The sequence below is a fragment of the Oncorhynchus mykiss genome, chromosome 22 (genome assembly GCF_057628025.1).
Source record: "Oncorhynchus mykiss isolate SJ-2025 chromosome 22, ASM5762802v1, whole genome shotgun sequence".
Taxonomy (NCBI): Eukaryota; Metazoa; Chordata; class Actinopteri; order Salmoniformes; family Salmonidae; genus Oncorhynchus; species Oncorhynchus mykiss.
In genome coordinates this window covers 37,191,229-37,263,317 of record NC_143043.1, presented here as the reverse complement: position 1 = coordinate 37,263,317, position 72,089 = coordinate 37,191,229, and the positions used below count along the sequence as shown (strand labels likewise).

The following is a 72,089-nucleotide window of genomic DNA, read 5'->3' as shown; positions in this document are numbered from 1 at the left end:
GGACTGTTTTTGCTCAGGTTAATAACCAATGTAGGTTGGTGAGAGGAAAGAAAGAGATAGACAGGGGGAGAGACATAGAGAGGGAGAGACAGAGAGACATAGAGAGGGAGAGACAGAGAAACATGGAGAGACAGAGAGAGACATAGAGGGGGAGAGACTGTCATGCCCTGATCTGTTTCACATGGCTTTGTGATTGTCTCCACCCACCTCCAGGTGTCACCTGTTTCCCCCATTAGTCCCTGGGTATTTAATCCGGTGTTCCCTGCTTGTCTGTTGCCAGGTCGTATTATCAAGTCAACCAGCGTGTTTTTACGTGCTCTTGCATTGTCTTATCTCTCTTGTGCTAGTCCTCCTGGTTTTGTCCCTTGCCTGCCTTGTCTCTGAACCCGCCTGCCTGACCATACTGCCTGCCCTGACCTCGAACTTGCCAGTCACTCTGTACCTCCTGGACTCTGACCTTGTTTATGATCTTTTGCCTGTCTACGACCATTCTCTTGCCTGCCCCTTGGATTATAATAAATATCAGAGACTCGAACGATCTGCATCTGGGTCTTGCCATGTGCCCTTATAGAGACATAGAGAGAGAGAGACATAGAGAGAGAGTGAGAGAGAGACATAGAGAGAGACTTAGGGAGAAAGACATAGAGACAGAGAGACTTTGAGAGAGACTTAGAGAGAGAGACATAGAGAGACAGAGAGGGAGAGACAGAGAGACAGAGAGACATAGAGAGGGAGAGAGAGAGACAGAGAGGGAGAGACAGAGATGCTGGACAGAGAGCGAGACAGAGAGAGACAGATACATAGAGAGGGAGAGACAGAGAGAGACTTAGAGAGGGAGACATAGAGACAGAGAGACAGAGAGGGAGAGACAGAGAGACTTAGAGAGAATCAGAGGAAGAGAGAGAGACATTGAGAGAGAGACATAGAGAGGGAGAGAGAGAGAGGGAGAGACAGAGATGCTGGACAGAGTGAGAGACAGAGAGAGACAGAGACATAGAGAGGGAGAGACAGAGAGAGACAGAGAGAGACTAAGAGAAGGAGAGACAGAGAGAGACTTAGAGAGGGAGAGGGAGAGACAGAGAGGGAGAGACAGGGACTTAGAGAGGGAGACAGAGAGAGACTTAGAGAGGGAGAGACAGAGAGAGACAGAGAGAGACTTAGAGAGGGAGAGACAGAGAGAGACTTAGAGAGGGAGAGACAGAGAGAGACAGAGAGAGGCATAGAGAGGGAGAGACAGAGCGAGACATAGAGAGAGAGAGAGAGAGAGACATAGAGAGGGAGAGACAGAGAGAGACAGAGAGAGACATAGAGAGGGAGAGAGAGGGAGACAGAGAGAGTCATAGAGAGGGAGGGAGAGAGAAATAGAGAGAAAGAGAGAGAGAGGAAGGAGGAGAGAAATCACACAAATCCCCCTTTCACTAGCAATAATTAATGAGAGATATTAGTGCATCACATTTAACATGCAAAATACACTGTAGTAATCATACTGGCAGAGAACAATTGGGACACATGGACAGAGGGAGGGAGGGAGGGAGGGAGGGAGGGAGGGAGGGAGGAGAGAGAGAGAGAGAGAGAGAGAGAGAGAGAGAGAGAGAGAGAGAGAGAGAGAGAGAGAGAGAGAGAGAGAGAGAGAGAGAGAGAGAGAGAGAGAGAGAGAGAGAGAGAGAGAGAGAGAGAGAGAGAGAGAGAGAGAGAGAGAGAGAGAGAGAGAGAGAGAGAGAGAGAGAGAGAGAGAGAGGGAGGGAGGGAGGGAGGGAGGGAGGGAGGGAGGGAGGGAGGGAGAGAGGGAGAGAGGGAGAGAGAGAGAGAGAGGGAGAAGTTGAGAGAGAGTTTTGTGAATAATGTTGACTGTTCATTTTTTATTATTTATTTCACTTTTGTTTATTATCTATTTCACTTTCTTTGGCAATGTAAACATATATTCCCCAATAAAGCTCCTTAAATTGAATTGAATTTGAAGTGAGAGAGAGATATGAGAGAGAGAGATGGGAGTGAGAGGTTGAGAGTGTTTTGTGAGTGTAATATTTACTGATGAGAGAGAGAGGTTGAGAGAGAGTGTGTAATGTGAATATAATGTTTGCTGTTAATGTTTTATTGTTTATTTTGCTTTTATTTATTATCTATTTCACTTCCTTTGGCAATGTTAACATATGTTCCCCAAGCCAATAAAGCCCCTTAAATGGAATTGAATTGAAATTGAATGGAGAGAGAGAGAGAGATGGGAAAGAGAGGGAGATGGGAGTGAGTGAAGGTGAAAGGGAGAAAGATGGGGGAGAGAGAAAGAGGGTAAGTCTTGAAAGGAGGTCTTTGTACTGTACATCAGCTTTATACTGTATATTAATCTAGGTCAACAGAGAGCAGATTGGAGCTAAAACACAATCCTGTTTAATAAATCAACAGTGATTAAGACCAGAGTTGTGTTCGCTCGGCTCCAGACTGAAACAGGGAGGGTTTTGATGGCTTTATCCAATAAAAAACAAACATTTTTGTTTTCCAAATAACCCTAATGTGCCCTAATGAACATAACCCTGCCCATAAATGCTGTGTGTTGAACCACCTTCCCCTTGTCACTGTCTCATTCAGTTCCAGAGTATTTTGGTCTGACTTTGTTTCATGTTTCCTTACCTGCAAGTTGTAATACACCTTAGGTTTCATGAATGAATGATATTAATTGACAGATTCAGTTTGTCCCCCTCCGAGCAGCACTTCTAATCATCACACTGTTGTAACGGAGCACTATCATGTATCTGTGGCCCAGTGTCGTCAAGATCATACTTTACATAGTGGTCCATGGATAGAAAAACACACATACACACGCAGGCACACACACTTACACACACACACACACGATGCGTCAGACAAGCTGTATAGTGCATTACATAGGGAATAGAGTGTCATCTGGAATTGAACCATTGTGATCAAAGAGGGCGTATATCCGCTCTGAGCCCTCCCTTTGGCACGTCTCCAGATATGTTAAATCTACAAACCAATCAGTGAACATACACAGTCAGGAGTTATTCACACAATAACCTCCCCCACAAAAGACAGAATAACTGTGAACTTATTACCACTTCTTTTAGACCACCTTTGTGCTATTGGATTACAACAAAGTCAATATTTGTTGTCTTTTGACTAAATCCATTGCAGAGAACAATCTATAAGAGATGAGCTGTTTGTACACTGCTCAAAAAAATAAAGGGAACACTTAAACAACACAATGTAACTCCAAGTCAATCACACTTCTGTGAAATCAAACTGTCCACTGAGGAAGCAACACTGATTGACAATACATTTCACATGCTGTTGTGCAAATGGAATAGACAACAGGTGGAAATTATAGGCAATTAGCAAGACACTAATAAAGGAGTGGTTCTGCAGGTGGTGACCACAGACCACTTCTCAGTTCCTATGCTTCCTGGCTGATGTTTTGGTCACTTTTGAATGCTGGCGGTGCTTTCACTCTAGTGGTAGCATGAGACGGAGTCTACAACCCACACAAGTGGCTCATGTAGTGCAGCTCATCCAGGATGACACATCAATGCGAGCTGTGGCAAGAAGGTTTGCTGTGTCTGTCAGCGTAGTGTCCAGAGCATGGAGGCGCTATCAGGAGACAGGCCAGTACATCAGGAGACGTGGAGGAGGCCGTAGGAGGGCAACAACCCAGCAGCAGGACCGCTACCTCCGCCTTTGTGCAAGGAGGAGCATGAGGAGCACTGCCAGAGCCCTGCAAAAGGAACTCCAGCAGGCCACAAATGTGCATGTGTCTGCTCAAACGGTCAGAAACAGACTCCATGAGGGTGGTATGAGGGCCCGACGTCCACAGGTGGGGGTTGTGCTTACAGCCCAACACTGTGCAGGACGTTTGGCATTTGCCAGAGAACACCAAGATTGGCAAATTCGCCACTGGCGCCTTGTGCTCTTCACAGATGAAAGCAGGTTCACACTGAGCACATGTGACAGATGTGACAGAGTCTGGAGACGCCGTGGAGAACATTCTGCTGCCTGCAACATCCTCCAGCATGACCGGTTTGGCGGTGGGTCAGTCATGGTGTGGGGTGGCATTTTTTGGGGGGGCCGCACACCAGAGGTAGCTTGACTGCCATTAGGTACAGAGATGAGATCCTCAGACCCCTTGTGAGACCATATGCTGGTGCGGTTGGCCCTGGGTTCCTCCTAATGCAAGACAATGCTAGACCTCATGTGGCTGGAGTGTGTCAGCAGTTCCTGCAAGAGGAAGGCATTGATGCTATGGACTGGCCTGCCTGTTCCCCAGACCTGAATCCAATTGAGCACATCTGGGACATCATGTCTCGCTCCATCCACCAACGCCACGGTGCACCACAGACTGTCCAGGAGTTGGCGGATGCTTTAGTCCAGGTCTGGGAGGAGATCCCTCAGGAGACCATCCGCCACCTCATCAGGAGCATGCCCAGGCGTTGTAGGGAGGTCATACAGGCACGTGGAGGCCACACACACTACTGAGCCTCATTTTGACTTGTTTTAAGGCCATTACATCAAAGTTGTATCAGCCTGTAGTGTGGTTTTCCACTTTAATTTTGAGTGTGACTCCAAATTCAGAGCTCCATGGGTTGATACATTTTATTTCCATTGATCATTTTGGTGTGATTTTGTTGTCAGCACAAAAATATTTAATAAGAATATTTCATTCATTCAGATCTAGGATGTGTTATTTTAGTGTTCCCTTTATTTTTTCGAGCAGTGTATATAATTGTGTGAGGCAGGTAGAATTTCAGAAGCCATTCAAACAAAACTAGATGCATGTTATAACTTGTCAATGAGCAAAGAAATGAAGACTACAAAATCTGAATAAAGAAATCAGATCAGTTATCTAATAGCCAGATGCAGCAAAAACACACCAAGCCTTTTCTTTCAAAATACTGCATTTAACTTGATAAGAACCATATGGGAAACATCCACAAAGACATCAGGGGTAACACCTCATAATGAAATAACTGGACCATACTCTTAAGGAAATACTATAATCTTGTCTACCAACTGTTCTTTTCCCACAGAGTAAACCTGATTAAATCTTAGCTACAGTGAAAACAAATAGCTCTACTGCTCTAGCCAGTATGAGAACATTGGGTGGCAGTCCTCTACAATACTGCATTTAATGTATTTCCCAAATGGCACCCTAGTCCCTATATAGTGCACTACTTTGACCAGAGTGTGGTCAAAAGTAGTGCACTATATAGGGATAGTGTGCCATTTTGGTTGCAACTTTGTCTCTGGATAAGTTACAGCCCATAACTTGGTTAGCGAGGTGCCTGCCTTCCATGTCTCACCGGGACTTAAATATCAGTGTGAGGAAAATATTACTTCCTCTACAACCACACAAGAGAGAGAAAACAACATCAGATTACACAATGTTCTTCTGCGGTTGTTATCTTTGGCTGCATGGAGCCTCTGACATGGCGGAGTGTCATGTCTAGGAGTCTGTATCTACCAATGTGGTGTTTCAGCCTCTAGATCCAGGAGAAGCAGGAGCACTTCCTTGAGGAATGGAGGCTTCTCTCTTCTTAAAAAAATGGACATCAGATTTGTAATGTCCTTTCGCTTTTTAATTATTCTTTGAAGTTACATAGAAGGAGATAAACAACAGAGAAGCTTAGACAGAGTAGCCAAAAAAGGGTCTCAAACTCTGCTGTGCCTTCTTCACCACGCTGTCTGTGTGGGTGGACCATTTCAGTCTGTCCGTTATGGGTACGCCGAGGAACTTAAAGCTTTCCACCCTCTCCACTACTGTCCTGTCGATATGGATAGGGGGCTGCTCCCTCTGCTGTTTCCTGAAGTCCACGATCATCTCCTTTGTTTTGTTTACATTGAGTGTGAGGTTGTTTTCCTGACACCACACTCCGAGGGCTCTCACCTCCTCCCTGTAGGCCAACCACTGTAGTGTCATCTGCAAACTTGATGATTAGTTGGAGGCGTGCATGGCCACGCAGTCGTGGGTGAACAGGGAGTACAGGAGAGGGCTCAGAACGCACCCTTGTGGGGCCCCAGTGTTGAGGATCAGCGGGGTGGAGATGTTGTTACCTACCCTCACCACCTGGGGGCGGCCCGTCAGGAAGTCCAGGATCCAGTTGGTGTTAAATGCTGAGCTGTAGTCGATGAACAGCATTCTTACATAGGTATTCCTCTTGTCCAGATGGGTTAGGGCAGTGTGCAGTGTGATTGCGATTGCGTCATCTGTGGACCTATTGGGCCGGTAAGCAAATTGGAGTGGGGTCTAGGGTGTCAGGTAGGGTGGAGGTGATATGGTCCTTGACTAGTCTCTCAAAGCATTTCATGATGACTGAAGTGAGTGCTACGAGGCGATAGTCATTTAGCTCAGTTACCTTAGCTTTCTTGGGAACAGCAACAATGGTGGCCCTCTTGAAGCATGTGGGAACAGCAGACTGGGATAAGGATTGATTGAATATGTCAGTAAACACACCAGGCAGCTGGTCTGCGCATGCTCTGAGGACCAGAGTTGAATAGACCTGAGCGTGGGTGCTTCCTGTTCTAGTTTCTGTCTATAGGCTGGGAGCAACAAAATGAAGTTGTGGTTAGCTTTTCCGAAAGGAGGGCGGGGGAGAGCCTTACATGCGTCGCGGAGGTTAGAATAACAATGATCTAGGGTTTTACCAGCCCGGGTCGCGCAATCGATATGCTGATAGAATCTGGGAGCCTTGTTTTCAGATTAGCCTTGTTAAAATCCCCAGCTACAATAAATGCAGCCTCAAGATATGTGGTTTCCAGTTTACATAGAGTCGAATGAAATTCTTTCAGGGCCGTCGATGTGTCTGCTTGGGGGGGAATATACACGACTGTGGTTATGATCGAAGAGAATTATCTTGGTAGATAATGCTGTCGGCATTTGATTGTGAGGAATTCTAAATCAGGTGAACAAAAGGACCTGAGTTCATGTATGTTGTTATGATCACACCACGTCTCATTGATCATAATGTATACACCCCCGGCCTTCTTCTTACCAGAGAGATGCTTGTTTCTGTCGGCGCGAGGTCTGAAGAAACCAGGTGTCTGTACCGACTCCGATAGCGTGTCTCGAGTGAGCCATGTTTCCATGAAACAAAGAACGTTACAATCTCTGATGTCTCTCTGGAAGGCAACTCTTGCTCGGATTTCGTCTACCTTGTTGTCAAGAGACTGGATATTGGCGAGTAGTATACTCGGGAGCGGTGAGCGATGTGCCTGACCAGAAGACCGCTCCGTCTGCCCCTTCTGTGGCGCCGTTGTTTTGGGCCGCCGGCTGGGATCCGATCCATTGTCCTGGGTGGTGGCCAAACAGAGGATCCGCTTCAGGGAAGTCGTATTTCTGGTCGTAATGTTGGTGAGTTCACATTGCTCTTATATCCAATAGTTCCTCCCAACTGTATGTAATAAAACCTAAGATTTCCTCGGGTAACAATGTAAGAAATAACACATAAAAAAACAAAATACTGCATAGTTTCCTAGGAACGCGAAGTGAGGCGGCCATCTCTGCCGGCGCCGGAAGTCTGCAGCACTTCCACTATACCAGACTAATGCTCGTGGCTCTATCTACACTCGGTACTCGACAGAGGGCACCTTCAAAAAGATGGAAGATACACTTCCTGCTCTCTGAGTGTCTGACCTTGCTGACTCATATTCTTTATACAAACAGAGGCAGCTCATGCTTGGTTTTCCCTTCCATAACAAAGTTAAAAGAGAGGGGAAAGCTTAAGTGGCTCAATAAACTAACTTCAAATATAGACATCCCCGATACACAAACACTCTTAGTAAATATGATTAAAAAAAACTAACACACACTAGGTCCTACCTTGGGACATACCACTTCCAACCAAAATACATACAGACAGCACAAGAAGTGGATGTTGGGTTTTGAAGAGCAATGTTCCAGTCCAGATGCAGTCTGTTTGTATGCACTTGAAGTGCTTGTTGTGAATCTTTGCCCTGTCTACTGTAGCTGTTTCCCTGGAATGGATGGATGAAAAGAGAGAGAGAGATCTGTGAGCAAGTGATATGTGTATGTGAGAGAGAGAGAGATCTGTGTGTGAGAGAGAGAGAGAACTATGTGTGATTAAATATTCATGTCCATTTCGTCTGCTTCTGTGTGCTGATGGTCTAATTAAGAACTCATTAATATTAAAGCAGGACAATCATTTTAGGGTTCAGGCAATTCCTAAATTTACTCTCATTTAACCTTTTAAAAGCACAAAGTGAGTGCCACAAAGTACGGGACTTTTATTTATAATGGTTTTGGAACTGTGTGTGTATGTGTGTGGGCAAATGAATCACTTTGTCTGTCTTGTAAATGCAAACTAATTGTCTTTAGAGTAGCTCTCAGTTTAGTTATGATTTACTTTATTCTATCTACTTGTCGTGCACACCAAAGGCTTTGAAACACTTGAGTATAGCATTTTATGGTCTGACAAATGCAGTTCGCTGATTATGATCAGAAATATCTGCTCAGTATCTACCAGTAGAGTGGTATTTCTCTGTTATGATAAGGGATTTTTCAGTCGCCAATTAACTGTTATTACACATATCATGGATGAGTGATTAAGGACATCCTGCAGCTTTTAGTCAAATGCAGGTGTATAATGTTCCTTTACTTTGCATACCTTTGAAAAAGGAGCTTGAAGGCTTCAGTTAAGCCCTAAAACAGTTAAATCCACTGGAAGTTGGATTTAGACAGTACACGAATGATAGCTTTGCAGATAACTATCAGTTGACCTACTGAGACATTCCTTACCTCTTGGGTAAATAAATACATGAATAATTAACTTGCACATATTCCCAGCCAACAAGTGCTTAGCATATGTGGAAACTCCTTCAAGACTGTTGGAAAAGCATTCCAGGTGAAGCTGGTTGAGAGAACACCAAGCGTTTGCAAAGCTGCCATCAAGGAAAAGGGTGGCTACTTTGAAGATTCTGAAATATAAAGTATATTTAGATTTTTTTGAACACTTTTTTGGTTACTACATGATTCCATATGTGTTATTTCAAAGTTTTGATGCCTTCACTATTATTCTACAATGTGGAAAATAGTAAAAATAAAGGCCCCTTAGTCACAGTGAAGGGAAATCGTAACGCTACAGCATACAATGACATTCTAGATGATTCTGTGCTTCCAACTTTGTAACAACAGATTGGAGAAAAACCATTCCTGTTTCAGGACGACAATGCCCCGTGCACAAAGTGAGGTCCATACAGAAATGGTTTGTTGAGATTGGTGTTGAAGAGCTTGACTAGCCTGCACAGAGCCCTGACCTCAACCCCATCAAACACCTTTGGGATGAATGGTAACATCGACTGCGAGCCAGGCCTAATCACCCAACATCAGTGTCCGACCCCACTAATGCTCTTGTGGCTGAATGGAAGCAAGTCCCCGCAGTAATGTTCCAACATCTAGAGGAAATCATTCCCAGAAGTGTGGAGGCTGTTATAGCAGCAAAGGGGGGACCAACTCCATATTAATGCCCATAATTTTGGAAGGAGGTATTCAATGAGCAGATGCCCACATAATATTGGTTATGTAGTGTATAATATATATGCTATTTAGCAGACGCTTTTATCCGAAGTGACTTACAGTCATGCGTGTATACATTTTTACTTATTGGTGGTTCCGGGAATTGAAACCACTATCCTGTTGTTGGACGTGCCATGCTCAAGTTTTAATGTCATGTGTCGTGAAATGCCTTTATGCAAGCTCTGAAACCCAACAATGCAGCCATCAATATCAATGTAGTAATCAAAGTAACATAAAGTAGAAAAAAACAAAAATAAATAAGAAGAACACGAGAAGTAAGTAAGCATACTATATACAGGGCCAGATTCAATACCATATTTACAATGTGCAGGGATACTGTAGTGATACTCTAGTGATGGAGGTAGATACGTGACTAGGTGACTAGGCATTAGGATATATGATAAACAGAGCAGCAGCAGTGTATATGATGATTGCTTGTGAGTGTGTGTGAGTGTGTGTGAGTGTGTGTAGAGTCAGTATAAATGTGTGTGCATGTTATACAGTATGTGCATGAACAAATTCATTGTGTGTGTGTGTGTGTGTGTGTGTGTGTGTGTGTGTGTGTGTGTGTGTGTGTGTGTGTGTGTGTGTGTGTGTGTGCGGAGTCTTGCACAGAGACAGGGCAAAAAAATCTAATAAAATGTAGGCATTTTGTTAGCTATTTAGAAGTCTTATGGTTTGGGGATAGAAGCTGTTCAGGAGCCTGTTGGTGTCAGATTTGATGCACCTGTACAGCTTGCCGTGAAGAAGCAGAGCGAACAGTCTATGGCTTGGGTGGCTGAAATTTCTAAAAATAAAATTGGGACTTCCTTTCACACTGTCTGATATAGAAGTCCTGGATGGCAGGGAGCTCGGCCCCAGTGATGTACTGTGCTGTCCGCACCATCTTCTGTAGGGCCATGCGATTGAGGGCAGTTCTGTTACCAAGCAATGGCCATGCCATTGAGGGCAGTTCTGTTACCAAGCATACCAAGCAATGATGCAGCCAGTCAAGATACTCTTAATGGTGCAGCTGTAGGACTTTTTGAGGATTTGGCGGCCCATACTAAATGATTTCAACCTCCTGAGGGGGAAGAGGCGCAGTCGCACCTTCTTCACAACTGTGTGTCTGTGTGGACCATTTTAAGTCCTTAATGATTTTGAAACAGAGGAACGTGAAGCTCTTGACCCACTCCACTGCAGCCCCGTTGATGTGGCTGGGGGGGTGCTCGCCCCCCATTTTCTGTAGTCCATGATCAGCTCCTTTTTTACTGACGTTGAGGGAGAGGTTATTGTCCCGGCACCACACTGCCAGGTTACTGACCTCCTCCCTGTAGGTCTACCACCATTGTGTCGTCAGCAAACTTGATGATGGTATTCAAGTCATGCGTAGCCACGCAGTCATAGGTGTACAGAAGGGGACTATGCATGCACACACACCTGTGGTGCCCCCGTGTTGAGGGTCAGTGTGGGTCACCCTCACCACCTAGGGTGAGCCCGTCATGAAGTCCCAGGGTCCTGAACTTGGTGACAAGTTTGGAGGGGACAATGGTGTTGAACACTGAGCTGTAGTCAATGATCATCATTCTCACATACAGTAACTTCGTAAAGTACTCAGACCTCTTGACTTTTTCCACATTTTGTTACATTACAGCCTTATTATTATTATTAAATAAAAACAATTTCCTCAGCAACCTACACACAATACCCCATAATGACTAAGCAAAAACTGTTTTTTAGACATTTTAGCAAATGAATTAAAAACAAAAAACAGAAATACCTTATTTACATAAGTATTCACACCCTTTGCTATGAGACATGAAATTGAGATCAGGTGCATCCTGTTTGCATGGGTCATCCTTAAAATATTTCTACAATTTGATTGGAGTCCATCTGTGGTAAATTCAATTGAGTGGACATGATATGGAAAGGCACACGCCTGTCTATATAAGGTCCCAAAGTTGACAGTGCTTGTCAGAGCAAAAGCCAAGCCATGAAGTCGAAGGAAATCATTTCTGCAGGGATCCTGTAGGGATCCTGGCACCATCCCTACGGTGAAGCATGGTGGTGGCAGCAACATGCGTGAAGATGTTTTCAGCGGCAGGGACCGGGAGACTAGTCAGGTTTGAGGGAAAGATGAACGGAGCAAATTACAGAGAGATCCTTGATGAAAACCTGCTCCAGAGGGCTCAGGAGCTCAGACTGGGGTGAAGGTTCACCTTCCAACAGGACAATGAAAATAGCTGTGCAGGAACGCTCCCCATCCAACCTGACAGGGCTTGAGAGGATACGCAGAGAAGAATGGAAGAAACTCCCCAAATACAGGTGTGCCAAACTTGTAGCGTCATACCCAAGAAGACTCGAGGCTGTAATTGCTGTCAAGGGTCTGAATACTTACGTAAATGTAATATTTCAGTTTTTATTTTACATAAATTAGAAAAAAATTCAAAAAGCCTGTTTTTGATTTGTCATTATGGGGTATTATGTGTAGATTGATGAGGGAAAAAATGAATGAATACATTTTAGAATAAGGCTCTAACGTAACAAAATGTGGAAAAAGTCGAGGGGTCTGAATACCTTCCGAAGGCACTGTATAGATCTGTTGGGACGGTATGCAAATTGGAGTGGGTCCAGGGTGTCTGGGATGATGGAGATGATGTGTGCCCTAACAAGCCTTTCATAACACTTCATGATTACAGATATGAGTGCTACAGGGTCGTCATTTCGGCATAAAGCCTTAGAGTTCTTGGGAACACGTGATGGTGGTCAGCTTAAGACATGTGGGGATTACAGACTGGGATAAGGAGGTTGAAAATGACTGTGAATATGCCTGCCAGCTGTTTTGCGCATGCTCTGAGAATACCGTCCAGCCCGCGGCCTTAAGATCACTCAGTTCTCTGGGTCAGTGGTGGCCCTCACGCATGGCACTGTGTTTTATTGTAGAAGCGTGCGTAAAATGCACTGAGTTTGTCTGGTAGAGGCATCATTGAGCCGATCATGTCTGGGTCTTCCTTTGTTATCCGTAACTGACTGAAGCCCTTGCCACATGTGATGTGCATCGGAGCCTGTGTAATATTATTCCTCTTTATTCCTGTATTGTTCTTTTGCTTGTTTGATGACTCTGTGAAGGTCATAGTGAAACTTCTTGTACTTGTTCCTGTCCTCGGCCATAGCCTCAGGGTGGGGACAACGTCACCTGAGTCTCGGAACATATTCCAATCAGAGCAAGCAAAGCAGTCCTTTAGCATAATCTCTGATTCTGATTACCATTTCTCAATGGAGCAAGACCCGGGTACTTCCTGCTTCTGCTTGTAAACAGGAGTTTGGAGACATGATCTGATTTGCCGAATGGGGGACAAAGGAGGGCCTTGTATGCTTGCTTGTGGGTGGAGTAACAGTGGTCTAGGACTTTATCGCCCCTAGTGGCGAAGGAGACGTGAAGATTGAAGTTGCTTATGTATAGCCTCTTACAGTTTGTTAAGTGTCAGCTTGTTATTTTTCTTTTCCTGAGGTGGTATGCATACAACCGTTACGAAAAGCTGAAAAAGCTGAGCTGAGAACTCACTCGGGAGGTAGAAGGGTCGGCTTTTTACCATCAGGTATTCCAAGATGGGTGAACAATGGGTCAAGACTTCCACTGCGCTCAAGTCGGCACACCATTTGTTGTTGTTGAAGAGGCAAACCCCTTCCCCTCTCGATTTCCCTGACTCCACTGTCCTGTCCGCTCGGTGAATGGAGAATCCGTAGAGTTGGATAGCCATGGGGGATATCTTGTTCGAAAGCCATGTTTCAGAAAAGCAGAGAGTATTGCAGTTACCAGAGTCCCGTTGGTTGCAAATCCGCGATCGGAGGTCATCCTTCTTATTATCAAGTGACTGGCCAGTAGAATGGAGGGAAGAGGTGGCAGGTTTTCCCTTCGCCTTAACCTCGGCAGTACTCCTGCCGTTTCCACTTGGAAACCCCCAAAATTGGGTCAAAATGACAGAAAGAATACAGGGCAGATGATTCAAATTCAAAGTTGAAGCCAGAATTGAGGTAAGTAACTGCCGAGTTATTGTTAAAGTTATTGTTGGTTATAAGAAATAGCGGATACAGTTTGTGAAAATAAAATAAAAAATAAACGGCAAAAGAATCACAAAATAGCAAAGTTGGGTCGGAGCTAACAAAACGGCAGCCGTACAGTACAGTGCCATCTCAGAATATTAACTGAGCTACAGAGGACCATGATCTACTCCTAATGTAACCGTTTGTTCATTCTATTCTATGCTCTAGATTTCTCTCCTTACTGTACATCTGATTCATATCATGGGTAAGTTGAGCCTTGTATTTCACTTTTATGACATCAATAGGAAAGCAGGAATCCATGCAGCTCTGTTTCCCTTTTCTTTCCCTGTTGTCAGTGCGCTGTAACAGACGATAAGGCCCAGACGTCAGACACTTGCTCTCTCCTCTCCTCTCCTCTCTCAGGGGAGAGAGACATGGGGAGCGCTAGCCAGCTCTAGCCACACAGCCAAACCAAACAATCTTTCCATTCTCATTTCCCTTCCAGATTCTGAGAAGGAGCCATCAAAGATTCTGAGAAGGAGACATCAAAGCGTGTTGCAGCTGATACTGAAGCCTACACTGAGCAATTGTATCATTTTTGTCTACTATCTTGTAATTACAATGGCATGACATGTACTTAGCAAATCATTCACTGATAATGTGTTTTCCCCCTCTAGCAATCAACTATCTGTTTATCTGCCACGTGTCAAGAGTTGCAGCTCTTCCTCCTGTTTGCACATGCATCCTATGGGAGCTGCGGAAGTCGCAACATTTGCTGATTTCACCTCTCTTCCCTGTGAGTGAGTGGCTGACAACTGTACATTCCAACCTGCCATGACAGTGTATGACTTATTTCTGACTCCTGCGTTCTTCATGTTGACACCTGACACCCTGGAGCCCTGTTTTATTTGTTTAGTCTAACCAAGCTGTCATCATGGCATTCATTTGAATGTGTGTAGCGCAGAGAGGTATTCACAAATCAATTCCAATGTTTGAGGTTGTTGGCTATTCTTTCATGCTTCTGCCCTCAACCTTGACATAACTCAAACTACAACTGTGTGACCTGGCCTTGGAGACAGAGCCTGTTCAAGACCCAGCAACAGTTTACTATATCACACAGATAACCATAGGTGCTTCCTTTGCCTCTGAATGAATGGGTCAATGATAAAGTGCTGTAAACAGTCAATAGAACTGTACCTATAGTAGCCTATTCAAATGCAACTTCAAATAAAATCAGTTCTCCAATTATGATGAACATTTTAAATGAATTCTATGATGATACTATATTCTATGAATTATTAACATGGCATGTAAAATAGATGCATGTTCCATGATATAACACAATTACATTAGGTTTTTGGCCTATATATGTAATAAATTGACAAGTATTTGGCAACTTTCAATTTTTTCCAAAGATATACTATTACAGCCTTGTTTATTTACAATGTATCCCTTCTCCCGTTCCATGAATAGCTGCAGTCAAGGCAATAATCACAGCAAACTTTCACAAGGCAATTATTCAACTGTAGTAAATAATAACATACCAAGCATTGTTCCAACCTGTGTTATGTAATTCCCCTCTGCTGTTTGGAATCTCCAAAACAACAATAGTCCTACATGTGCTCCCTTACTCAAACGAATATCAGAAGACTGCAAGAAGTGACAGCCAGTTGATTTCGTGCCGTTTGCTCCATGACCATCATTTGGAAGCGAGAGTGAAAACGAACCCCTTGACTCAATGGACCCAAAGCAACGATTGACTCACTCGCTATCCAGCGCCACCTGGATTCCAAGCCAGTACTGCAGCATCTCCTTTCCTTCCGATTCTCCAATGTCCACAGCTTGGCCGGAGCTTGTCGTCTTCCCGGCTCCATTTCCACCGGATTTTTAACGCTCCTACCCGTCTCAGATCAAGACGAGACCACGCCAAAGGTAAAGAAGAAGCTCCAATGATCCGGGAGAGTCTAGGTTAGGCGGAGAAAGATCGTCCTTATTTGGTGTTTTCAGCGCTGTCGTGTTAGAGGGAGCTTGCTCGGAACTGACTTCATGCATCAGTTGGTACACCATGCTGATACTGGAGTGTCTCCTACCATAACAAACCTCTCCGTTCTACAAAGGATTCTAAGGTCGGATTCGAACCATTTATCGTTCCTTAGAATGCGTCAAATGACTTATAATCAATATGCTCATATTCGTCGGGTATATACGATTAATGTTCTCCTAAAGTGAGAGAAACATGCTGTGTTTTATTTAGCTCGCCTGCATGCCTTGCGAGCCCCCCTTACTGCAAATAGGTGCAATTATGTTTTCCCTGCAGCTCTTCATTCGCATTCTCCCAACCAATATTCGTGCGCTGGTGACTGTATGCTGTTTGAGTGTTCTGTGTTGTTTTCCCCTATTGCTTGGCTTTTGACAGATAAAGCCTTCGGGAATCTCACCACAAAACGAAGGTAGCCTAGTAACGTTAGTCAGTAGTCACAATGACTGAATCCGAGCCTGCTTTTATTAACGACAAGGCTACAAATGAGCTGCGATAATGTAGCCTAACAATATTTGCACTCGTGTTACGGTTCTGTGGGGGGGATTATTCAAAGCCAATTGGACCGAGCTAATGGAATGATTTGGTGCTCCTTATCTAACCATCTAGCTTGCTATAGGCGTGTGGTGTGACCATTATGGAAACATCGTGAACATCGTTTGTCCTTCAAAATGACAGGAATTTTAATTAAGTACTCTAATGGATTTTATTTATAAATAGTCTATAGCTATTGTTTATAAACAACTTTTGATGAATCGACGGTAATGTTCAACATCCAACCATGTAAGTCGACAGCAGGACACAGACTCTGAGAAATGAATACTAATGTAGGCTACGAACCAAAGACCAACCCACAAAAGGGGTCTACCAGTCCAGAGAATTATGTAAAGTTGAGGTATGATAACCTACCTGTCTGATGAGCAGCATCTCTCTCTCTGTATGTATGTATCCCATTGATAGATCCAGTTAAAAAGTGTCTATCTTTTCTTCTTTATGGGGGGAAATATATGTCCAGTGAAAGGCTATATGTCTATAGATGCTAGCCTATATTGCATTGATCAGTTTGATAACTTTTCTGTCTTTCGTTTTTAGGGGGAATCAAAATGTCCAGTGAAAGACAGGGGCGGTCAGATGACGAGAGTCCAAGCACCAGCAGTGGTAGTTCTGATGCGGACCAGAGAGACCCGGCGGTGCCGGAGCCGGAGGAGGCGGAGGAGAGAAAACAACAGCCCCCCACACCTCCTCAGCAACAGAAGAAACCCACCAAATTATCTAGCAAGACTACCGCCAAGTTGTCCACTAGTGCTAAAAGGTAATGTCTTCATTACATAATCACTGTATTCTTACAATCAGGGATACTGTAGTCTACAGGATCCTTCTGCTAAACTGAGTAGCCTAATGAATGATTTATGGTTCATTTATAATGCTTTAATCCTTTGAGACACAAAGGATAGATATTTATTTTTGAATGATTATTGTTCCTGTGCCAAATAAGATTGTTAAAAACTAAAGCCATGCAAGCACATTATCATAGTAATGCCTTTATTTGGTTAATTGGTCTATTGTCGCTGGATATGCATCGTTTGTCAAGTTAGGCTACAGGAGCAGAGCAGGACTTAATATTACTTGTTCACATCTAACTTAGCGTATCTGAGGATAAATTGTTTTGAGTTCACATACTTGTGATGGTTGAGTATTGTAAAATAGGTGTTTTCACGCTCACAGTTGATGTCTTTCCTGTGTTGCAACCTGTGTTTGTTTGGTTGTAGAAAACTGTTTCTAAGTTTGGGGAGAAAATGGTCAAAAATATTTTTAGGACAAATGTCCTATTCCTCTTATTAGGCCTATGCAACTATATTTAGTGTTGGTACGAGGAGAATGATCACTTTAACGTCCAACTAATACACATAAAGCAGTTGCATGCAATTTTATGTGAGCTTCAAAAAGAAACTGACTTGTCTACACGATAGTCTTAAAAAAATGAATCAAGTACTAACAGTAGATGAGAAAACAAATGTATTGAGTGGCAAGTATGTCAAAATCCTCCCCTTTTCTCCCTTACACACCGTTAATAAGGCTTTAGTAACAGCACTCTACTCAGCTCTCTGTTTAAAGGCCCTGTCAAATATACCCAAGGTCCTCCCCCCTCCCTCTCCCTCGCTACCTCATTTGCATATAAGCTTTAAAAGAAAATATTTTGTGCTAAAAGTGACTGGAATGGGTGGATGAGCGGCGGGATGGTAGGTGAGGGGGCTAGCTTTGTGCTGGGGGTGAGAGGGTTGTGTTGGGGTAAACGGACAGGGAGTAACGAAGGAGAGAAAGTTTTGCTGTTCTGGGCTTCGGGTTCTGCCTGGGAGAACAAAGAGGAAGCAGCCATGTTAGCTGTGCTGAGCGGAGAGAGAGAAAGGGGGGGGGGGCGTGCAGTTAGAGCATCGCTGGTAGAGGGCAGTGTAAATCTCTAGTCTCGAGCTGTAAACTCTCTTCTCTTCTCACAGCTTCTCTTTTCCTCTCTCATTTCTCTCTCTCTCTCTGACAGCAAAGACCACGATAGAAACAAGTCTGTTGACTTCAAAGTGTTTTTAGTGTGTGTATTGTTCATCCCTCCAGTGTGGTGCTGTACATTCTCCTCTCACAGCCCTCTTCTCACAGCTTCAGCACATGTCTCATTTCTCTTCCACAGAATCCAGAAGGAGCTCGCTGAGATCACTCTAGATCCACCACCTAACTGCAGGTATGGCAAAGATTTCATATTCATTTATATTCTCAGTTTATGCTCTTTTTGTTGATAAGGCTTAAAGGTGTCAGCATGCTTCAGGTCGGCTGGTGCCTAGCCGAACTGTGCTAGTCGAACTGAAGGAGTGTGCTTGCATCCTCCCTTAAAAGACCTTCGCTTGAAAAACGATTCCTCTTCCTCAAAATAGTCATAATTAATCTAAGATAACACAAGAAAACTGTCATAAATGTTGCAGTTTTTGCCGAAGAGATCTTAGTCGTGCAATTTGACTAACTAAGATGTTTGGTGCAGTATTTTTCTATGAAAAAATGTGCATGAAAACAAGTCGTCCCCCTTTGAATGACAACAAAGACTTTATTGAAGAATTTCTACTGTTGACCAATCACCGAAGAAGGGGAGTGGACTTCGTCTCCGAACTTCGACTTGCCTTCAGAAAAAATGTTGTGTACCCGAACAGCCGTAAAAACCCTAGCCGAAGTCCAAAACGAACCAAAACGCCAAAAAATGTAGTCATAATATATGCACAAACTCTGCCGAACTGTTTCGGTTGGGAAGCATGCAGACGCATTAATTAAGGCTGCATCTTATGTGTTCCGCTGTCACACAAAACTGTTGCAGATATATTTGTATTAGTGTCGTAATAGGACATTTAAATTATTTCAATGCTAGGCTTCAATGCAGAGACAGAGAGGAAAGTCTGGTGTGGTGGTTTTCATGTGTTAAATCATTTATGTTTAGCTATGGTCTTTGCACTGTCATGTTTTTAATAATGCAACAGATGCTGCATTTACGCAGACTGTCTTATATTCCATCTTTTGTAACGGGGTTGACATAGATTTGTGTTTATAACAGAGTTGACATAGGTATGTGTTTATAACAGAGTTGACATAGATATGTGTTTATAACGGAGTTGACATAGATATGTGTTTATGTCGGAGTTGATATAGATATGTGTTTATAACGGAGTTGACATAGATATGTGTTTATATCGGAGTTGACATAGATATGTGTTTATAACGGAGTTGACATAGATATGTGTTTATATCGGAGTTGACATAGATATGTGTTTATATCGGAGTTGACATAGATATGTGTCTATATCGGAGTTGACATAGATATGTGTCTATATCGGAGTTGACATAGATATGTGTTTATATCGGAGTTGACATAGATATGTGTTTATATCCAGACTGTATCACAACCGGCTGTGATTGGGAGTCCCATAGGGTGGCGCACAATTGGCCCAGCGTCATCAGGGTTTGGCCGTTGTAGGCCGTCATTGTAAATAAGAATTTGTTCTCAACTGACTTGCCTAGTTAAATAAAGGTTACATTTTTTTTTAAATGACAGAGTTGACATAGGTATGTGTTTTATAAAACAGATGTGATGCTGCAGATTCAGTGTAATTCTGTTTAATTAGTGAATGTATGGTTTTATGTTTTTGATGAGGAATTTGGCTTTATATTATTTTTACTGTTTATTTAATGAAACATGTTTTTGGGAGGTAGTTTTTGTGGTCTGTTGGTAAAGATTCTTGAATGACATTTTGCCAGTCTTGAGTCTCCTGTAATTGAATAGCTGTCATGCAACCTGATAAACTTTACAATACTTTGCTTACTGGGGGGGGCAATCATTCTTTAATCAAACCAGTGTTGCACAGATACCGGCAGAGGGTATTTTCACTGTTTTTTTTATTGCATTTTAAATGTTTACAACCAAGGAGAAATTACACACAGTGACCAAATGATTTGGATTGCATTGAGTTTGAGTTATCCCTTCGAATATGTGTTTCATTCATGAAGTCGGTTAGCTCTAATGACTTTGACCCTGGCCCGGGATTTTCCTTCTAGGATTTATTCATGAAGCAGCACTATGACATATGGTCTTTGTTTTGTTCTCTAGACCCGGGGTTTAAAGGGGGGGTTTTGGCATTCTTTAGACTATCCCCTTCACCCCTCTATTGGGCTGCAAACATTAATTATTTCCTTGTTAAACAAACCTCACCGTGCCCAGTGACCCTTTGAAAGACCCTCTCTTAAGACGCCATGTGATATGATTCATGTTGCAACAATATCACACTAAGATTCGACATGAATTCCTTTGACTCCACATTTGTGGTTTTAAATTGGAAGCAGCTAGTGTGTGGTGTCATAGACGTTGATGTAGTTTCTGCTACCTTTAGTCAAGAGCCATTTATCAGAAACTACTTTGCACAAACATTCTGTTGTCTAAAAAGCTGATGTTGCATGTATGCATCGGTTAAGTTAACCTTCGCCATGCAATACTTCCTTGCTAAGATGCAGCTCAGGTCACTGTATCCCTGTGAGGACGTGGATCATGGACCACTGATCAGCAAGATGTGGCTTAATGTCTGTGGGTGAATGTGTGCTCCTCCTCCGCTTCCTGTTGTGGTAATGCGGTATTGGTGAGCTCCAGCCCACACCGTGTGTCTTCTGAATAGAAAATCGGGGGATCGATATCGTGCCGCGGCACGACTAGGGGATTCCTGAGACAATGTTGATAATGGTCATTGACAATGCAGGGATTTGATGGCCTTTCATGGTCTGATCCTCTGCTCTGCGCTGTGCACTCTCAGAGTAGAAGTGCTGATGTAGGATCAGTTTAGCCTTTCAGATCATTAGGGCTATCATAAAATGGACAGGGGGGCCCTGATCCTGTGCGTGTTCTCAGCAGAAGGAGATAATAACCCCACAATGCCTATATATCAGCTCCATCCCTGGCTCATGATTTCCCTTTCAATTAGTAGGACAGTCAGTCAGTCAGTCTGGTTGCATCCCAAATAGCAACCTATTCCTTATATAGTGCACTACATTTGAGGCTCTGGTCAAAAGTTGTTTACTGTATAGGGAATAGGGTGCCATTTGGGATACAAACTCGGTCTCCGCAGTGCGTTGTTTACCTGGAGGCTGCCTGGGATGTTACATTAATTTGATGATAATGCATCACATTTCAGCAGCACTGCCTGGCCTGGACATATCATGGAAAAGAAAAAAGGTACCTGGATCTGGTTTCAGTTGTTTGACCTAGCCTAGTTCACTGTTGTCAGTTCGGTTGCATTATCAACTATCAAGTAACACACATGCGCAGGTGCACACATACCCACACACACAAATCTGTCATTGTGCCCTTGAGCAAGGCACTTAACCCCAATCGCTCCATGCGCGCTGGACAATGGTGAACCTGGCCATGACCCCACTCCCAAGCAGGTGTCTCAGGGGGAGTTGGGATTTGCAATGAAACACATATCCATTACAGTACAAGTGTCCACCCACAAGTGTGTTACTGGACAAATATAAGCACCCCCCAAATTAAATGATTATAATGACTAATCTGAGTGAAAGCTCACCTGCAATTTGACACTAAGAAATACAGACTTAATGGACTGAATGCCATTCTTAAACAGATGAATTCAAACATTGTCTGTGTTCTGCTAGTCCACATTGGCCAGTGACTCATTCCCTCTAGGAAAAATAAACATTTTATATTATATTTTATTAATCATTAACCCAAATACTGGGTTAATAATCATTAACCCATTATACCTGATGGATGAGGGATATCCTGGTTTCTATGTCCCTGTTTATGCTGATAATATTGTATAGTAATGCAGACATACCGTATATTACCGTCCAATATCATCCAATATTTCCCCACTGAGAAACACTAATATTGCTTGTCAGACCACACATAAACATACATATTTATGATCAAAGGACATACAGTGAGCTCGAAAAGTATTGACAATTTATTACATTTTTGGGGCTCGGGACTCCAGCAAATGATACAATGACTATGGGATTGAAATGCAGACTGTTAGCTTTAATTTAAGGGTATTTTTATACATATCGAGTGAACTGTTTAGAAATTTCAGCACATTTTGTATATAGTCCCCCCATTTTAGGGGAACAAAAGTATTGGGACAAATTCACTTATATGTGTGTTAAAGTAGTAAAAATGTAAGTATTTGGTCCCATACCCATAGCATGCAATGACTACATCAAGCTTGTGACTCTACACATTTGTAGGATGTATTTGCTGTTTGTTTTGGTTGTGATCCAGATCATTTTGTGCCCAGTAGATATTAATGGTAAATCATCTATTGTGTCATTTTGGAGTTACTTTTATTGTAAATAAGAATATAATATGTTTCTACATTAATGTGGATGGCCGATTAATTAGGGCCGATTTCAAGTTTTCATAACAATTGGGAATCGGCATTTTTGGACGCCGATTATGGCCGATTACATTGCATTCCACGAGGAAACTGCACGGCAGGCTGACCACCTGTTACACCAGTGCAGCAAGGAGCCAAGGTAAGTTGCTAGCCTGCATTAAACTTATCTTATAAAAAACAATACAACTTCACATAATCACTAGTTAACTACACATGTAGCAGTAGCAGGCTCATAAGCATTCATTCAAAAAGCACTGCGTTTGCCAGCAGCTCTTCGCAATGCTTGAAGCACAGCGCTGTTTATGACTTCAAGCCTATCAACTCCCGAGATTAGGCTGTCAATGCTATAGTGCTTATAAGAACATCCAATAGTCAAAGGTATATGAAATACAAATGGTATAGAGAGAAATAGTCCTATAAATTCCTATAATAACTACAACCTAAAACTTCTTAACTGGGAATATTGAAGACTCAAAGGAACCACCAGCTTTCATATGTTCTCATGTTCTGAGCAAGGAACTTAAACGTTAGCTTTTTTACATGGCATATATTGCACTTTTACTTTCTTCTCCAACACTGTTTTGGCATTATTTAAACCAAATTGAACATGTTTCATTATTTATTTGAGACTAAATAGATTTTATTCATGTATAATATTAAGTTAAAATAAAAGTGTTATTTCAGTATTGTTGTAATGGTCATTATTACAAATATATATATACATGTATAAAAATCGTCCGATAAATCGGTATCAGCTTTTTTGGTCCTCCAATAATCGGTATCAGTATCGGAGCTGAAAAATCATAATCGGTTGACCTCTAGTCCACAATCAGCTCTTTTGGCGTACTGACGTTGAGGGAGAGGTTGTTGTCTTGGCACCACCCTGTAGGCTGTCTCATCGTCATCGTTGATCAGACCTGACATCGTCGTGTCGTTGGCAAACTTAATGATGGTGTTAGAACCATTTTATCTTTGGAGTGTTCTCCCTAGAACCCTCTGAACGGTTCCACCAGCCTTATTATCATTTTAAATGTAATTACATATAGCATAAGACCTTTCTTTGAGGGACAGGTTATACCCTAACACAGGGGTGTTAGAAATCTCCTGGTTTACAGGTCACACCAGGCCTGCAAGTCACATAATGGTGGCTTGCAAAGTGCTGTGTAATTCCTATTGGACTCCATCCAGTTACGATATCCAACAAATGGAATGTTTTAATCACCCGCAACCTGCATTCAGAAAGACTGCCATGGTAAGGAAGATTTGAATACTGAGACTACCGCAATCATCTAAACTGGAATAACCATCTCTTTAACGGTTGCAATAAATCCAATCATTAACAGTTGGATTAGTTTAGAAAACTGTATGTTATTTATCTTTGTGTAGCATAAAATGTATCATCCAGTCAATATACATACACAAATACAGATATTATAGTAAAACAAACAATAGAGAATGCTGGGAAATATGATATATGGTTCTATGTAGAAGGCTTCTTGTCTTCCAAAGAATCATCAAAGAACCCTTTCTTCCAAAAATGGTTCTTAGGATGTTAAAGGTTCTAGGTAGAATCCGTTGCCTTACAAAGAAGGGTTCTACATAGAACCCCAAATAGTTATATCTGGAGACAAAAAGGGTTCTACCAGGAACCAAAAAGGGTTATCCTATGGGGATAGCCGAATAACCCTTTGTTCTTAGAGTGTACTTCCTGTTTGAGTTTTTGCTTGTAAGCCGGAATCAGGAGGGTATAGTTATGGTCAGTTTTCCCAAATGGAGGGCGAGGGAGAGCTTTGTATGCATCTCTTTGTGTGGAGTAAAGGTCATCTAGAGTTTGTTTCCGTCAAGTTGCACAGGTGACATGCTGGTAGAAATTAGGTAAAACCGATTTCAATTTTCCCGCATTAAAATCACCGGCCACTAGGAGTGCTACCTCTGATGAGCATGTTCTAGTCGGTTTATGGCCCTATTTAGCTTGTTGAGTGCAGTCTTAGTGAAAGCATCGGTTTGTGGTGGTAAGTAGACAGCTACTAAAAATATAGATGTAAACTCTCTGGGTAAATAGTATGGTCTACAGTTTATCATGCAATATTCTAAGTTTGGCATTCAATACCTCGAGACTTCCTTATTATTAGAGATCGTGCACCAGCTGTTGTTAACAAAGATACATGCACCCCCGCCCTTGAGTTTACAAGACGCTGCCGCTCTGTCCTCGTTCAGCCACAACTCCGTGAAGCATAATCTCGAACTGCGCTCATCTAGTTTGTTCTCCAATGATTGCACATTCGCCAATAGAACAGAGGGTAGAGGAGGTTTATTTACTCGCCTCCGTAGTTTCATCAGGCTGCCCCCATGTCGGCCTCTATATCTCAGTTTTTTCCTCTTCCGCGTGTCGTGGATTAGGGGCTGGTCCCAGATGAGCAGTATGTCCTGCGCGGCCGAGTCCTTGAAGTAGAATTCTTCAACTAAATTGAGGTTAGTGATCGCTGTTCTGATGTCCAGAAGCTCTTTTCAGTCATAGGAAACAATGGCGGAAACATTATGTACAATAAAAGATCAGAAACACACACAAAAGCAGAATTGGTCAGTAGCCCTTAAATTGTCCGATTTACATGTCAGCGCCACACTACTAATCAATACATTTGCAGAGAAAGAGAGAGAGAGGTGTTAGAGGAAGCGAGCGAGAGACAGAGAGAGAGAAGGAGGGAGGGGGAAGGGGAGAGAGGGGTGGGGGGGCAGCATATTCAATCTCCTTTTTATGCATCGTTATCAGATTCCTCTTTATGAGGGAGGGAAGCTCAGAGTGTGAAAGTAGTGGTTTTGTGACTGTATTATGGTCGGTTGTTAACATTGCAATTTTGACTATAAAGATGTGTAGACAGGTAGGCCTAGATGGAGGTGAAATAGGTTACTACACTAGAGGGTTTATAATACAGTATTAAAGACACCTGACTTTAAAAAGCAACCACCAACAGCACTAGAAAATGGATTGAACCATCTATGTCTGCCCTGCATATCCAGCTCACTTGAAAAGAGGATGTCAATCTCAGTATGACTTCCCTGGTAAAATAAAGGATACACAGTAATTGAAATTATTTTGTTAAAGATACAATTGTGTGGTTCAAATTCCCAACTTTAGGTCCATGTATACGTTGGAGCTGTTCTTGTTGTTTGCTTGTCTTGTGTATTGATTGTTAATTCTGCATGGCGGGGTAGATTTCACCATCTGTCCATCCCTAGCTCTCTTCTTATTAGGAAACAGCAGGTGGAAAACATCAATCCTTTTCATCATCTGGTTTCCAGAGGGATACTGTTGAAGAATAATTTAGGGATATTATCAAAATTATGAAAAAGCCTACTCTTATTTATCCATGTTCCATTTATTTATTCATACAATCTAGTTTGTATGTAATTGGTAAATGAGTTATGTGATTGGTGATCTGCTTTGCATTTAGCCTACTGTAGTTCAGAAAGAGATCAGGGGAAGAAGCATTGTTAGTGTGTATGCTACGAGCTTAAAGAAAAAAAGGTTTCCAATGGGTTTCGCCATAGGACAGCCATTTTTGGTTCCAGGTAGAGCCTTTTTTCATTCCAGGTAGAACTATTTTAGGTTCCATGCACCTGGAACTGAAAGGGTTCCACCTGGAACCAAAAACTGTTCTTCAAAGGGTTCTCTCCTATGGGGACAACCAAAGAACCCTTTTAGATTCTAGATAGCAACTTTTTTTCAAAGTATATAGACCATAGTCAACCAGAGAAACTCATACCCCTCAACATAGACAAGTATTCTATTTCTCTTGTCATTATTACACCTAGATGAAGCAGTGCATTTAGAGTGGACTATGAAGAAATATGATGCTGCTACCATTGTCCTGTTCATCCAAGATGATCCACCTCCAAGAAATGTTTAAAGAAAGCTCTAGGCTGGAACTTGTCATTAAGGTTTGATGCCCATGTCTGATATGAATAAGAATTAGTTGATAGTCATGCTGCTGGCAGTTATCTGCCCTGTTACTTTCTCAGCTGTAGTGAGCGCCTTGGACATTCTACCCTGCATTACTGACGGGTCAGCCAGTGAAACATTGTTTCCATGTACATGTAAGCCACAGTACATGTAGGCCCCCTCCTCACTCCTTCACTCCACTCTACCCCCTTTCACTCCCCCCTTCACTCTCCTCCCTCCCCCCTTCACTCCTACGACTGCTAGAAGGTTATTCTGTCCTGTCATAACACTATACCTGTGATCTTGTGTGGTGTCGTGGGTTAAATTCCCGTTGGGATCGTACACACATGCTAAAAATCGCATGCACTCGCCGTACTGTAAGTGGCTTTGAATAGAAACTAAGTGCCATGCGTTATTTAAGTTATAATGCCCGAGACGATGTTGAAGGCCGGCAGACCGTGCCAATATATCCTCCAAACACCGGCTTCGAGGGCATTATCACTTTTATACAACAGGTTACCAACATATTCAAATAAAAATACATTTACAGAAGTATTCAGACCCTTTACTCAGTACTATGTTGAAGCACCTTTGGCAGCTATTACAGCCTTGAGCTTTCTTGTTTATGAAGTTTTCTTGGGTATGACACTACAAGCTCACACCTGTATTTGGGGAGTTTCTCCTGTTCTTCTCTGCAGATCCTCTGAAGCTCTGTCAGCACAGCTATTTTCATGTCTCTCCAGAGATGATCTGGCTGGGCCACTTAAGGACACTCAGAGACTTGTCCTTAAGCCACTCCTGTGTCGTCTTTGCTGTGCGCTTAGGGTCGTTGTCCTGTTGGAAGGGGAACCTTTGCCCCAGTCTGAGGTTCTGAGCGCTCTGGAACAGGTTTTCATCAAGGATCTTTCTGTACTTTGCTCTGTTCATCTTTCCCTCTACCCTGACTAGTCTCCCAGTCCCTGCTGCTGAAAAACATTGCCACATCATAATGCTGCCACCACCACGCTTCACCGTTGGGATGTTGCCAGGTTTCCTCCAGACGTGTCACTTGGCATTCAGGCCAAAGAGTTCAATCTTGGTTTCATCAGACCAGAGAATCTTGTTCCTCATGGTCTGAGAGTCGTTTGGTGCCTTTTGGCAAACTCTAAGCTCCCGAGTGGCGCAGCGTTCTTAGGCACTGCATCTCAGTGCAAGAGGCGTCACTACAGTCCCTGGATCAAATCCAGGCTGTATCAAATCAAGCACAGTTGGCCCAGCGTCATCTGGGGTAGGCCATCATTGTAAATAAGAATGTGTTCTTTAAACTGACTTGCGTATTTAAATATAGGTTAAAAAAAAAAAATATTCAAAGCGGGCTGTTATGTTCCTTATACTGACGAGTGGCTTCCGTCTGGCCACTCTACCATAAAAGCCTGGTTGGTGGAGTGCTGCAGAGATGGTTATTCTTCTAGAAGGTTCTCCCATCTCCACAGAGGAACTCTGGAGCTCTGTCAAGAGTGACCATCGGGTTCTTAGTCACCTCCCTGACCAAATCAAATCAAATGCATTTATTTATATAGCCCTTCTTTTATCAGCTGATATTTCAAAGTGCTGTACAGAAACCCAGCCTAAAACCCCAAAAAGCAAGCAATGCAGGTGTAGAAGCACCAAGGCTCTTCCACCAAGATGTATCAGTTTGACCGTGCGGCCAGCTCTAGGAAGAGTCTTGGTGGTTCCAAACTTCTTCCATTTAAGAATGATGGAGGCCACAGTGTTCTTGGGGACCTTCAATGCTGCAGAGATTTTTTGGTACCATTCCTCAGATCTGTGCCTCAACACAATCCTGTTTCAGAGCTCTACTTACAATTCCTTCGACCTCATGGCTTGGTTTCATGCACTGTCAACTTTGGGAACTTATACAGGTGTGTGCCTTCCCAAATTATGTCCAATCAATTGATCTTACCTATCAAGTTGTAGAAACATCTAAAGGATGATCAATGGAAACAGGATGCACCTGAGCTCAATGTCGAGTCTCATAGAAAAGGGTGTGAATAGTTATGTAAATAAGGTATTTCTGTTTTGCAAAAAAAAATAAAATCTGTTCTCGCTTTGTCATTATGGGGTATTTTGTGTAGATTGATGAGGAAAATTGTTTATTTAATCCTTTTTGGAAAAGGCTGTAACATAACAAAATGTGGAAAAAGTCTAGGGGTCTGAATACTTTCTGAATGCACTGTATTTTAATTAAAATGTTATTGAGATGAATTTATTCATACTATTTCATCCTTCCACAAGATATAGTCCAGACAGAAATCTAGGGTTGCTACCCAAGCTGGCTGGTCGTTCATTCTATCGGTTCGTTTGCCAGAGACGCGACCCAGTCATTCAGTCTTTTTGTTCTGTATCTATAGACGAGACCCAGTTGTTTGTTGTAAATGTTTCATTGCCATACTGGCTTGTAACGTTTTTATCTCTTGCTTGCTAGTTTGCCAACTACGGCTAACTTAGTCATGTCAAACAGCGCATTTGCATTGCGCATTTGCGTTTCTTTAAGCTGTTTTCTAGTGACATTCATTTGGACACAGCTAACACAATCACTTCAAACTGAAGCTGGAAAGATTGCAAACTAGCTGCATTTTGTTTTTGTTTTGCCTGTTTTCTATTGATAGTTCTTTGTTTTAATCCCAACTCCCGACACATGCATTACTATGGGACAGCTGGAGATCGAATTTGAATATTGAAACAATGTTGAAAATGTCGGAGAGACAGACAGCAAGTTAATACAAATCTCCGTTGTTGAAAACTAAATGTTAGTCTAAAAGAAATGTGAGATAATGTCTAGATGCTTTTTATAGTGGAGATCAAGTTTATAAATTGCCTGGCTGGGTTGATGAGACAGTGGATTGCGCAGTCAGATGGAACAGAGTAAATAGGCATTTTATCGTCATAGATTTAGCCCGTGGTAACTTGTGGAATAGACACCGGCTGGAATGTGGATTTAACTAATCAGCATTCAGGATTAGATCCACCCGTTGTATAAAAGTGTATTATTATCTGACAGTACCTGCAGTCTTTTCCGAAGGTAAAACTGCTGTCCACTCCAGTCCTGGCTCTTCCTCTCTGTAGTCTTTCTAACTTCCTTCTGTGCTGGCTGCCTTTCAAACACACATTTACTCCTGAGATGACATACAAGTATTTATCTGGCTGAGCCTACCCTGTCAGAGTCCCACTGGGGTTTGTTTTGGCAGAAAATGACCCAACAGACACCACCCTACACGCACATACAGTTCACACACACTCCCTGTCCCCTGTGCCCCATCAGTCTGCCCCTTCCCACACCTCTATATAGGAAACAACAGGCGCCAAACCGCTATTGATCTGTTATCAGTCGGAGATGCATGAACAGTTTCCCAGTTTCCCCACCTCCCTCGTCCATTCTCACACACTTGATGTGTTATTGAAATGTGCTGTGTTGTGTTTGTTGCCTATGTTCTGAGTGATTCATTCAGTGTATTAAGATCACCTGTGTGGAGCCTTGCCATGCTTCTGATTAATGCATTCGGTCATTTGTGAATTAATTACACTTAGCTTGTCTCAGAGGGGGACGAGGGTGTTTTAGATTACAGTCTGACCTTCTGGTCCTAGTCTTTCAAAAGTGGTCTATTTATCCAGATTTCGGCTATCGGATAAGATTAAATGCATAGAAATAGAATGAATTGAATGGGAGTCCCTATTCAAGTCAATGATTCGTCCATTCTATTAATTCTATTTATATGCATTTAATCCTATTCAAAAGACAATGTCTGAATAACTTTTGAAAAACTGAGCCCCGGAGAATGTCCTGTAATCTGTGCCTGACTAAAAGCTGCATCCTGCGGATCCACTTGCACACTCCCTCTCATGGATTTATCAACAGTGGAAACCCATTATAATTAAGTCATTTAGCAGATGCTCTTATCCAGAGAAACTAGGACTAAGTGCCTTGGTCAAGGGCACATCAGCAGCTTTTTCAACTTGTCAGCTCAGGGATTCAAACCAGCAAACTTTCAGTTACTGGCCCAATGCTCTTAACCGCTAGGCTACACCAATCCACATTATTTAGCTCACCACTTAGCAACCTTGCAGCAACCTCTCCTCTCTTGTTAATGTTACTGCATTACAACAACTTGTTTTATAGGCTTACAAAAAGACTAGAGTGTCTAACCTGTGAATAATATGAAAGAATGATTCCTGATTGCTGTTTGGGGAATGGAATATGAAAGCCTGGGATTTTATAAAAGGCAGCCAAGAGAGATTCTAACTACTTAGAGAGGGTTCTCTGTCTTGGATGTTATGTGAAGCCAGTCCTGCTTCAATTCCTCCAGATATGGTAAATGTAGATAATGATTTTTTATCTCTGTGTCATGCTTGTCCTCCCCCGCCCTTAAATCCGGTTTCCACTAGATTCCACAGCCACAAAGTCAAAATTGGCTAAATCGTAAATCAGAAATTAGCTTTTTGGTTTTAATTTAAGGTTTATGGTGGGCATAGGGTTAGCAGTGTTGTTAAGGTTAGAGTTAAGGTTAGGGTTAGATTTATTGTAGAAATAAAAGGGGTTTAGACATCATTTTGACTTTGTGTCCTCTTTACACTACACTACAAACTAGGTCCAGGAGAGATACGTGTGTAATGTAAAGGCTGCATTCTTCGGTTTGGCTGGCTAGGTGAACCCACTGAGTGTGCTCGCATACTCCCTTAAAAGACCTTCGCTTGAAAAACAAGAAAAGGTGCCAATAGTGTGTCCGTTTTGAGACACCGTAGCCAGTATACACTTCCTCAAAGTAGTCAGAATAAATCTAAGATAACTCAAGAAATGTGTCATTCATTTTGACGGTTTTGCTGGGGAGATCTTAGTCACACAATTTTACATCTAAGTTTGGTGTAATATTTCTCAAGTAAAACAATGTGCATGAAAACGAGCCGTCTCTTGTTGAATGACAACAAACACTTCAAGAATCCCTACTGTTGACCAATGACTGTTATTTGTGTGCGCGAACCGATGAAAAATAGTTGCCTAAAACGAAAAAGAAAATCTCTAATTGTTGTCATAATATATGCACGAAGCATGCGGCCATCTTAAAGAGACAGATCTAGATTTAAATCTAGATTTAAGAGATATCTCCCCGCCTAACTCCGGAGGTAGTGTAGGAGACAACACATACCCCCCTCTGAGTGGTATAATGTAAAGACAATGGCTCTCCCACACCACATGTCCCTGCAAGAATGACCTTAATTAACTTAACTTAATACCAGTAATTTGCCAAATTTAAAATGAAAGGCTTTAAAAATATATCAACAAATTTCTTTGTCCCATAGTTTTCTAAAATCAAGTAACATTTTATTGGTCACATACACATATTTAACAGATATTATTACGGGTGTAGCGAAATGCTTGTGTTCCTAGCTCCAAAAGTCCAGTAGTGTCAAAAAATGATTCAAAACAATACACACAAATCTAAAAGTAAAATAATGGAATTCAGAAATATATAAATATTAGATTGAGTGGTGTCTGAGTGGCATTGACTAAAATACAGTAGAATAGAATACAGTATATACAAATGAGATGAGTAAAGCAGTATGTAAACATTATTAAAGTGACTATTGTTCCATTATTAAAGTGGCCAGTGATTCGAAGTCTATGTATATGGGGCAGCAGCCTCTTAAGGTGCAGGGTTGCGTAACCGGGTGGAAGCCGGCTAGTGATCTTCTCAGTCTAGCGACTCCTTGTGGCAAGCCGGGCGCCTGCAAGCTGACGGTGGTCGGCAGCTGAACGGTGTTTCCATTGGTAAGGCTGGCTTCCGGGTTAAGCGAGCAGTGTGTCAAGAAGCAGTGCGGGGTTGTGTTTCAGAGTACTCATAGCTCTCGACTTTCCTGAGTCTGTAGGGGAGTTGCAGCGATGGAACAAGACTACCAATTGGATATCATAAAATTGGAGAGAAAAAGGTTTAAAAGTTAAACAAACAAAAAAATTAATAAGATAAGAAGCTCCTGTATAGCAGGAATTGCTATCTTATTTTGTTTTTCTATATACAGTGCATTGCGAAAGTATTCGGCCCCCTTGAACTTTGCGACCTTTTGCCACATTTCAGGCTTCAAACATAAAGATATAAAACTGTATTTTTTTGTGAAGAATCAACAACAAGTGGGACACAATCATGAAGTGGAACGACATTTATTGGATATTTCAAACTTTTTTAACAAATCAAAAACTGAAAAATTGGGCGTGCAAAATTATTCAGCCCCCTTAAGTTAATACTTTGTAGCGCCACCTTTTGCTGCGATTACAGCTGTAAGTCGCTTGGGGTATGTCTCTATCAGTTTTGCACATCGAGAGACTGACATTTTTTCCCATTCCTCCTTGCAAAACAGCTCGAGCTCAGTGAGGTTGGATGGAGAGCATTTGTGAACTGCAGTTTTCAGTTCTTTCCACAGAATCTCGATTGGATTCAGGTCTGGACTTTGACTTGGCCATTCTAACACCTGGATATGTTTATTTTTGAACCATTCCATTGTAGATTTTGCTTTATGTTTTGGATCATTGTCTTGTTGGAAGACAAATCTCCGTCTCAGTCTCAGGTCTTTTGCAGACTCCACCAGGTTTTCTTCCAGAATGGTCCTGTATTTGGCTCCATCCATCTTCCCATCAATTTTAACCATCTTCCCTGTCCCTGCTGAAGAAAAGCAGGCCCAAACCATGATGCTGCCACCACCATGTTTGACAGTGGGGATGGTGTGTTCAGTGTGATGAGCTGTGTTGCTTTTACGCCAAACATAACGTTTTGCATTGTTGCCAAAAAGTTCAATTTTGGTTTCATCTGACCAGAGCACCTTCTTCCACATGTTTGGTGTGTCTCCCAGGTGGCTTGTGGCAAACTTTAAACAACACTTTTTATGGATATCTTTAAGAAATGGCTTTCTTCTTGCCACTCTTCCATAAAGGCCAGATTTGTGCAATATACGACTGATTGTTGTCCTATGGACAGAGTCTCCCACCTCAGCTGTAGATCTCTGCAGTTCATAAAGAGTGATCATGGGCCTCTTGGCTGCATCTCTGATCAGTCTTCTCCTTGTATGAGCTGAAAGTTTAGAGGGACGGCCAGGTCTTGGTAGATTTGCAGTGGTCTGATACTCCTTCCATTTCAATATTATCGCTTGCACAGTGCTCCTTGGGATGTTTAAAGCTTGGGAAATATTTTTGTATCCAAATCCGTCTTTAAACTTCTTCACAACAGTATCTCGGACCTGCCTGGTGTGTTCCTTGTTCTTCATGATGCTCTCTGCGCTTTTAACGGACCTCTGAGACTATCACAGTGCAGGTGCATTTATACGGAGACTTGATTGTTTTATATCTTTATGTTTGAAGCCTGAAATGTGGCAAAAGGTCGCAAAGTTCAAGGGGGCCGAATACTTTCGCAATGCACTGTACTATGGTATTTACGGTATTCCAATAGCTGCACTCAAACATGAAGCAGGAATGTGGCTTTAGCTACACCATATCCAAGCCTAGTGTAAATAGAAAGTTGCAAATCTGATTTTGAAGAGATAGATCTCACTACATATATTTTACTAATGTAAATCCAACTTTAAATCCCAGGTATGTCGTAATAATGTAATGTGCTAGGCTGCTGGCTCCTTGCTCTGTCTAAATCCAATGTCTCAGGAGTGGGCTCTGGGCTGGCTGTTCCTCACCCTTCCCCCTCTACAGTGTCTCCTGAGTGGGCTGGCTGTCCCAGTATGATCCCCTCCCCCTTCTATGCTCAGAGCCCATCACTCAGGCCTGATAACACAGAGAACAGAAACCTTTTCATGCCACGGCCGTTTGGCCTAGACCTCAGATAACACACACACAAACAAACGAATGCACACATGTAGCATGAGATAACAATATGTAGCCTGAGATAACAACATGTAGCATGAGATAACAATATGTAGCATGAGATAACAATATGTAGCATGAGATAACAATATGTAGCATGAGATAACAATATGTAGCATGAGATAACATGTAGCATGAGATAACATGTAGCATGAGATACAGTACCCCCTCATGTCACAATGCTACTAGGTGAGGGATCGGAAGAATAAAGGTCTCATTTCTTTGTGATCGCTGTTATTTTTTCCCGCCTCCAGCTATTTGTGGCTTTGTGTCTTTTTCATTCAAGGACAAGCCAGGATTCTTGTCCAGCAAGATATTGTTTTCCTTTTGCAATCGCTCTCCTCCTTCTCTGCTGATTTCATGGAGACCTAACCTTGTTAGTCTATTCGTTTTGGGTTAAAGGCCAGGCCTCTCAGCATACAACTGTTCTGTTGCTGAGTTGTGGGTGGTTCACTTTTCCACTTTTGAGTGTTTTTCCTTTGCAATCATGGTCCGTATTCACACAGAGTGCTAGCTAGGAATGCTGATCCAGGATACAGTTTTTCATTTTAGATCATAATGAATAAGATTATATAGACGGGTAGAACCTGATCCCAGATCAGCATTCCTACTCTGAGACGCTTTATAGGGAAGAAGGTGATATTTAGAAGGCAGATCTAGCTCCTCACTGTAACACTGAGAGCACAAGGCCACACCACTCAGTTTCACACCAGCCGCGGCCCGGGTAGTGGTGACAATAGAAAGCCAAGGGTCCCAGAGAGGGAGTCTCATCTCATTACATCTCCGGGACAAAAGAGACCAGACCCTACAGACCCATAGGCCAGCTGCCCTTCTCCTCAACACACACACATACACACACACAAAGGGAAGACCAGCTACACAACACGCTAGTCCAATTGGGCTAACCGTTTTTTTTTACTGCCTGGCTCCCTTTGAATCAGACAAAAGAGCTCATCCTGTTTTCAAAGTGGCCTATCAACGAGCCGCTCTCCACATCAGGCACTTGTTGTTGTCAGTGAAGCCTGCCCGTTTCCTACATTAGCATTTCTCTTTTCCTCCTCCAAGCCTCCATGGCTGAGTCCCAAATAGCACCCTATTGCCTATGTAGTGCACTACTTTGGACCAGGACCCATAGGTTGTGTGATGATTCACTATATAGGGACTAGGGTGCCATTTGGAACGTAGTCTCCTCTCTGCCCCTGGCCCGGCTGATGCTGAGCTAGCTGAATCTAATCACGGAGCCCCAGTAGGGAAGCCGGCCTGTGGGCCGCGTCTGTCTCATCACTGTGTACCTGTCAATAGACCTGGGATGTGGTGGTGTTGTTGTGCATCATCACCGGTAGTTTGTCTTGTATGACATGCTCACTGTGCACTTTGCTCATCCAACCTAGATACATTCTGTTTATCTGTAATTCCTATTGTTTGACAACGCTGGTTTGGATACTCGCTCCCTCTCCTTGTTTTCATGATGTGTATTTTCTGTGTGCTGTTTCCCTGTGAAGAATTCATGGCACATGATTGTACCAATATCTTATGAGTCAGAAGACTGTCTCACAGAACAGCATCACAGGGACACGACAGATACAGTACCTTGTCCAGACTATTCCGTTTATGTTTTTGTGTCTATTTTCTATGAAGAATATAGCCAGGTTTGAATCATGTTGAAAATTACTTAGAAACAGCAATGTTATGGCATGTTTACTGATTAAAAACGTGTTCATGGAGGTGTAACAAGTTCAAATGAATAGGTATCTTCTTAGATGTTCATGAACTTGATGAGGTCTAGAGGAGAGCAGAGCTGTTCATTGTTGAATGTGGATTTGAATTACGACTTTATAAACACAACTCCACAAGAAACATTTCATTCGTGTCAACATCCGTGTCAGGCCTCAAACAGAACACTGTTTTGAAGTGCCCCTCTCTCGCTCTCTCTCTCTCTCTCTTTCTCTCTCTTTTTGTATCATAGCAGGATGAAGTGAATAGGGCTGCTCTCTTTCATGGCTGTCTGCCTTGTCATAATCCACAATTAAAAGTCTTGGCAGATCTCTTAGCAACAAGTCTTAGCAGAGATAGTTCTTAGACGCACACAAACACACACACACAAGCACGCGCGAGTGCATACACACACACACTTGGGAAAACACAGTCAGGCACACAGGCACACACACACACACACACACACACACACACACACCCACACACACACACACACACACACACACACACACACACAAAGGCAATAACTCATCAGTAGTGATTCATCTCTCAGTCAGTCTCTGCTCCTCCTCAGATCCCACCTCCTCAGTTCTCTCTTGGGACATACATTATAGAAGGGTTTCCTCCCACTCTGCCCAGAGTGGGTGAAAACACACTTTGGCGATGAAAATTCACTTCCTTATGTTATAAAATACATTTCACCAAGACAAATATGATCCTTCATGTTCTGAATCATTCAGAGGGGTCTTTCTCAAACATACCATTGACATTATATCCAAAAAGACAGATTTGTATTTGTAGGATTTGTAGCCTAATACATCCTATAATAAGCACTGAGCTCTGTTGACAGAGTGGTGCCGCTTCTCGCAGCGAGTTTTGTGGATTTGACTTGTTGTGGTGGTCTCCTCCAAAGTTGTTTCCGCAGGATCGCAAAAAGGTCAATTAAATGACGAGTTCAGCTCAGGGCTCCTTTGACATTTCACAGAGGTACGCTTGTTTTTCGGATACATTTGAGAAAAATATCAGGAATTTCGCGTTAATATGGAAAGCGTATGCTAAACTATGAAAATACATGTCATGTCTCAAAATCGATATCCATCCTACCTCTTTATTGCCAAGACAATGCAGGAGTGGCTTCGGGACAAGTCTCGGATTCGAGAAGAAAGATGACAAGTTCAACGGGAAGCCTGTCAGGTGACCTTAATTATCACACAGCATCCAACCTAGATGACGCAATGCTATTTTCCTTGACCACTTTTTTTCTCTGGCCTCCATTGATTTAGTAACCCTAATCTTGGCCATCCTACAAGGGTAAATAGTCCATTTTGAACAGATTGTTATTTTACTGCTGCTCTTTAATTATTTGTTACTTTTATTTCTTATTTTTATTTACGTATTTTTCTTAATTAAAACTGCATTGTTGGTTAAGGGGTTGTAAGTAAGCATCTACACCAGAAAAAAAAACATGTGACAAATAACATTTAATATGATTTGATTTGATCGAGACATGATGTTTGGACCATTGTTTTTCTTAGAGGAGTGTCTCCACAAATTGGTCAAAATATGCATTTTTGATTGGACACCCTAATTATAGAGGCACTGCTTTTCTACTATTGGTCGACCTGGTTGTTATGGATTGTATTGTAGTGGTCTGATTTGATTGTGTGTTGCTTGGTTGGTCTATCTATTGTAGTAGCGGTGGTATGACAAATCTGAAATTGTGAATGGATTACTACCTCAGGGCTTTTCAAAAGGGGGATTCATGCTTGCTAAAAAGTATATATACTGTATACAGTGCATTCAGAAAGTATTCAGACCCCTTCCCTTTTTCCACATTTTGTTACGCTATAGCCTTATTCTAAAATGGATTAAATAAATAAATAAAAATGCTCATCAATCTACACACAATACCCCATAATGACAAAGTGAAAATAGGTTTTTAGAAATATTAGCAAATGTATAAAACTCTTATTTAAATAAATATCTTATTCACATAAATATTCAGACCCTTTGATATGAGACTCAAAATTTATGGTAGCGTGGCCAGACGGTAGCCAATCCTCAGTAAAAGGCACAGCCCGCTTGGAGTTTGCCAAAAGGCACCTACAGGTCTCTCAGACTTTGAGAAACAAGATTATCTGGTCTGATGAAAACAAGATTAAACTATTTGGCCTGAATGCCAAGTGTCACATCTGGAGGAAACCTGGCACCATCCCTATAGTGAAGCTTGAGGGTGGCAGCATCATGCTGTGGGGATGTTTTTCAGCGGCAGGGACTGGGAGACTAGTCAGGATCTAAGGAAAAATGAACGGAGCAATGTACAGCGACATCCTCAGACTGGGGCGAAGGTTCACCTTCCAAAAGGACAACGACCCTAAGAACACAGCCAAGACAATGCAGGAGTGGCTTCGGGACAAGTTTCTGAATGTCCTTGAGTGGCCCAGCCAGAGCCCAGAAAATATCTGTGCTGCGACGCTTCCCATCCAACCTGACAGAGCTTGAGAGGATCTGCAGAGAAGAATGGGAGCAACTCCCCAAATACAGGTGTGCCAAGCTTGTAGCGTCATACCCAAGAAGAATCGAGGCTGTAATCACTGCCAAAGGTGCATCAACAAAGTACTGAGTAAAGGGTCTGACTACTTATGTAAATGTGATATAAAAAAAATAAATGTAAACACTTTTTGCGTTGACATTATGGGGTATTGTGTGTAGATTGATGAGGGGGAAAAAACAATTGAATCCATTGTAGAATACGGCTGTAACGTAACAAAATGTGTAAAAAGTCAAGGGGTCTGAATACTATCCGAATGCACCGTAAATGAAACCATGTTGTGCTTGTTGACCAGTGAGTGTATCTTTGTTTTTCTGGGCTGGCATGATGTTCTCAGCATAACTAGAAAAGGACTAGAAGAGAATCTCTACTGTCATACATCACATGCATTGCTGTTCTCTTTATGCACTCAATACTCTCTGCCATTGCAGAGACCACATCCTGTTTGTGTTTCGGAATAGCACCAGACAGTGTTGCTCGTTCACCATCTTTGAAGCTGGAAAGATCTGGGTTGTAGAGCACCTTCTGCTCTCACTGTAAGGTATTAGTGGTAATAGCAGAGACATATATTACACTCTTGTTTTGCAAGAATGACTATGCTTGAGGAATTCCAGGGCAAGGTTCCCCAAATGATGGCCCGCGGGTGATTTTATTTGTCCCCCCAAGTTTTCTGATCTGTTTGGGCTTCTTGCGAAATGATTTGTAATTATGTTCCGGCCCGCCGACCATTCCAAGGGCATATGGAATCCCCACTTTAGACAGCTGGGTAAGAGGTGGGTAATTGAATAAACTACGGGCCCCGGTCAAAAGTAGTGCATGATGTAGGGAATAGAGTGCCATTTGGGACGCAGGCCTAGTCTTTCAGACCAGAAGCTTTGCTATATATCTGGATTTCTGCCCAACTGGCTGCTTTTTAAAAGCACTATCATGCAAATCTAAACAGTTGCAGATCCTGTCACACTGAACCACTGAACACATTTAATTCAAAGGCTTTAAGATTGATGAAAGTTGATGGATTTAAAATCAATAATTAATTAGAAAAGTGCCAGAAGTGAAAGTGTCCCAGTTTGATCCCGTAAATACGCACATGTAGCTGCAGAGCAGTTGAGTTCACTTCAGCAATCAGGACTAGTAGTTTATCAAATCAAATCAAGCTTTATTTATACAGCACATTTCAGACATGGAATAAATAAATAAAAATAAAAATAATAAAAAACAATGGAAATAAAAGCTTAAATTAAAAAGCTGAAAAGTTTAGTTTTAGTTTATGAGGATGCCCTTTAGCTACTTCACATGCAGCAGCTACTCTTCCTGGGGTCCACATAAAATGTACAAATACACGACAGAACAACTATAGACAAGGACATCAAGTAAATAAAATATGTAATACAAAAAAAATATTTTTAAAAATACGAGTTATATATTAGAATGACAAAAAAAGACAAAAAACACTATTTACAAATTATTCATATATACTGTACATATTAATATTCTTAGTCACAGTTAAATGAGATCTTTAGATAGAGAGGCTCTGTGATACAATATGTTTTTTTCATCTGTTTTTAATGCTCATCTTGCCTTTTGTCTGACTAACCTTTGGTGGCAAAGAATTCCATGATGACATGGCTCTATACGTAACAGAGCGACGCATTACATATGTTTTTGGGTACAGTGAAGAAACGCATAGGGGGAGGCACATGACACATATTTCATAAAAAGACTTGAAGAGAAGTAGTCAATTTCTCCTCAACCCTCAGCCATGAAAGACTATCATGCATGTTGTGGATGTTAGTTGTGTGTGCAGTTAAGGGCAGGGAGTGCTGTTTTGTTTTGAGCCCGCTGCAGCTTTACTACGTCTTCTCTGCTGCACCTGACAATATTACCGCACAGTAATCAAGATGGGACAAGATCATACTTGAACAACTAGTACAGTTTATCTTTATGTCAAAAACGCACTTTCTTGGGACTTGAGTTTTCCCTGTTACTCTCTGTATTGAGCAGGAGCATCAGGACATCAGCAGGGCTTGTCTGAAATGTCGCTCCAGATCACAAACTTTACGTCATGATCATTTTGCAGGCAGCTGGGGTGAAGTGCACTCAGTGCAGTGGTGGGGCTCGCTTCTCAGAGCTCTATGCATCCGTCATGCTCTTCCTTCAGAGCTCTGTCAGGTTCCTGCATGCACTGCTCTCTTCCTCCCAGGTGTGTGCGGAACAGAACATCTCAGTATGCTTAGTTAAGTACTGTATCAATGATGAGATACCACTGCCTACTGCTGCAAATACTTCAGCTATTTAGATACAGACGGTTGAAAGAACAACCCATTTTCCCCTCTGTGGATCGATAAAGTTTTTTCAATCAATCAGGCCCTTAGATGAACCCCAAATTCATTTTCAAGTTATTGATGAATCTTTCCGGAAGCTGCTTCAGGCCCCCAGCTGATTGTCAGCCATGTTTGTGCTCTATGACATACAGCACCAATTCAGATAAGGGAACTCCTGTTTAAGAACATCCCCTCTGTCGGATTCTGTCGTTTCACCGTTTGTTTGCCTTTATAGATGATTTTGTTATTTTTAAGATGCTGGATACTTTACTGTGATAGCTTTAGCTTGCCGTGGTGATAAATTGTAGTCGTTTTGTGGCGGAGATAAAACCTTCTTTTTTTTTTACCGACAAATGATTCACAAATTTTTCACAAATACTTCACAAATAATGCACAAATGTCTCATAAATGATTCCCAAACATGTTTTATAAAGGGCAGTATCTGTGATTAATGGCATATAAATATCTGTTTATTTTCTCTGGAAGCCGTTTCATCTCACTCTGCCTGTGATGTAATGGCTCGTGATAAAGCTGACAGTTTATATAGCATATCAGGTTCAGATGCAGTCTTGCTTAGCATACGGATATCTATTTGTGTCAGATGTACAACAACAACACGTCTAAAGGAAAATTATGATTCTTGAAAAGATCTATAAAATCCATCTTTATTAACCCTTGAGGAGAGCACTATAGACCAATGTCTCGGAGAATGTACTGAAGTCAGGACGATCACAAAAAGGGGGTGATGAATTATTGTAGTGGTCTATCAAAAGAGTTACGTGTTCCTTTCTCCACTCGCAACTAGCTAGTTTACCTCCGTCTTATACCATTATGATTGAGGATAAATGCTAAATGCATCCTAAAGATATAAATTATGTGAAGTGAAACATAAATTGAAATAGTGTGTGGTAATGATGCGTGTGGCTGTTATATTCAACCATAGCAAAGCTGAGGTGTGGTGTATTGATTGTTTCAGCATTTGTTCGGTGTAAAGTGTTGGGTGGGAGGCATAGCTAGACACTTTCATTTGATTGCGCTCCGCTCTTCTCCAGGCAGATGTAGCATCATTGTTCTGCAGTATTACCTACACTTCTCATGTCTCTTTGTGTCGTAATAAAGTGCTCTGTATTTGACACTTTAAGAGCTGTGGATTATGGTTATTTATATAATAACATCATAATTACAGAGAGCTGACTGGCCACTGACTTTACACACTCTCTCTCACACACACACGCACACACGCGCACACACACACACACACGCACGCACGCACGCACACACACACACACACACACGCACGCACACACACACACACACACGCACACACACACACACACACACACACACGCACACGCACACGCACACACACAGATGGATAGATAACAGTCTAAGTCATATCCTGTAACATGATTATAGCTTCTGGTGCCAGCAGGAGGGAGAGGGAGGAGGGGAAGTGCGGGAGAGGGGGGAGAGCGGGAGAGAGGAAGAGAGAGGGGTGGCCTTAGGGAGGGGGAGAAAGGAGCCCTATTGGCCCTGGTAAAAAGTAGTGCACTACATAGAGAATCAGGTGTAATTTGGGACACAGACCATAGCTCTGGATCGATGTGGGACCATAAACAGGAAACACCATCAGTCAGTATTGTTTTGGATGTTTTCTCAATTTTTTCTAGCTATTTATTCTGGATTTCCTATTTTGCCTCTGGCTTGGAAGGACTGCCCTGGAAAAAGCTTTTATACTGAAGTGCTTGCTTCTGTAAAGTGAGTGTGAAAGAATCAGAACCTAAGTCTTGTTAATAGCAAGACTTTTCTGTGGAGCGTAAGGTTAAAGGGGCAATCAGCAGTTGCTACACCCACTTCTTGTGACGTATAAATGAATTACGTGTACGCATTGATATGAATATAACTTGTAAATGCCTCATGAGCTTAGTTCAACTGTTCTTCCCCATCAGAACCCAAAATATAAGCTTGTTTTACTCCAATGTTTGTAAACTAATACAATTTTAAACAAACACTGAATAGCATCCTAACATGGTTAAAACTATCATTTTGATATCATGGATGGTCAGTGCTTGCATCCATAGCTCTGTCTATGAATTTGAGAATGATTAAACTTCTCCAGCCCCGCCCTTAGCTTTTTACCGAACCAGGGGTGATTGCTGCTTTAAAGGGTAACAAGTCCTTACATGGTTGCTAAACTGAACTCTGCAGTGTGGGGTGACTGAGCGTAGTACGTACGAGGAACAGGAAGGAGGTTCTCTGCAAACACACAGGAGGTGATTTGTGTGCACACTTGCATGTAACCTGAGGAAAACCTGTATTACACCATACTACCAGCCCTGGGTCTGCAGGGAGAGAGCGGGAACCAATGACAAACCCACCACTCCACAAACACACATTACTGAGGTCAAGCCATTTTTTTAGCAGGAATATTACCAGACATTCACCATTAACTAGCAGGCCTTAACTTGGCTTGGATCCTATTTCCTATTATGTAACACAAGCAGCATATTGATGTAATTGCATCATAAATGAATGTGTTGTATATATTTTGTATCCAGTGTGGTTTGGAACTAGTCAGTGTGGCTATACATGAATGTGTTGTATTTTCTCCAGATGGGTTAGTTAGTATACATGTAGCTAACCTGTCTACGAAAATGCATGCACCCATGACTGTAAGCCTCTTTGGATAAAAGTGTCTGCTAAATTGAATATATATTATACTAATATAAATTCATGTGTTATATGTGCTTCTGCGGGATTAGTATAGCCTGGTCCCAGATCTGTCTTTGATGTCATGCCAACTGCTAAAAGATGTGGGACCAGGCTAGGTTAGCATGGTGGTGGTGCTTCTTTCTGTCTACAACACCAGGAAGGCTGTCTGTCTTGGCCAGCAGACAGATACTATACCTGGGAGGATTTTTAATCTCTGTATGTCAGCTGTGTTCATGCCACTGCCCCAGAGATTAGTGGTGTTCCAACACTTAAACGTTAAAACGTTTAAATGAAATTTGAATTTTTAATAACGTGAAGAAAAATCCCATAAAGTTAAGATTGCAGTGCAGTTATCACAAAACATTATTTTCTGTGTTATAGCCTAAATAGACAATAGGCTATAAAGGCCTGGGGAATGTTGTGTCATTTAAATACATCCAGAGAGAAAGAGGCAAACTTTAGGTTACTTTGGTGAATTTGTGAAGAATGCAAGACAGATTACCAAGACATATGCACACCAAATATTTTTCTGCCAACCCCCTCCTCTCTCTACATTGCGCTGGCTTGCCCGGGGTGTATTCATTACGCCAATTCTGTTGCAAAACATTTCTTAAACGGAAGCAAACCGAATGACACGGAAAGGGATCTACCTGTATTTGTCCAATAGAAACTCTCGTTTTAGTTGCAAAATGTTCAGTTTTGGACTAATGATTTCACCCCTGCTCTTTCTCTTGGCTTATGATGTAAGTGTGTGTTCAGTCTTCGGTCTTTTGGGTATAGAGTATCCTAGACTATTCATTGATGATAGGCCCTGCTTTACTGAAGTTGCGAGACATTGCAAACCAAGAAATCGAGAATTCAATTATTTTGTAGTCGACTCTCCACCACTATGTCATCATCGTTAACAGCTAGAAAAATGGCGAACTCCTGTATGGCAATACTTTGAGAAGTTAAATGAAAAGGAAAAGCAAACTTTGTGAGGTGAAATTGAGGTACAGTAATGGAAGTACTTGTGCAATGCTTAACCATCTGAAAGGGACTCACCGTGAGACCGAAACTGTTGCTGGCAGCAGCACAGTTGAATTGTGAATTTCTGTGAGGGAAAAAGAAAAAAAGTCAACTGAAAACTGATAAAAAAAATGCAGTTTAAACGTTAAAAACAATTGTCCATTTGTCACATCCCTACCAGAGATTCTAGAGTAGTCTGTAATTCTGCCAGACGAGTTTAGGAGTAGTAGCCCTTGTAGTATGACTGACTGAATACGGTGTGGCTGCTGAGGTGTTGCTGGCTTGGCTTGGTGATTTAAACGATTTTATTTCACCTTTATTTAACCAGGTAGGCCAGTTGAGAACAAGTTCTCATTTACAACTGCGACCTGGCCAAGATAAAGCAGTTCGACACAACCAACAACACAGAGTTACACATGGAATAAACAAACGTACAGTCAATAATACAATAGAAAAAAAATCTATATTAAGTGTGTGCAAATGGCGTGAGGAGGTAAGGCAATAAATTGGCCATAGTAGCGAAGTAATTACGATTCAGCAAATTAACACTGGAGTGATAGATGTGCAGATGATGATGTGCAAGTAGAAATACTGGTGTGCAAAAAGTTCATATTAACAATATGTGGATGAGGTAGGTAGATTGGACGGGCTATTTACAGATGCTGTAAGCATCATTGCTCAGAGAGCAGTAATGCCAAATGGTTTAGTAGTAGTAGCTAGGGTTGAATAGCGGGAAACGGGTTACCGAGATTTACTGAGCTCTCCTGCTCAAACCCACTCTCTTTTCCCGCAATCAATAACTGTGAGAAACCTGTAAATTATAATAAATTATTTTTATGAACAGGATTATGTGAAATGGAACTGTTACATTTCTAAATCTGGCTTCTCTATGGCCTACTCTCAGTTATCTGCATGATCAATCATCAACGCTCAGGGTGGGGACAGACAGCACATCTCGGTATGGAGTGCAGTTTACAATGCATGTATCATCTCATCATGGTAACTTTTTTCTTGTGACAGGTATATATTTGCTGCAGATGAGCAGATACAATAGTGATATAAAAACTGAGTGCATGTCTAATTTATACATATCCATCTCGCTTTCAGGGTTACCTTCATTTTTTTTGGAAATATATTTTTTTTTATTGCAGATGCAAAGTTTTAAAACAGGCTATCACTCGAATATCGTTGCTTTAAATAATTGTGCATGTGAGCACTCTCTCATAGTATTTTTCTCTCTCCATCAATTCCATTCAAATTGCATCCAAAATAAATAATCATGTTCAAGATTGAACAAAAATATAAATGCAACTTGTGAAGTGGTGGTCCCATGTTTCATGAGCTGCAATAAAAGAGCCCTGAAATGTTCCATATGCATAAAAAGCTTATTTCTCTCAAATGTGGTGCACAGATGTGTTTACATCCCTGTTAGTGAGCATTTCTACTTTTCCAAGATAATCCATCCACCTGACAGGTGTGGCAAATCAAGAAGTTGATAAACGGCATGATCATTACATAGGTGAATCTTGTGCTGGGGACAATAAAATGACACTAATATGCGCAGTTTTGTCACACAACACAATGCCACAGATGTCTCAAGCTTTGCAGGAGTGTGCAGTTGGCATGCTGACTGCAGGAATGTCCACCAGAGCTGTTACCAGATCATTTAATGTTGTTTTAGATCATTTGGCAGTACAGTGGCTTGCGAAAGTATTCACCCCTCTTGGCATTTTTCCTATTTTGTTGCCTTACAACCTGGAATTAAAATAGATTTTTGGGGGGTTTGTATCATTTGATTTACACAATATGCCTACCACTTTGAAGATGCAAAATATTTTTTTGTTGTGAAACAAACAAGAAGTAAACTTGAGCATGCATAAATGTTCACCCCCCCCCCCCAAAGTCAATAATTTGTAGTGCCACCTTTTGCAGCAATTATAGCTGCAGTCTGTTGGGGTATGTCTCTATAAGCTTGGCACATCTAGCCACTGGGATTTTTGCCCATTCTTCAAGGCAAAACTGCTCCAGCTCCTTCAATTTGGATGGGTTCCGCTGGTGTACAGCAATCTTTAAGTCATACCGCAGATTCTTAACTGGATTGAGGTCTGGGCTTTGACTAGGCCATTCCAAGACATTTAAATGATCCCCCTTAAACCACTTGTGTTGATTTAGCAGTATGCTTAGGGTCATTGTCCTGCTGGAAGGTGAACCTCCATCCCAGTCTCCAATCTCTGGAAGACTGAAACAGGTTTCCCTCAAAGATTTCCCTGTATTTAGCGCCATCCATCATTCCTTCAATTCTGACCAGTTTCCCAGTTCCTGCCGATGAAAAATATGGATGGTGTTCTCAGGGTGATGTGAAAATTGTTGGGTTTGCGCTAGACATAGTGTTTTCCTTGATGGCCAAAAAGTTCAGTTTTAGTCTCATCTGACCAGAGTACCTTCTTCCATATGTTTGGGGATATGTCACCCATTTGAACATGTTTGGGATGCTCTAGATGGACTTGTACGTCAGCGTGTTCCAGTTCCCACCAATATCCAGCAACTTCACACTGCCATTGAAGAGGACTGGGACAACATTGCACAGGCCACAATAAACAGCCTGATCAACTCTATGTGAAGGAGATGTGTCGCACTGCATGAGGCAAATGGTGGCCACACCAGATACTGACTGGTTTTCTGATCCACACCCATACTTTTTTAAGTATCAGTGACCAACAGATGCATATCTGTATTCCCAGTGATGTCAAATCCATAGATTAGGGCCTAATGAAGTTATTTCAATTCTTTATGTGAACTGTATTTCAGTAAAATCTTTGAAATTGTTGTATGTTGCGTTTATATTTAGTTCAGTATATATATATATATACAGTACCAGTAAAAAGTTTGGACACACCTAGATTCTTCAAAGTAGCCACCCTTTGCCTTGATGACAGCTTTGCACACTCTTGGCATTCTCTCAACCAGCTTCATGAGATAGTCACCTGGAATGCATTTAAATTAGCAGGTGTACCTTGTTAAAAGTTAATTTGTGGAATTTCTTTCCTCCTTAATGCGTTTAAGCCAATCAGTTGTGTCAAGGTAGGCGTGGTGTTCAGAAGATAGCCCTAATTGGTAAAAGACCAAGTCCATATTATGCCAAGAACAGCTCAAATAAGCAAAGAGAAACAACAGTCTATCATTACTTTAAGACATTTGAAAGTTTCTTCAAGTGCAGTCGCAAAAATCATCAAGCACTATATTGAAACTGGCTCTCATGTGGACCACCACAGGAAAGGAAGACCCAGAGTTACCTCCAGTTAATTCCATCTCAGATTGCAGCCCAAATAAATGCTTCACAGAGTTCAAGTAACAGACACATCTCAACATCAACTGTTCAGAGGAGACTGCGTGAATCAGGCCTTCATGGTTGAATTGCTGCAAAGAAACTATTACTAAAGGACACCAATAATAAGAAGAGACTTGCTTGAGCCAAGAAACACGAGCAATGGACATTAGACTAGTGGAAATCTGTCCTTTGGTCTGATGAGTCCAAATTTGAGATTTTTGGCTCCAACCGACATGTCTTTGTGAGACACGGAGTTGGTGAATGGATGATCTCTGCATTGTGGTTCCCACTGTGAAACATGGAGAAGGAGGTGTGGGGGTGCTTCGCTGGTGACACTGTCGGTGACTTATTTAGAATTCAAGGCACACTTCACCAGCACGGCTACCACCCCATTCTGCAGCGATATGCCATCCCACCTGGTTTGCTCTTAGTGGGACTATAATTCGTTTTTCAACAGGACAATGACCCAACACACTTCCAGGCTGTGTAAGGCCTATTTGACCAAGAAGGAGAGTGATGGAGTGCTGCATCAGATGTCCTGGCCTCCACAATCATCCGACCTCAGCCCAATTGAGATGGTTTGGGATGAGTTGGACCGCAGAGGGAAGGAAAAGCAGCCAACAAGTGCTCAGCATATGTGGGACCTCATTTCAAGTGAAGCTGGTTGAGAGAATGCCAAGAGTGTGCAAAGCTGTCATCAAGGCAAAGGGTGGCTACTTTGAAGAATACAAAATATGTTTTGATTTGTTTAACACTTTTGGGGGGACTACATGATTCCATATGTGTTATTTCATAGTCAATGAGAATGGTAAATGACTGGAATATTCATATATTGAATGCATTAACAGAAATGACTGTAAACAAACAAACATTGTAGATTAGAAATGAATGGTCAATTTACTAGCGGTGATATATTTAATGCTGAATTGATAGACACTAACAATCAAACACAAACAATTCAAACAATGAAGTTACGAAACAATGAATGTGCACAAATTGGTGGGAGGGAACGTATTCTGGATAGAGATGTGCATTGTGCATCTTAGCCACATTCTCTTTCTTCTTGGCCTGTGCCATCCCTGCGGCCCCCGCAATGTATCAGTTCACTGAGATGAGCGTGAATAAGACAGGCGTCTCGTGCCCCGTAAAATATATATATATATATTTGCTACTGCTCGACAAAAGAAAATCTCGATCAACCAACAGCCTATCGACCAAACAATTGGGGTTAGCCCTACATTCTACACACTCACACTCACACTGACACTCCAATACACACACACACACTTAATTTGCTCACACGCACACACACTCACATACAATCATATTAAACGCGGCTGCTACTCTGTTTATCATATATCCTAGTCACCTTACCCCTGTACATATCTAACCCAAACACTCCATTATCCCTGCACATTCGCTCATGAATGCACGGCCAGGCACAACTCCAACACCATCATCACGTTTGCTGATGACACAACAGTGGTAGTCCTGATCACCGACAACAATGAGCCTAAAGGGAGGAGGTCAGAGACCTGACCGTGTGGTGCAAGGACAACAACCTCTCTCTCAACGTGATCAAGACAAAGGAGATGATTGTGGACTATAGGAAAAGGAGGACCGAGCACGCCCCCATTCTCATCGACGGGGCTGTAGTGGAGCAGGTTGAGAGCTTCAAGTTCCTTGGCGTCCACATCACCAACAGACTAACATGGTCCAAGCACACCAAGACAGTCGTGAAGAGGGCACAACAAAACCTATTCCCCCTCATGAGACTGAAAAGATTTGGCATGAGTCCTCATATCCTCAAAAGGTTTTACAGCTGCACCATCTTACTGATTCCGATATATCTGCTAAAATACTGTTTTACATCGGGGAAATTAAAAAGTTAAAACATTTCACACTGAATTCTCATAAATTGCAATCCAAAAGACAAATTGTCCAATAACTATGCTTCAAATGTTGATTTCATACATTGTGATAATAATGGCACATCTTGACAATGGCCACACGTGTTCTGATAAGCATGAGATTCCCTTTTCATCCTTTTTATTGAATATCGGTATCGGTGGAGTTATCGGCCCATACCGTTATATAGCGTTAAAAGGCCAATATCGGCCGATATATGAGTTGTAATTATACTATAATACAATATTTTTATTTATTTAACCAGGCAAGCCAGTTATGAACAAATTCTTATTTTACAATGACGGCCTACCCTGGCCAAACCTTCCCCTAACCCGGATGACACTGTGCCAATTGTGTGCTGCCCTATGGGACTCCCGATCACGGCCGGTTGTGATGCAACCCAGGATCAAACCAGGGCCTGTAGTAACGCCTCTAGCACTGAGATGCAGTGCTTTAGACCGCTCCGCCACTCGGGAGCAATTCATACGGGCTTAAAAAATATTAGCCTACTGGAACTTGTTTCATTTATTTACCCAATTGCTACACTGTAACACCATGAAACGTGGCACGTTTCTAACCTAAACGTCAGTGTTGAAAACTTACACATTAGGCATTTAGATTAGCCAATAGGTGTTCTCATCTTCAACACAGGTGTTTAGAATGCAAGATTAAACATGACAGTCAGCTTTTTCCAGTCAGTTTCCAACCAGGAAAACACCTATATCTTCTTAGTGTTCAGATTTGAAACACTTTTCCTATCATCCTGTTTAGAATGACTTTTAGTCATTAATGTGGTTTTCCATGCATTTTAATCAGATCAGTGTTAGGAATGTATGTGACCTTACCTATATTTCAGCAAAACAGAACAGGACATTTGATTCAAGAAATAGTTTCAGTCATGTGGTGTTGTTTCTCGATCGTGTTCATTTCCGTGAACTCTCCGAGTGGGACGATCGGCTACATGACTCGAGCAGGGGAAGCAGTTTGAGTTTGAAGTGGAGGGAGTACAGGGCTTAGCATGTCTCGAGGAGGCTAAAAAGAGATTTTGGCTTAAAAATATTTTCAGAAGGTGTAGGGTAATTGGTGAAGGGAGGAGGATGGGATTGAATCTGTAAAATTCAAATCAAACTGTATTTGTCACATGTGCCGAGTACAACATGTGTAGACCTTCCTGTGAAATGCTTACTTACAAGCCCGTAAGAGTTAAGAACATATTCACCAAATAAATAAAAAGTAACACAATAAAATAACAACAACAAGGCTGTATCAAAGGTGTACCGGAAACTGAGTTAATGTGCAGGGGTACAGGTTAGTCAAGGTCATTTGTACATGTAGGTTGGGGTTAGCGATGATGGGGAAGAAGGTATGTTGAGGAAGATTGGTGTCAAGTTCAAACAGAGTGAGCCGGACGCCAGTTTGAGTTCTGGAGGTGAAATGGAAGGGGTAGAAGGTGTTGTGAGGAGCTCGAAGCCCGAGCCTAGCATTGATAGACATGGTTAGGATAAAGATACATTTGTTCCAGTGGGAGGGAGATTTTTGAAGAGGGTGGAACCAGGCCTTTTTGCTGATCCTTGGGTGGTTTCAGGTTGGGTGGAAAAGATGGTGGGTGCTGTTGAGTCGGTGAAGGTAACCCGAAGTGGACTTGTGATGTTTGTTTGTATTACCTTAGCTCGGAAGGCACAGGCGCTCCATGCGATGCAACTTGGGGAAAGCCCTGTATCTTGCTTTGCACCATTGAAGGGAGTGATTTCTGGGGTAGTGTTAAATGTGGAGGTGGAGCAATTTAAGTTGAAGATTCCTGGTGTTTGTGACACCCACCGTTCGTTGCGACGCAGATTCGGTGGGGAGCATGGTGAAACAGAGGTGACACGGTCTGTTATTTTGAGCTTTGATTCATAGTCTTTACCTGATAAAGTACTGTTATGATATATGAGTTATGCTGTTAGAGCTGTTGTGCCAAATACACTGCGGTGTTATAGGTGTCACGTTTATGGGCATGTTGCAGCAGTGTGTAGGAGCGAGAATCCAGGATGTGGGAAGTGTGCAGGAGGACATGGGACAGAGGAATTTGTAGTTTTTGTGGGAAAAGTTGTGTGTGTCAACTGTAGTGGTGCCCATGTTACTGGGGATCGGAGGTGTCTGGTGTGAGAGAGGCAGGTTGACGTGGCCAGGGTCAGAGTAGTGCAGAAGGTGTCGTATTCTGAGGCAGTGAAGAAAGTAGTGGAGGGTGGATGAAGGGTGAGGGATTCTGAGAGGATCCCTGGAAATAGTAGATATGTGCCAGAACAGAGGAATAGGCCAATGAGTGATATACAGAGTGGACAAAACAACTTCTGTTGAACGATGGAAACAGATCAACTTCTGTTTCCATGATATAGAGTGACTGGGTGAATCCAGGTGACAGCTATGATCCCTTCTTGATGTCACTTGCTATATCCTCTTCAATCAGTGTAGATGAAGGGGAGGAGGCAGGTTAATGAAAGATTGTTAAGCCTTGAGACAAATGAGACATGGATTGTGTATGTGTACCATTCAGAGTGAGAATGGGCAAGACAAAAAATATTTAAGTGCTTTTGAAAGGGGTAAGGTAGTAGGTACCAGGCACACTGCTTTGTGTCAACAACTGCAACAGTGAAGACTATTCCATGCGAGAAATTGCCAAGAAACCAAAGATCTCGTACAACGCTGTGTACTACTCCCTTCACAGAACAGTGCAAACTGGCTCTAACCAGAATAGAAAGAGGAGCGGGGGCCCCAGTGCACAACTGAGCAAGAGGACAAGTACATTAGAGTGTATAGTTTGAGAAACAGGCGCCTCACAAGCCCTCAACTGGCAGCTTCATTAAATAGTACCCGCAAAACACCAGTCTCAACGTCAACAGTGAAGAGGCGAATCCGGGATGGCTGGCCTGAACAGGTTGTAGGCTGTGGATCTCTGCACGTAACATATCCTAGATTCCTTGAGATATGTACATTAAGGGACAGGTTTACATAAGCCTGGTCCCAGATCTGTTTGTGCTGTATAGCCGACTCCTATGGTCATAGTTGGGTCACGCTTTTTTTGGATAGTCCTGCTCTTCCATCTGTAGATGGTCATACTATCAACAAACTCTCTGTTGATAAGCAACTGCTTGCTAAGGTTACGGTTAGGGTAAGGTTTAGAATAAGGGTTAGGGTTAAGGTTAGGGTTAGAGCTAGGGTCTGGCTTAATAGATAGTTTACATGTTACTGATAGTCTGTGCATAGTCTGTAGAGCATCTTCAGATAGCCTATCCAAATAAAGTGTTACCCAAAGTTAACCATAATACAGGGCAAACAGATCTAGCACCAGGCTAGATGTACCGTTATTCCTAAATGAAAGTCTCCTGTATAGTAAGTAACAGTGAGATCAGGTAACAAGGTGAGGGAGTGTCTCTCAGACAGCCAGGCTGGCAGCTTAAAGAAGGGCTTCTCATGCCTCTGCTGAAGGCTTGTCAGATTGATGTGTGGAGGGAAGAGGTGAAAAGATTGATCTGTCTCTACCACCAGATATCTCCAGTGAAGGACAGATGGCTATAGTTAAAGCATCATCACCTGTTTTGGCATTCTGTCCCTTTGTCTTCTAGCTCAGAGTTCTTTGTCTAGATCTTATGGGTAAAACAAACTGTTTTATTTTGCTCCAAAACCAGGATTATAATAATGATCAGCCTGTGTTTGATTTAACTTCTCTGACTGACATCGTATACAATATGGGACAAGGCTAGTGATCATACATTTGTACAGTCGTATTGATTTTATTTATACCCGTATTATTGACAGTGCTGTAATCAGGGTGTATTTTTATCAATTGTCCTATTGACAATGGGTCGAGTACTTTACTGAGAGACTGGTGAGTGGTGAGTAGCCTCTCTGTCTCTCTCTCTCTTTCTCAAGGCTACTGACAGACGTGTGTGTGTGTGTGTGTGTGTGTGTGTGTGTGTGTGTGTGTGTGTGTGTGTGTGTGGGCGTGCGTGCGTGTGATGTCTTTTCATCACATGGTAATAGAGCCGAGGGTGAATAGTGAGGACATTGTAGATAAGTGTCTGTCTGCTCAAGGCAGCTTCCACCCCCTCATTCACCTGCTTGTCTGAGTGCTACATTAACACATAGCTAGCTATCTCTCCTGTTCAGATATGCTTCTACAGCCTATTCAGGCAGAGCCCTGACTGTGTGACTTTCCCCTGTGATAGCTTGTCCATTTACATCCATTTAAATGGGTCTGGAGGAGTGATGCTGGTCTCTAACTCAGGAACTGAGGTGTAATAGGTAGCAGCAGGGTACAAAAATCAAGTCATGAAATAAAGACCCTCACATTATTGAATGTTTCCACAGTTTTATTGAGTGCAACTTTTTATCCTGTAAGTCTTTGTCTGGCTTAACAATAAAGGCAGAAAGGGTTTCACTTACTCTGGCTGTTGTCTTTGTGTATTTGCAGTGCGGGACCCAAGGGAGACAACATCTATGAATGGAGATCCACCATCCTGGGACCACCAGGCTCTGTGTATGAGGGAGGGGTCTTCTTCCTAGATATCACCTTCTCATCCGACTACCCCTTCAAGCCACCAAAGGTACAGTACGCTTTATTCACTTGCTTTATAAGGTTTAGAGGTGGTTGGTTAAACAGTTCAGTAACATGGGAGCCTCTGCTTGCGTCCCAAATGTCACCTTGTTCCCTATGTAGGGAATAGGGTGCCGTTTAGGACGCAGACTCTGTCTGCAGTTAGTCCTCTATTGTTCTACATGGAGGTCAGGGCTGACAGGAGTTTGCTGAGGTCATCAGTTGAAACCTTGAGGCTGATTAACATGATGTCTTGTCTTGTGTTTTTGACTAACTGGCGCTGCCCAGCCATCATCTCCTTGAGGCTACTACACAGCAGCAGTTACACTACAGCACTCTGCTCTACTGTCACATGACTGTGGAGACCAGGGGACCAAAATAACCCTGAGCCATTTAACACAATGCTGTTATTATTGAGAAAGAGAGGCAGCAGCAGCAGCCACTAAGAGAGAAGCCCAGCAGAGTCTCTGTGTGTCCCAAATGCCCACTATTCCCTACATAGTGCACTACTTTAGTATACACACAATACCACATAATGTCAAAGTGGAATTATGTTTTTAGAAATGTTTACAAATTAATAAAAAAGGAAAAGTGGAAATGTCTAGGATCAATAAGTATTCAACCCCTTTGTATGACAAGCAGGAGTAAAAATGTGCTTATCAAGTCCCATAATACGTTGCATGGATTCACTCTCTGTGCAATAGTGTTTAACATGATTTATGAATGACTACATCATCTCTGTCCTCCACACATACAATTATCTGTAAGGTCCCTCAATCAAGCAGTGAATTTCAAACACAGATTGAACCACAAAGGCAAGGGGGGGAGGTTTTCCTATTGGTAGGTGGGTAAAACATTGAAATATCCCTTTGAGCATGGTGAAGCTATTAATTACACGTTGGATGGTGTATCAATACACCTAGTCACTACAAAGATACAGGCGTCCTTCCTAACCGGAGACGAAGGAAACCGCTCAGGGATTTCACCATGAGGCCAATGGTGACTTTAAAACGGTTACAGAGTTTAATGGATGTGATAGGAGAAAACTGAGGATGGATCAACAACATTGCAGTTCCCTATGGGACTCACGACCATGGCTGGTTGTGGCACAGCCCAGGATATGAACCCAACAAAGTAGTAATGCCTCTAGCACTGCTGCATGCAATGTAGTGCCTTAGACCGCTGCGCCACTCGGGAGCCCCATTATAGTGGTGGCTGCATTATGTTATGGGTATACTTGTAATCGTTAAGGACTGGGGAGTTTTTCAGGATAAAAATAAACGGAATGCAGCTAAAACACAAGGCCAAATCTACACTGTAGTTGCTTACCAAGAAGCCAGTGAATGTTCCTGAGTGGCCGAGTTACAGTTTTGACTTAAATCTACTTGAAAATCTATGGCAAGACCTGAACATGGTTGTCTAGCAATGATCAATAACCAATTTGACAGAGCTTGAAGAAATTTCAAACGAATAATGGACAAATGTTGTGCAATCCAGGTGTGGAAAGCTTATAAACTTACCCAGAAAGACTCACAGCTATAATCCCTGCCAAATGTGCTTCTACAAAGGATTAACCCAGGGGTGTGAATACTTATGTAAATGAGACATTTCTGTTTTTAAATTTCAATAAATGTGCAAACATTTCAATAAACATGTTTTCCCTTTGTCGTTAGGGGGTATTGTGTGTAAAAAATATATTTAATCAATTTTGAAATCAGGCTGTAACACAACAAAATGTGGAATAATTCAAGGGGTATGAATACTTTCTGAAGGCAGGGAGTAGGGTGCCTTTTGGGATGCAGCTTCTTGTCTGTTATAGGCACTGCAGGGGCTCCTCTTTTTTAGAAGCATATATTCTCAGGAAAAGGCTACAACAGGCTACACTGCCTATTATGTTTCTGAGAAAACTATACGGGAGGTGGATATAATCAGGATCATAATAGCTTTCTGCTAGTGGAGGGGAGCAATAGGGTTATTTCATAGAAAGCAATCCCATTTCACATAAAACTAACATAATCTATTTAGGAGAAATCACCCTCAGAACTAAAAGCTGTACCACTCTATACTCTATACTGGACTGAGGGGGTGTCATGATATGTTTGCTCTGTCTAACAGTTTTATTATTCAACACAAATCTGCTGTTTACAGTGATGGGATTAGCCTTTACAGTGGTTATGGTAATACAAGACTGAGTCTGGCTCGTCTGGTTTCTATTAACATGTCATAAAGATGGCATATACAGTTTGACTGGAGAGGGAGAGGGAGTCAGACCCCAGGGTAATTGGTAGCATGGAGGGGAACCACACCGCCTCTGAACAAGTCTGCTCTCGCTCTACTCTCTCTCTCCTCTCTTTCTCTCTCGCTCTCTGTCTCTTTCTCTCTCTCTTATCTCTCTCTCCCTCTAATGTCAAAGCCATAAACAGCTAGTGGTATCATTAAGATCATTGGCTGTGCGTGGCCCTAATTGGTTTCCCCTGCAATAAGGGCTGCTCAGAGAGAGAAGGCCTCAATGGGATGGATGTTAAAAGACTTCCCTTATGTAAACACCACATAATTTCACATGTGGAAAATCACATGATTCCACATGTGACATTTCCACGTTTTGCACATGTGAAACTGTTAAGGTGCGTGAATGAGGACCCAAAAGCGAATTAACGTAAACAGAGCTTCTTTAATAACAAAACAAACGTAGGCTCAGATGGACCGGCAGATTCCGACAGGACAGGACAAGGTTGCAGCAAACATGACGATAGTCTGGTTCAGGCATGAATAACACAAACAAGAATCCGACAAAGACAGAAACAAAAACAGAGAGAGATATAGAGGACTAATCAGAGGGAAAAAGGGAACAGGTGGGAAAAGGGGTGACGAGGTAGTTAGGAGGAGACAAGGAACAGCTGGGGGAAAGAGGGGGAGAAAAGGTAACCTAATAACGACCAGCAGAGGGAGACAGGGTGAAGGGAAAGGACAGAAACAAGACACAACATGACAATACATGACAGTACCCCCCCACTCACCGAGCGCCTCCTGGCGCACTCGAGGAGGAAACCTGGCGGCAACGGAGGAAATCCTCGATCAGCGCACGGTCCAGCACGTCCCGAGAGGGAACCCAACTCCTCTCCTCAGGACCGTACCCCTCCCAATCTACTAGGTACTGATGACCACGGCCCCGAGGACGCATGTCCAAAATCCTACGGACCCTGTAGATGGGTGCGCCCTCGACAAGGATGGGGGGGGGGGGGGGGGAGACGAGCGGGGGCGCGAAGAACGGGCTTGATACAGGAGACATGGAAGACCGGGTGGACGCGACGAAGATATCGCGGAAGAAGAAGTCGAACTGCGACAGGATTAATGATTTGAGAAATACGGAACGGACCAATGAACCGCGGGGTCAACTTGCGAGAAGCGGTCTTAAGGGGAAGGTTCTGAGTGGAGAGCCAAACTCTCTGACCGCGACAATATCTAGGACTCTTAGTTCTACGCTTATTAGCAGCCCTCACAGTCTGCGCTCTATAACGGCAAAGTGCAGACCTGACCCTCTTCCAGGTGCGCTCGCAACGTTGGACAAAAGCCTGAGCGGAGGGGACGCTGGACTCGGCGAACTGAGATGAGAACAGCGGAGGCTGGTACCCGAGGCTACTCTGAAAAGGAGATAGCCCGGTCGCAGACGAAGGAAGCGAGTTGTGGGCGTATTCTGCCCAGGGGAGCTGTTCTGACCAAGACACAGGGTTGCGAAAAGAAAGACTGCGTAAGATGCGACCAATAGTCTGATTGGCCCGTTCTGCTTGACCGTTAGACTGGGGGTGAAAGCCGGAAGAGAGACTGACGGAAGCCCCAATCAAACGGCAAAACTCCCTCCAAAATTGAGACGTGAATTGCGGACCTCTGTCCGAAACGACGTCTGACGGAAGGCCATGAATTCTGAAAACATTCTCGATGATGATTTGTGCCGTCTCTTTAGCAGAAGGAAGCTTAGCAAGGGGAATAAAATGAGCCGCCTTAGAGAACCTGTCGACAACCGTAAGAATAACAGTCTTCCCCGCTGACGAAGGCAGTCCGGTGACAAAATCTAAGGCGATGTGAGACCACGGTCGAGAGGGAATGGGAAGCGGCCTGAGACGGCCGGCAGGAGGGGAGTTACCGGACTTAGTCTGCGCGCAGACTGAACAAGCAGCCACGAAGCGACGCGTGTCATGCTCCCGGGTGGGCCACCAAAAACGCTGGCGAATGGAAGCAAGCGTACCCCGAACGCCAGGGTGGCCGGCTAACTTGGCAGAGTGAGCTCACTGAAGAACGGCCAGACGAGTAGGAACGGGAACGAAAAGAAGGTTCCTGGGACAAGCGCGCGGCGACGGAGTTTGAGTGAGTGCTTGCTTTACCTGCCTCTCAATTCCCCAGACAGTCAACCCGACAACACGCCCCTCAGGGAGAATCCCCTCGGGGTCAGTGGAGGCTACTGAAGAACTGAAGAGACGAGATAAAGCATCAGGCTTGGTGTTCTTAGAGCCCGGACGATAAGAAATCACGAACTCGAAACGAGCGAAAAACAGCGCCCAGCGCGCCTGACGCGCATTAAGTCGTTTGGCAGAACGGATGTACTCAAGGTTCCTATGGTCAGTCCAAACGACAAAAGGAACGGTCGCCCCGTCCAACCACTGTCGCCATTCGCCTAGGGCTAAGCGGATGGCGAGCAGTTCGCGGTTTCCCACATCATAGTTACGTTCCGACGGCGACAGGCGATGAGAAAAATACGCGCAAGGGTGGACCTTGTCGTCAGAGAGGGAGCGCTGAGAAAGAATGGCTCCCACGCCCACCTCTGACGCGTCAACCTCGACCACGAACTGTCTAGAGACGTCAGGTGTAACAAGGATAGGAGCGGATGTAAAACGATTCTTGAGGAGATCAAAAGCTCCCTGGGCGGAAACGGACCACTTAAAGCACGTCTTGACAGAAGTAAGGGCTGTGAGAGGAGCTGCCACCTGACCGAAATTACGGATGAAACGACGATAGAAGTTCGCGAAGCCGAGAAAGCGCTGCAGCTCGACGCGTGACTTAGGGACGGGCCAATCAATGACAGCCTGGACCTTAGCGGGATCCATCTTAATGCCTTCAGCGGAAATAACAGAACCGAGAAATGTGACGGAGGAGGCATGAAAAGTGCACTTCTCAGCCTTCACAAAAAGACAATTCTCTAAAAGGCGCTGGAGGACACGTTGAACGTGCTGAACATGAATCTGGAGTGACGGTGAAAAAATCAGGATATCGTCAAGGTAAACGAAAACAAAGATGTTCAGCATGTCTCTCAGGACATCATTGACTAATGCCTGAAAGACAGCTGGAGCGTTAGCGAGGCCGAAAGGAAGAACCCGGTATTCAAAGTGCCCTAACGGAGTGTTAAACGCCGTCTTCCACTCGTCCCCCTCCCTGATGCGCACGAGATGGTAAGCGTTACGAAGGTCCAACTTAGTGAAAAACCTGGCTCCCTGCAGGATCTCGAAGGCTGAAGACATAAGAGGAAGCGGATAACGATTCTTCACTGTTATGTCATTCAGCCCTCGATAATCTATGCAGGGGCGCAGGGACCCGTCCTTCTTCTTAACAAAAAAAAACCCCGCTCCGGCGGGAGAGGAGGAGGGGACTATGGTACCGGCGGCAAGAGCTACAGACAAATAATCTTCGAGAGCTTTACGTTCGGGAGCCGACAGAGAGTATAGTCTACCCCGGGGGGGAGTGGTTCCCGGAAGGAGATCAATACTACAATCATACGACCGGTGTGGAGGAAGAGAGGTGGCCCTGGACCGACTGAACACCGTGCGCAGATCGTGATATTCCTCCGGCACCCCTGTCAAATCACCAGGCTCCTCCTGTGAAGAAGAGACAGAGGAAACAGGAGGGATAGCAGACATTAAACATTTCACATGACAAGAGACGTTCCAGGAGAGGATAGAATTACTAGACCAATTAATAGAAGGATTATGACAAACTAGCCAGGGATGGCCCAAAACAACAGGTGTAAAAGGTGAACGAAAAATTAAAAAAGAAATGGTTTCGCTATGATTACCAGAGACAGTGAGGGTTAAAGGTAGCGTCTCACGCTGAATCCTGGGGAGAGGACTACCATCCAAGGCGAACAAGGCCGTGGGCTCCCTTAACTGTCTGAGAGGAATGTCATGTTCCCGAGCCCAGGTCTCGTCCATAAAACAGCCCTCCGCCCCAGAGTCTATTAAGGCACTGCAGGAAGCTGACGAACCGGTCCAGCGTAGATGGACCGACAAGGTAGTGCAGGATCTTGAAGGAGAGACAGGAGTAGTAGCGCTCACCAGTAGCCCTCCGCTTACTGATGAGCTCTGGCTTTTACTGGACATGAAGTGACAAAATGACCAGCAGAACCGCAATAGAGACAGAGGCGGTTGGTGATTCTCCGTTCCCTCTCCTTAGTCGAGATGCGGATACCTCCCAGCTGCATAGGCTCAGCACCCGAGCCGGCAGAGGAAGATGGTAGTGATGCGGAGAGGGGGGCAACGGAGAACGCGAGCTCCTTTCCACGAGCTCGGTGACGAAGATCAACCCGTCGCTCAATGCAAATAGCGAGTTCAATCAAGGAATCCACGCTGGAAGGAACCTCCCGGGAGAGAATCTCATCCTTTACCTCTGCGCGGAGACCCTCCAGAAAACGAGCGAGCAAAACCGGCTCGTTCCAGCCACTGGAGGCAGCAAGAGTGCGAAACTCAATAGAGTAGTCTGTTATGGATCGATTACCTTGACATAGGGAAGACAGGACCCTGGAAGCCTCCTCCCCAAAAACAGATCGATCAAAAACCCGTATCATCTCCTCCTTAAAGTCCTGATACTGGTTAGTACACTCAGCCCTTGCCTCCCAGATTGCCGTGCCCCACTCACGAGCCCGTCCAGTAAGGAGAGATATGACGTAGGCGACACGAGCAGTGCTCCTGGAGTAAGTGTTGGGCTGGAGAGAAAACACAATATCACACTGGGTGAGGAACGAGCGGCATTCAGTGGGCTCCCCAGAGTAACACGGCGGGTTATTGATTCTGGGCTCCGGAGATTCGAAAGCCCTGGAAGTGGCCGGTGGATCGAGGCGGAGATGGTGAACCTGTTCTGTGAGGTTGGAGACTTGGGTGGCCAGGGTCTCAACGGCATGTCGAGCAGCAGACAATTCCTGCTCGTGTCTGCCTAGCATCGCTCCCTGGATCTCGACGGCTGAGTGGAGAGGATCCGAAGTCGCTGGGTCCATTCTTGGTCGGATTCTTCTGTTAAGGTGCGTGAATGAGGACCCAAAAGCAAATTAACGTAAACAGAGCTTCTTTAATAACAAAACAAACGTAGGCTCAGATGGACCGGCAGATTCCGACAGGACAGGACAAGGTTGCAGCAAACATGACGATAGTCTGGTTCAGGCATGAATAACACAAACAAGAATCCGACAAAGACAGAAACAAAAACAGAGAGAGATATAGAGGACTAATCAGAGGGAAAAAGGGAACAGGTGGGAAAAGGGGTGACGAGGTAGTTAGGAGGAGACAAGGAACAGCTGGGGGAAAGAGGGGGAGAAAAGGTAACCTAATAACGACCAGCAGAGGGAGACAGGGTGAAGGGAAAGGACAGAAACAAGACACAACATGACAATACATGACATGAAACCATGTATTTTTGGAATAATTCACATGTGGTGATGTGGATTTTCACATGTGAAACCATGTGTTAATGAAACATTTCACGTGAAACTATGTGTTTTTGGAACACTTCACATGATGATATTTCACATGTGGATTTTCACGTGATCGCATAACCTTTCACTTATGGACTCAAGTTTTCACACGAGATTTCACAGGTGATGCCCTGCAAACAAAAATGCGTCTTCATGATACACACACAGTGTTTTTAACTTACATATTGGACACATAACTACATTGTGTACGTTTATTTATAGAGTAATTATTATTCAACCTGTCTTTACCTGGGATTAGACTTCACAACCTCTTGGTTCACTGCATTCCAATCGTCCTGCTACGCCACCATTTCTGTGTCATTAACTCATTTCACCTGTATTTCTAGACTTTGGAATTCAAAGTACATCTCAGATTTGCTAAAAAATACTCTCACCTGATTTAGTGTATTTTTTTAGCAAATCTGAGATTCAGGTGTAACAAAGTAAAATAATATGCCCACCAACATTAGACAACGTCACAGAAAACCCTCAAATTGCTGAAATAAGTAAATGTAATCAATGATGAGAGAAAAGTCAGAATAACTGATAACTAAAATAGCAGTGCAGATGTCACTCTTTTGCTAAGTGCAGAGGTGTATTATAGTTGTTGAATGTGTATGAGAATGTTACAGACTTTGTTGTGCAGCAGTAAGGGCAGCATACCTCAAATCCAGAGGTTGTGTGTACAAATCCCAGGTGAGGTCATACTTTAGCTGAACAGTGACTTCGCATGTGAAAAACATGTGACATATGCGAAAAACATATGTGAAGTTTCAAAACCAAATTTGTAAAGTGTTCCAAAAGCACATTTTCACAAGTGAAATGTCACATGTGAAGTGTTCCAAAATCACGTTTTCACGTAAAATATCACATGAAGTGTTCAAAAAACACATTTTTACATGATGCGAAATGTCACGTGAAGTGTTCCAAAAACATGTTTTCACATGTGAAGTTTTCACATAATTTCACATGTGAAATGTCAAATCATGTGATTTTCCACATGTGAAATAATGTGGTCCAACATGTTAGCCATTGCTGTAATAGGATACTGTATTTGTGTTTTGATATATGTTTACTGTCAATTGCAATGCACATGGGTAGACTACTTTTTGTCCGTCATGCAAATTAACATGATACACTGATTATTTTATAGTAAGTTACCAGCTACTTTTTATGTATTTCCACAGCTGAACTGTATTTTGTCATTCAATTTACAACAACAAACTATGCTGCCAATCAGCAAGTGATGCACATGTTGTCAACAGAAGAGTCGGTGAATGCACAGTAGGTTACGAGCAAAGATTGGTTACTGTCCCCCAAAAATTGGCAGTATGTATCTGTTAATTTGACAATAACTTACTAACTAGTAGTTTCCAAGTAAAAAATGACAAATTCACAGCAACTTCTTGCAACAAGTTGCAATTAACTTACTGTAAAAAGCACAATAACCTCTTTACAGTGCAGCTCATTAGTGACGCATGCTCTTACAAAGTTTGCAGAAAAGAGGTGCTTGACTTGCATCGGCATAACCATCAAACCATCAAACACTTAAACTGCTACAACAGCTGCTTGAGCACTGCTAGTTTTATGTAAATGTTACGTTGGTGGTGATAATTGCACAATTATTTACTTGATTCTGGGCAGCGTTGAATAATGCAGAAATGCATTCCTGCCAATATGTATGTGGCCCATATGTATTTCACACTCACAGGTCCGGTGGTGTAGCTGCACTGTATCAGGACATTTCAGGTTGTTAGCGACTGAGAGGTTATGAATTCAAATCCCATTCAAGGTCCCTATGGTGGTCACAGTACAAGATTCTACAGTAATTGAAATCAATTATTTCACATTTATTTAACCAGATAGGCCAATTGAGAAAAAAATAATAATTTACAACTGCGACCTGGCCAAGATAAAGCAAAGCAGTGCGACAAAAACAACACAGAGTTACACCTAAACAAATGTACAGTCAATAACACAAAAGTAAAGAAAAACAGATGACGACAGTATCTGCATACTTAACAGCCAGGGAGCTGTGGATGTTTGGGAATGTTCTTGTTCCACAGTAAATGTTCTCGCTCCTCCTAGGTAGCCTAGCAATTAAGAGCTTTGGGCCAGTAGAGGTTTGGTTTCAAATCCCCGAGCCGACTTAGTGAAAAATATGTCGATGTGCCCTTGACCAAGACACTTAACCATAATTGCTACTGCAAGTCGCTCTGGATAAGAGCGTCTGCAAAATGACTAAAATGTAAATGTCAGTAAACGTTCTTTGTCCTCTGTAAATGTTCTAGCTCCTCAGTAAATGTTCTAGCTCGTGACCCTTGCATGCTTTATTGTTGACCCAATTGTTAACACTGTAGCTTATCTTATCTGGCTGGCTGATAAAGCCTGAATGTGTTTCATGCCTTCCTCCTCTTCCACAGGTCAGTTTTCATTTGAGGAAAGTGGGCCTAACAAAAACAATCAGGGCATACTGATCTGTATGTATGTGTTGTTTCCTAGCCAGTGTACAGTTGAAGTCGGAAGTTTACATACACTAGGTTGGAATCAATTAAACTCGTTTTTCAACCACTCCACAAATGTCTTGTTAAACTTGTTAGGGCTAGGGGTTCCGCTAGCGGAATTAAAAAAATATTTTTTTGAAATATTTAACTTTCATACATTCACAAGTGCAATACACCAAATTAAAGCTTAACTTCTTGTTAATCTACGCATTGTGTCCGATTTAAAAAAGGCTTTACAGCGAAAGCACACCATATGATTATGTTAGGTCAGAGCCTAGTCACAAAAACACATACAGCCATTTTCCAGCCAAAGAGAGGAGTCACAAAAAGCAGAAATAGATATAAAATGAATCACTAACCTTTGATGATCTTCATCAGATGGCACTCATAGGACTTCATGTTACACAATATATGTATGTTTTGTTCGATAAAGTTCATATTTATATCCACAAATCTCAGTTTACATTGCCGCTTTATGGTCAGTAATGTTGTTCCTCGAAAACATCCGGCGAAGCCACATCAATTTACAGAAATAGTAAACTTTGATAAAACATACAAGTATTATGCACAGATTTATAGATATACTTCTCCTTAATACAACTACTGTGTCAGATTTCAAAAAAGCTTTACGGAAAAAGCCAACCATGCAATAATCTGAGTACGGCGCTCAGAAACAAAAACAAGCCATGCAGATACCTGCCATGTTGTGAAGTCAGTAAAAGTCAGAAATAGCGTTATAAATATTCACTTACCTTTGATGATCTTCATCAGAATGCACTCCCAGGAATCCAAGTTCCACAATAAATGTTTGTTTTGTTCCATAAAGTCCATAATTTATGACCAAATACCTCCTTTTGTTAGCGCGTTTAGTAAACAAATCCAAACTCACGAGGTACGGGCAAGTCCAGGCGAAAGTTCAGACGAAAAGTTTTTAAAATTATATTACAGTTCGTAGAAACATGTCAAACGATGTATAGATTAAATCTTTAGGATGTTTTTAACATAAATCTTCAATAATGTTCCAACCGGAGAATTCCTTTGTCTTTAGAAATGCAATGGAACGCAGGTCGCTCTCACGGGTGTGCGCGTGATCAGCTCATGCCACTCTGGCACGCTCTCATTCACCCCCACTTCACAGTAGAAGCCTCAAACAACGTTCTAAAGACTGTTGACATTAGTGGAAGCCTTAGGAAGTGCAATATGTCCCCACAGACACTGTATATTTGATAGGCAATGAGTTGAAAAACTACAAACCTCAGATTTCCCACTTCCTGGTTGGATTTTTCTCAGGTTTTCGCCTGCCAAATGAGTTCTGTTATACTCACAGACCTCATTCAAACCGTTTTAGAAACTTCAGAGTGTTTTCTATCCAATACTACTAATAACATGCATATATTAACTTCTGGGCCTGAGTAGCAGAAAGTTTACTCTGGGCACGCTTTTCATCCGAACGTATGATCTCTGTAATTGCAAACAAAGGTTTCTGTACCAAATATTAAGTTCTGCTTTTCTGATGTATCAAATACTTATGTCATGCAATAAAATGCGAATTAATTACTTAAAAATCATACAATGTGATTTTCTGGATTTTGTTTTAGATGGGGAAAATAAAAAGAAATCAGCCAAGACCTCAGAAAGTAGATTGTAGACGTCCACAAGTCTGGTTCATCCTTGGGAGAAATGTCCAAATGCCTGAAGGTACCACGTTCATCTGTACAAACAATATTACGCAAGTATAAACACCATGGAACCACGCAGCCGTCATACCGCCCTGGAAGGAGACGCGTTCTGTCTCCTAGATATATACTTCCTTGGAGGGGGGGAGTGCAAATCAATCCCAGAACAACAGCAAAGGACCTTGTGAAGATGTTAGAGGAAACAGGTACAACATGATCTATATCCACATAAACGAGTCCTATATCGACATAACCTGAAAGGCCGCTCAGCAAGGAAGAAGCCACTGCTCCAAAACCGCCATAAATAAAGCCAGACTATGGTTTGCAACTGTACATGAGGACAAAGATCATACTTTTTTGAGAAATGTCCTCTGGTCTGATGAAACAAACACCATCCCAACCTTTAAGCACGGGGGTGGCAGCATGTTGTGGGGTGCTTTGCTGCAGGAGGGACTGGTGCACTTCACAAAATAGATGGCTTCATGAGGCAGGAAAATGATGTGGATATATTGAAGCAACATCTCAAGCATCAGTCAGGAAGTTTAAGCTTGGTCACAAATGGGTTTTCCAAATGGACAATGATCCCAAGCATACTTCCAAAGTTGTGGCAAAATTGCTTAAGGACAACAAAGTCAAGGTATTGGAGTGGCCATCACAAAGCCCTGACCTCAATCCCATAGAAAATTGGTGGGCAGAACTGAAAAGGCGTGTGCGAGCAAGGAGGCCTACAGACCTGACTCATTTACACCAATTCTGTCAGGAGGAATGGGCCAAAATTCACCCAACTTATTGTGGGATCTTGTGGATGGCTACCAGAAACATTTGACCCAAGTTAAATCATTTAAAGGCAATACTAACAAATACTAATTGAGTGTATGTAAACTTCTGACACATTGGGAATGTGACGAAAGAAAAAAAGCTGAAATAAATCATTCTCTACTATTATTCTGACATTTCACATTCTTAAACTAAAGTGGTGATCCTAACTGATCTAAGCCAGGGAATTTTTACTCTGATTAAATGTCAGGAATTGTGAAAAACTGAGTTTAAATGTATTTGTGTATGTAAACTTCCGACTTCAACTGTATATATTTACTTTATGTTGTCTCCTAGGTGACATTCTGCGCCTGGAACTACCACTGTATCATCGACAGTCAGGGTTTGATCCATCTGGATCTACTTTATGTTATTTCTTAGGTGATGTTAGATCTGCTTTATTTCATTCCGTAGGTGACATTCCGCACCAGGATCTACCACTGTAACATCAACAGTCAGGGTGTGATCTGCCTGGATATCCTGAAGGACAACTGGAGCCCCGCCCTCACCATCTCCAAGGTGCTGCTGTCCATCTGTTCCCTGCTCACAGACTGTAACCCTGGTGAGTGACACAGTGGTCAACCAATCAGACATATAGTATATATACTGTACACATGTAACAGACTGCAACCCTGGTGAGTGACACAGCAGTCAACCAATCAGACATACAGTAAATATACTGTACACCAGTAACAGACTGTAACCCCAAAGCAAGCCTCAAAACCAAAGAGATTACACTGCACTTGACTTGTGGAATGTCTGCGCTGTGTCAGGGATGGGATAATGGGACAGCCATAAATGTTTATGCATGCTTCAATTTCTACTTGAATGAAGTAATTTATACAAAAACAAAACACGAAGCAGTCCTGTATGCCTGGCTTGAGACTTGATCTAAGTTCGTCCTCTTACCAATGACTAAGGCCTCTTACTCATGACTGTCTCATCCCTTTCCTCTTCAGTCATTTTAGACTTCCGCAACCCTCTTACTAATGCGTTGCTCATCTCTTTCCTGTCTTCTCCCTTTCCTCTCCTCAGCTGACCCTCTGGTTGGTAGCATTGCCACTCAGTACCTGACCAACAGAGCCGAGCATGACAGGATAGCCCGACAGTGGACCAAGAGATACGCCACTTAGAGGTCACGACCCCTAACCCCGTCCTGTCTGATCCCCTGTCCACCCAGTCCCCCTGCCTGCAGTGTGAAGGTCCCGGAGGCGACGTCACATCGTGCAACAAATCTTTATAGCCTTTACAATACGGACTTCTGTGTATATGTCTGATTACTGATTCTACTCCTCCACATTTTTCCCTGCTATGAGGACTGGGTCTGAAGAGAGACAGAGAGAAAGATCCAAGCAGGCATTGTCTCACGTCAGATAGCGAAGTGTCGCCTCTGTCTGCACTGATAGTTCATGGCAACACAGAGCGTTAGAATGACGCCATCTGTCGGAAGACAATGCCCAACAAAAGGTAAATGTATATTGGAGTAGAATTTTGTCGCTGTAGATTTTAGTTATGTTTAAATGCCTCTACTTGCAAGTCTTGCTTCTTTGGGATATTAAAAAATAAAATGTATTTTGTGATGTAATAAAGGAAACTATTCCTAAAGTCTCAACCAAATATTATGGTGCATTTTAGCCTTCTCCATTATCTGTATGAAGTTAAAGAAGAAAAAACAACTAGCTGATGTAGATTATTAGAGATGATGATGTCATTTATATGAAAGCCAGACACCCATTTCCAGTTATGTAGTTACATTATACTGTTGTGATGACTCTGTTTTACCTTGTCAATTTGTAATGAAAACGAGATTTCATTGAAACCTTTTTGTAGCTCAACAAAAGATGAGCCACCACTGTAACATCCCCAAAACACAATAAACTTGTCCCCAAGGGTTGAATTGTACAGTGTAAACTCATGGATGATTGACATTGGCAGCTGGCATTCAATAACCAGGGTTGCATCCCAAATGACACCATATTCTGACTTGTAACCAGAGCCCATGCGAAGAAGGGCACTACATAGAGGATAGGTTGCCATTTGGGACATAGAGAAAGGCTCAATTTGTTCAGAGCCAATGAGAGGAATGAGAGAACCCCGGGAAATGACCAAGACAATGTCATTATGTTACATACAGTTGGACACTCAGAACTGCTGCTCTGCAAACTGCCATACTGTTATCTCTTGAGATGTATAATTTCATACTGATTCTACACCTGCTATTACCATATGAGGACTGATGCCTGTAGGAAAAGACGGTGCTCAAATCGACCTAGACTTGAAGTACACATAAAAGGGGAAACAGACGCAGCTCTCCATCTCTTGAAGTTAAATCCTATGAGAATAAAACAAAACGTTGAAGGATGGAAAGAGAGAAAATGGTAAATGCTATTCAAGTTGAATGTTGTAACTGTCGTAGATTTAGTAGATATAGTGTTATCTCTATTTTTGCTAGCGGCCTCTGTACTCTATAAACATAGATACAGGTTTTCGTTTTTTATTGACGTGGGTTTCTTCATTATTCTCTATCGATCTCGGACTTGTTTGATGTGTGGTTCAAGAGTTGGTCTCTGAAGTGTAGCTGCTGTCAGTGTCCGGGCTAATTGTTCTATGTTCACTGTCTAGCCTCAACAGTGGAGTGAGAGATAGAGATTCTCTGGCCCGTATCATAACCCAGGAGATGGATAGAAGAATACCTGGTGCTTTAGGATTAAGGCATAGGTACCACTACATACTGGTCTGTGTTTTGTCGCAATTGCTGAGGTTAGGCTGTTGTTATTGCAAGCTGATCCTAGATCTGTTTCTAGGGGCAATTTCACCCTTAAAATCACCCTCTCATAGTTAGACCACCCCCTTGTGGTTGGATCTTTGAACTACACACACCTGGAAGAGGCTATTGTTCTAGTACTCGTGGTCTTGTTCTACATTGAGTTATGCTCTATGACCATAGATAGATAGCATGTTGCTGGTTTAATGAAGCGATATTCATATGATGCGTTGAGAAACCACAGCAAGTAAATGATTACTTGCGGTGTATCTGATGATTCCGACTTTTTTAAGACTAGATGGGAAGAGATGCTTATAAGATAAATGTCTAGTTGAAATTCTAAACTATACTGAACAAAAATATGAAAGGTACGTGCAACAATTTCAAAGATTTTACTCAGCTACAGTTCATATAATGAAATCAGAACTGAAATAAATAAATTAGGCCCTAATCTATGGATTTCACATGACAGGGCAGGGGTGCAGCGATGGGAGCCAGACCCAGCCAATCGTAATGAGTTTTTCCTCACAAAAGGGCTTTATTACAGATAGAAATACCTCCCAGCACCCCCCCATCCCCCCTCAGAGGATCCCGTAGGTGAAGAAGCCGGATGTGGAAGTCCTGGGCTGGCGTGGCTACATGTGGTCTGTAGTCTCTAAAACGGTGTTGGAGGCAGCTTATGGTAAAGACATTTACATTAAAATCTCTGGCATCAGCTCTGGTGGACATCATTCCAGTCAGCATACCAATTGCGTGCTCCCTCAAAACTTGAGACATCTGTGGCATTGTGTTGTGTGACAAAACCTCACATTTTAAAGTGGCATTGTATTGTTCCCAGCACAAGGTGCACCTGTGTAATGATCATGCTGTTTAATCAGCTTCTTGATATGCCACACCTGTAAGGGGGATCAATTATCTTGGTAAAGGAGACATTTTCAGCAACAGGGATGTAAAATAAGCTTTTTGTGTTCATGGACAATTTCTGGGATTTTATATTCCAACTCATGAAACATGGAACCAACACTTTACATGTTGCGTTTCTATTTTTGTTCAGTGTAGTTATCACATTGTGTTTAACATGAATTACACTGTATATATCAGGAATTCTGACTGGAATTATCACAGTAGGGAGACAGAGGAAGAGAAATTGAAGCATAAGGAGAGAGTAATTCATTATCTTTTCAAAGATTGAAAGGGTGGAGATCATAAAGGGACATATCACAGACACACACAAACACACACATAGATTGAGAGAATCCCTATGGCTGGTAGGGCAAGCTGTAATGCTTTCCCTACCATGGGCCAAGTGGGGCCTCACTCTCCACTGAATTTCTCTCAGACAGCAGGACTGCTGTCATGAGACAAGGTAGAGTATAGCCCACAAACTCAGGGGTGAGTCACCCCTGAGTTTGAAGCCCCACTTGGCCCATGACTGACAGCAGTCCTGCTGTCTGAGAGAGAAATTCAGTGGAGAGTGAGGCCTTTCCCACCACCGTGTGTGTGAGGTATGCCTCTCGTATGAGTGTGTGAGTAAGTGAGTGAGGCCTTTCCCACCATTTGCCCCTACCAGAGAAGGGGGAAGAGAGAGAGAGAGAGAGTCTACACAGCAAGACCGGACTAAGATAACATGACTGGTGAACAGGTCAGGGTTCCATAGCCACAAGCAGAACAGCAGAAACTGAATCAGTAGCACAACCAGGTGGACTGTGGACGGGGACAGTCAGGCCACGTAGTCCTGAGGCATGGTCCTAGGGCTCAGGTCCTCCAGGAGAGAGAGAGATGGGAGAATTAGAGGGAACATACCTAATATCACACAGGAAACCAGATAATACAGGAGAATTCCACAAGGTTTGACAGACTAACCCTAGCCCCCCGGCGCATAGACTATTGCAGCATAGATCCTGGAGACTGAGACATAGGGGGGGGGGGCACTGTGTCCCAGTCCAAAATTACCCTCGGACAGGGCCAACCAGGCAGGATATGACCCCACCCACTTTGCTAAAGCACAGCCCCCACACCACCAAAGGGATTTCAACAGACCACTAACTTACTACCCTGAGAAAAGGTAGAGTATAGCCCACAAAGATCTCCCCCACCGCACAAGCCCGAGGACAGAAAGGA

The 72,089-nt window shown here is 42.7% G+C and overlaps 1 protein-coding gene across 2 annotated transcripts; it reads left to right on the top strand.

Moving 5' to 3' along the window:
* The first annotated feature begins 15,222 nt into the window (after positions 1–15,222).
* LOC110501764 (ubiquitin-conjugating enzyme E2E 3 (UBC4/5 homolog, yeast)) lies at positions 15,223–69,106 on the top strand. Of its 2 annotated transcripts, none has more exons than XM_021579537.3 (6): positions 15,223–15,490; positions 16,689–16,908; positions 18,277–18,327; positions 54,357–54,489; positions 67,619–67,766; positions 68,240–69,106. In XM_021579537.3, exons 2-6 carry the CDS (start codon positions 16,700–16,702, stop codon positions 68,335–68,337), a joined length of 639 nt encoding a protein of 212 aa, XP_021435212.1. In that variant the 5' UTR covers positions 15,223–15,490; positions 16,689–16,699; the 3' UTR covers positions 68,338–69,106. The 2 variants fall into 2 exon arrangements, with proteins under 2 accessions (XP_021435212.1, XP_021435213.1); XM_021579538.3 differs by having other exon boundaries at positions 15,358–15,684.
* Positions 69,107–72,089: the final 2,983 nt, after the last annotated feature.

What these genes read in the sequence shown, in the direction of transcription:
- LOC110501764 (XM_021579537.3), top strand. Translation starts at nt 16,700, where the DNA reads ATGTCCAGTGAAAGACAGGGGCGGTCAGATGACGAGAGTCCAAGCACC. An exon ending in TTGTCCACTAGTGCTAAAAG is followed by an intron (nt 16,909 to 18,276) that starts GTAATGTCTTCA and finishes TCTCTTCCACAG; the next exon opens with AATCCAGAAGGAGCTCGCTG. An exon ending in ACCCCTTCAAGCCACCAAAG is followed by an intron (nt 54,490 to 67,618) that starts GTACAGTACGCT and finishes TTCATTCCGTAG; the next exon opens with GTGACATTCCGCACCAGGAT.